Source organism: Clupea harengus, chromosome 12, assembly GCF_900700415.2.
Source record: "Clupea harengus chromosome 12, Ch_v2.0.2, whole genome shotgun sequence".
Taxonomy (NCBI): domain Eukaryota; kingdom Metazoa; phylum Chordata; class Actinopteri; order Clupeiformes; family Clupeidae; genus Clupea; species Clupea harengus.
The window spans coordinates 15,994,065-16,066,153 of NC_045163.1; the positions used below are offsets into that span (position 1 = coordinate 15,994,065).

Consider the following 72,089-nt stretch of genomic DNA (forward strand, 5'->3'; position numbering starts at 1 on the left):
TTGAAACTTTATCGCTAGGACCCTGTCCCTAACAAGGTAATATGAGCAATGTCTGATCCGGCTCCTCCTCGACACACACGTCTTAACATGGCCAGCTTTGACTACCACAATATGCTGTGGGGGCTACATTTATTTCTGACTGTCCTCTCTGCCGCCGACCTCAACATCAAGTTCATTAGGGACAGCTGCAACAGTTGTGAAATGAGTCTCAGTGTTAGTGTATGAAAAACATGTAAATCTCAGTGAGAGAGAATTTTCCACAAGCTATTTTAGTACTATACTTATAATAATACATGTAATGCCAATGACACATGTGGTAGGTGTTTGCATTTACAGACATTTACATGTATTTGTTTGGCAGCATATTTTATCCAGGAATAGATTTATCTATCAAACAGGGTAAAGGTGTGCAACAATGGCTAAAAGTGGCCTTTATTGTTCCTTAAGATTTTATGTGCTGACTTGAAGGAAAACAATTTTGTGACAAATTCTGTGTACCTAGACACCTATATCTTATCTCCAGCAACATATCATTTTAGTGTCACAATCCTCAAACATGCTGTGTCTGTGTGTACCTGCTTGGGAATATAATAGGGGGTTGTGTTTTTTTAATTTTTTTACAATGCCCTTAATTGCATGTTCAATATACTGAGTGAAACCCACACCTTACGAGAGTTTGGATGTAATCATGATATGTATTCACACCCTATTATGAGAACTTGGATGTAATTATGATGTGTATTCACACCATATCACTAAAAATATCCAGGGTGCTCACAGTGTATTGTTATGTACTCAAGTAGACTGTAGATTGATACAGCCCGTGGAAAGTAGACAACTACAAAGTAGCCCCACATGGAAGAAACCAGAAGCCATCATGTTTGGTACAAGATCTGTTACATAATAGTATGGAAATGCTTGCTATGACCATATTCTGAATGATATATTGGCTCTGTGAAGTAGAGGTACAGGTGATTTATAAGAGCCACACTAGATGAGACTATTGGAGTCTCATCAGAGGGAAATTTGGTGGAAAAAATGAGGTGAAAATTCAATGATCTGTGTGTAGAATATTAACAATCAGTGTAACCACTAGGATAGTCATGATAACAAGCTTTTAAAACTACTATGCTACTACAAAAAGATTTACAATATTGATATATTGTTGGCACTATGTTTAAATATGTATCAAGAATAACAAACATATTGATGTGTAGACAGTCTCAGGGGAACTGTCCACATGATGGCTGAGGGAGCTTTCCACGTGTTGGCTGAGGACGCTCAACTGTTTCTCAAGGAGCTGTCCATTCTTGGCCTGAATTTGGCACATTTCCAACAATGGGTTACTTTATAATATGCCAAGTGCTATGCCAGGAAGTGCAGATTACTGACCAGATATTGTCAAGGCCGGAATCGGGTAACGATCCCGGGCCACCGTATTCCTGGTTCAGTGAGGAGCTCACTGAGCAAAGTAGTAGGAGGAGGACCCAAGTGTAGGATGTGCAAAATCTTGTCTTTAATAATCTCTAACAAAAAAGGATAATCCAAACACTCAGAAGATATTAGCGAAAAACTAAAAGTCAAAAGACAAAGCTCAGAAGTAAAAAAATCAGAAGGCAAAAACAAGACAGGCAAAAACATCTAAACAAGAGGCTAGAAATGTACAAGACTTACAGAAAACACACGAGGACTGTGACTGCAGACAAGGACACTGAGGCTAGGAGACTTGAAACTAGAGACAAGGAAGCTTGAGACAACACTCGAGACTAGCATTCAACCAGAAAACAATACGACAAAGACACAACATAGAACAAGACAAAAGACCAGGTATAAATACTCTAGTTAATTGGTCATGAGAACAATCATGGAGCTGGCGTAGACCTCGGGGCTTGCTTGTGTTTTATTTTGATAGGAGTAAAGGAAAAAAAATACATTTTTGGGGTGTATGGTTGCCTGGCATTATTAGCACATCTCGGATTGGTGAGAATTAAACATATTTCCTCAACTAGGATTTCTTAGGACTTTTAGTATGTGGTTCTGGACACCTCATAGAAATGATCTATGATGAAAAAAATGTAACGGTGACTTCCCTGACATTAGCCTATTATTGTGTTATTTCATGTTGTCACGGACCTTTAGTTTAATGAGTATCTATTTTATTCGTAGGTGAAACTAAGTTGCTTGTCACACATCATATGTGACAAGCAACTGAGTTACAATAATAACACCTTCTCCATGTTGAAGCACTCTCACTACCCTTAGTTTTACAAAAGTACTGACCAGTATTCCAAAAACACTTTAACTAACCTCTGTTCCAACGGCATACAGAAGAGACTAAAGATAATTAGCAGGCGTTTATAATCAAACCGTTGGATTAAAATTCGCTATGACTGGGAATCAAACCTGGGGTTCCGCGCATGAGGCGACGTCGCTAATCGTTGTGCCACCATACAATCCCTAAATATATAAGTCAAACAATTACTAGAAGAAAGAATAGAACGATAAAGCCTTTATTGTCATTGTATTAGCATACAACGAAATTTGAATTAATGGAGGTACGTTTTTTTCACCATACGTTTCTGTGCATGTTATTTTAGCAGGCCTTGCGCACCACAACAAATTGAACAAATTCACTGTCCCGAGAAAATCTTTCCTACACCTTATTTTTATTGACCAGCAGGTGTCACTAGAGAGCGAACAATGCTTCGAGTAGTGAACCTTTTTTCAACACGTTTGGCTGGAAAGCTTTGAAGGTTCATGAAGCTTCATTTCGCCATCACCAGCGTTAGGCAATATGAAACGTATCCAATTTACTGTCGAAACTCCTCCAGGCTCAACTTGGGCTCTCTTGCTACTAACGTGGCTGTGTCTCCGTTTGTCGCTGTTTCTCACTCTCACACACCTGCCTTTGATTGTGAGCACCCTTTATTAAGAAGAACCACTCCCACATTGACGTAACTCTGACGTGAATTAGAAATTGCGTTCATGCCATAATTAAAGTAGCATGAATTAAGTACTCTGCTACAGGCAGAAGGCTCAACGTCAACATATGGGGTTGTCTTAACGCATAATGTGGGTATATTTAATGTAATATTTAATTATTAAAAGTGTGGAGACGGAGTAAGGGTAAATAGTTTGTATTATGAAGAAGTGAGAAAATATAGCAGTAGGTAAAACAAATAAATCTTTAACTTCTTTATTTTATACAAACGTTAAGAACTTACAGCTGTATACAATGACCAAAGTCTTTCGCGAACTTCCATCAGCTTTAGCCAGCGATTGTATTCCGCTGTCTACAGTGTCGCAAAGTGGCGACTGATCGGGTAGTGCGCATGTGCGACTACCATCCGGTAGAGGACTGTCGTATTTCCTAAAGAATCCGTGTTGAAACCGGAAGTCGTCACTTTACTGCGTTTGATTAGGAGCTTTACTTTTTAGTTGAGAAGTTGTGTTGATCGCCTGACATTCAAACGATCGGTTTTCTTTAAATTATTATTATTTTTGTGAAGTTATACGGCTTATGTGAATAAAGCTATCTACACGACTTTTTATATGTCTACATTGACTCGGTTAGTTGTTCATGTGGTACACGAATGTTGCAGAGTATTGTAGGTCTTAACTGAAGCTTTCCATTATTGTTAGGTTGCTGCTAACGCTTAGACCAACAATCCATTGGAACACATAGTAGCTAGCTAGCCTCGCTGCTAATAAGTATAACGTTAGCATGCTGATATGAATTGACCCATGCTGCTAACGCTTAGACCAACAATCCATTGGAACACATAGTAGCTAGCTAGCCTCGCTGCTAATAAGTATAACGTTAGCATGCTGATATGAATTGACCCATGCTGCTAACGCTTAGACCAACAATCCATTGGAACACATAGTAGCTAGCTAGCCTCGCTGCTAATAAGTATAACGTTAGCATGCTGATATGAATTGACCCATTATAGTCAGGTGGCTTAATGCTCAATTGACTTGTTAACCGAACTTTTACAAAGTCATACAACTAAACACACAAGTGACTTGTTAACCGAACTTTTACGAAGCTATATGACCAAACACAAAGCTAGCAGTGTTAATTCCGTTATAGCTAGCTAGGTCAATTAGCTCGCCTAAGATACTGTAATTTAAGCTAACCAATTACCTCATTTCCCCCAAAACCCATCGATTGTGTGTGTTTGTGATGTGTTACATATATCCTTTATCAGTCATTCAAGTTATTTACGTTTATTTACCGCTAGCGATTACACCACACAAGTGTAATTCAATTGCTAGCTAGCTAGCTAGGTAAATTAGCTCGCGTAAGATACTGTAATTTTTAGCTTACCTATTACCTAATTATCACACAAAAAACATCGATTACGTGTGTTTGTGATGTGTAGCATATATCCTTAATCAGTCATTCAAGTTATTAACGTTTATTTACCGCTAGCGATTACAAGTGTAATTCAATCGCTATTAATGTTAACGTGACACAACATTAAAAGTCAGGCATCGTTCCTAAAGAATAAATCAGAGGTCCTTGTCCATTTCTGTTCAGGACATGTGAAAAGTTTTATCCAACCAGAGACTGGAATAAAGTGACGATATCCGGTTTCAACACGGATTATTTAGGAAATACGTTTTCCCCGCCGACAAGTACTACCATCCGGTAGCGACACTACTAACAACAGCAAACAATCTAAATCTCCAACTACCGCTAAATCTCCAACTATCGCTACGTCTCCAACCACTGACAACAACCACGAATACCAGATGGGAATTGGGACGTTTTATAATCGAAGCTTCCCGCCAGAAGAGAACCAAGGAACCACTTGGTGAAGCACTTGATTCAAATGAGGCTTCGGACGTCACCAGTGACGTCATTTTGGCAAAACGATACAAGCCTCGACATGCGCTCCATCTGGAAGTGCTTCACTTTCGCGACACACGCTTCGAATCCCCGCTGTCATTTGTAACATCACTAAGTATAACCATAGTTCGCATTGAAGTTTGTCTTTGTTCTGATCATAGCCTTAGTTACAGTTCTGTTAATAGCCTTGCCGAGTGTGACTCGCATTTTGTTTTCCGCTACGGCGTTGAAGTAACTGTTTCAGTTAAAGAGTTTGACTCTGTTTGGTTTCTTTCTGCGCCGTCATTGCCAGTTTCCTGAGTTTCATACAGTGCTTCGAGCCTGCGCCCCTCCGTGGGGTTTGCCTACGTGCAAGAGGATCTGTTTCCTCGTCATCAGTGTTCCCTACAATCTGTGGTCTGTCTCGTTTGTCCATGGCTGTTTCCATTTGCAATAAACTCTGTTTCCCAAGAAATACCATCTCTGTCTCCGATCCGTTCCGTGACACTGTGGGAGTGTTTCTGAGGGTTTAATTTGGTGAAGTAGGACTGCAAGTATTTAGTTAGATTGTCCTAATCAAACTGGTAGGCTACATTGTACCTGATACTTTTAATCTTATTTTTTAAATGCATTAGGCTTCTGCCACTTCCAGTGTTACAGTCTGAGCATCTTTTGCACACCAGACCAACAATATGGTGTATAATGCAGAGGTGATACAATGTACTTCACATGAATCTCATTACAACTGCAACTGCCAGCATTACGTTTGAACAACACATCTCATAATAACGATTTAGGGTGTGTAGTAACTGTTCTGAATGTGCATGCATATATATCAACCTAATGTATTGCAATGTTGACCAAAAATCTTTCACTGTAACATAAATAGTGTGAATAGCAATGGGCTATACTCTCTTCTTCATTTAAGAATACCACATTGAACAGGTGCCATTCACCATTGCAGAGTAAATAAAATGTAACGACATTCTAAACATCATAATGTGATTAATTGAATTATTTCAAGAGTTCGGATGGAAGCACAACAAACTTATAACATGGAAAAACAGCAATAAAAATGCCAACTGCCTGAAAGGCTTTCCCTGGTGTAGGTCAGAAGTATAAATAGTGTCATGAGGCCACGCAAGTGAGTCAAAGGGTTTTTGTTTGTTTGTTTGGTTCTTGAGTGCACTTTCAAAGTATTTTTACCTTTCCAATGTAAGAGCCTATAGCCTATATGTTTACTTTCTTGGACAACCAAAAAGTGTGGATAAGTATACAATATTTGAAAGAAATTAAAACACACACGTCACAGTACACCACCAATAAATCACACTCTCTCAATCTTTGGAATGTTATCCTGAAATTGAGTAGCTCTGCCCCTGCCAAAAAAGGCCTTGAACAACTTGCAATGTATATGTGTGTGGTATAAAAAGAATACAGTTCATGAACAGTTCTAAGTGTATTACTTTAACCTTTATTAAATTAAAGAATTAGCAAGCCCACCGACATGGATTATGTCCTTTTCGATTACCAAATCAAAACAACAAAGTATTACATAACAAAATTAAAACTACTACATGAAGAGTCTTAAAGTGCTTTTGAGCTGCATGTTTAACTAGAGGGGCATATGTCATTTCAACAAAATGACACAAATGCTAATCCACAGCTACAATATCAGAGTTTGCCTTAATGCTTGAAGCAATGCACCAATATAATCAATATTACAGGTTAATAATATAATATATTTAATACTATTAATAAACAGGTCAATACCATAAATGGACCAGATTAGGTATCATTACCACATCCCGTAATGGAAGTATGGGTGCTGCTCATTTCATAACATGTGTGATAAATATAAATATACCAAACCATTCCCATCCTACCTTATTTGGATCCTGCTTAGTTTGCAGATGGTCACAATATAAAGGACTTGGAGGATCCGAGAGGTTCGCAGAGACTAGGGGGTTCCAGTGCACAGTAAGTTGTCACATGCTTGACTTGTCAGGCAAGAGCTGTACAGCACACGTGGCTGCATGGTAAACTCTGATGTTCTCTGAAACATAGGAGAGCTTGATTGGCTCGGCAGTGAAATCTGTTAAATTTTTACTATTTGCATTTATATGTTATATATTGTCTGACCTCTTACTCCCATCATTTTAGACTACTTGACGGTTCTGCACATTTCACCTGGTCCTGGGAAGAACAAGTAAGTTTATCTGCTTTTTAACAGACTCTCAATTCAGCAACTTAAGTTACCTTTTCAAATAATAGCAAGCAAGCCAATCGGCTACCAAAGAAAATGTATGCCTATAGTTAATCAATCAATCAATCAATCAATCAATCAATCAATCAATCAATTTGTTTATTTGATCAAGAGGGACAGTGTACATTCATGAACATTAAAATGTAAATGCACCCAATTATAGCCAAAAGGCTAGTTTCCATTGGCAGTCCCCCTGCCAGAGTGAAAAAGGCTATACAACCTAAAAAAGGCATTAATATGAACTAATGAGTTAATACTTGTGCCTAGTGATGGGCAAATGAAGCTTTGGTGAAGCATTGAACCATTTAGGCACATTGTTTCAAAAATCGGTTCATTACTTGAAGCTTCAGTAACAGCGACCTCTCCTGGTGAAGTGCCAAGGCTGCAACTAAATTAGCCCAGCTAGACAGTGGCAGGAGGCTTTAATTAGACAATGACAATCTAGTGTGCACGCACCAACCCCCCCCCCCCCACACACACACACACACACACACATGCACCCATATACAAAGATTGTGTTATTATTTTTTTTACAAATAAAGATTCATTCTTTTTTGTATATTGTGTTATCGGGGAGAGAGTGCTTGGGGATTCGGATGTGCTGGTTTGATTTGATTTAAAAACATAATTTTTTCTACACTTTTTGGACTGAGCCTGCTGATACAGTCTACTTTTCCTATAGCCTAAATATTGAACATGAGCGATCAGAATAAAGTGTTCCCACATGTCAGAACGACCTCTCTTCCTAGAAGCTTCCATAATGATGATAAATAAATACGAACGTAATGACTGTCACAGTATGAGATGAACACAATGTTGTGCGCTGAAGTTTTTATGCTTTTAAGGCGCTACAATTTAGACTCGAAACGAGGCGGTGGCAGTTGCAGTGGCGGCACCTGACTGGTCCGTGTGTGGCGCTGTGAACCACTCAGCTGGTTCATTCAGAGAAAGAAGCAGTTGCTGTTTCGCGCGTAATATGTCACGTGATTTTTCCGTACCAAAGCAACCTTCGAAGCAGTGGTTTTATGGTTGGTGTAGTTTATGGTATGAAGCACGTTCCGGCGCTTCAATGTCGGGCTGCCATCACTACTTGTGCCTGCTCTGTCTTTTGCAGTTGACATACTCCAGATACAGGAGATGAGGAGGCTGGACATGGCCTTCCATTAAGCAGAAGTGAACTCTGCAGTCAGTGAAAAGGCTACACAAAGGCTGAAAAGCAAGCTTCAAACTGATGTCCTGGTCACTGGTCACAGACTATCTGGATTATTCAAGGAACTGACGTCTCAGTTGAAGATGGTGTAGTCACAGAATATAACGCATTGTAGAAGTCCATTGTCTCCTGCTTTTCACCGGTGGACATATCCCCAAAATCTCTTCTCTTATCCAAGACACACTGGCCTTCGGTGCATCAAAAGGGCCCTACTGAGAATGTGGGGAAAGACCAATGACCAAAATGGCCCTGCATATACATATCCACTGGAAATAAGGGGAGAGAAGAGCAGTTGAAAACAACCAGCAGCAGCCAAATGACATACATGAAAATGGGTGTGTTAGTCATATGTCTCACTGACAGGCTCTCAAGTGACAATGATCCATGAAAGCTGCTTCATCAAAACTTGTTCACCAATGGGAATTTCATCTGTCCTCCTCATTCTTGCACTTTACTGCAGAAGGAATGGTTATGCCATATGTTGGTTACATCAGCAGAGATTTTGAAATGAATATCAGCATGGCTGAGTTTTGGTTGTGGGTACAAAGTTGCAGGCCTCTTGCCGTGAAACCAGACACAACAGCAGGATTATAACACATGGGATTACATATTTTGTCCATTGAGGAATTGCCAGGACTACTGGGATTACCACACAGCAGAGCGCATATCATAACAGGATATAATAGCGGCATGCAAGTGTTAGTTCGCTTTGTCATGTTAACCTATAAATAGACTTAGCATATCGATTGTTTAACAGACTAGCTGCTAACCGGTGCAGCTACGCTAGGATGTTTCTGACATGTGTGTGTTAGTGGGAATAGCACATTCATTTTGATTGCATATGGTCATGTGAAGGACAGATAATCACCGTGTCTTTCCCACTAGGACAGTGGTTCTCAAAGTGGGGGGTGCGAACACTCTCCAGGGGGGGCGCGATGTCACAGACGGAGAAAAAAAAACGACCGCCGACCTGTCACTGGTCAGTGAAAGCTCCCTCAGTGGCGAAATACAAGGGGCTGGACTGACCCAAACAAATTAAATACTGTTTGGCTCCTGATCCACCCATCAAAACGGATACTTATCATTTGAACGCGAGTTGCACCTACGCTTCCGAGTATTAAAAAAACGCAGGCATGGTAAGCGCTCACCCTGAGACGACACTCTGCAGAGTTTGTTCAATTTCTCTTGTTTCCTCTATCATTCAGATATTCATTGCTTTATAAACAGTATTTTTAAAGACTCACTCCTTCTTTAGTAATACCTTACTGCACTTGCAGGTCTATTCGTAACCTATTCTAAGGAGTAATTTGCTCCACAATCTTTAAAAAAGGGGGACCAGTGTTCCGAAAGCCCGATATTCCGAAATCTCAATATTCCGAAAAATAGTCCCCCTGGCATAATTTAGAAATATTTTAAGTGGCACAAAACACACACACAAGCATTTAGTTTGCGCAGCGGAGACGCTCACCGGGCTATCACGCATATAACTTTTCCTAGGGAATATTTGTTAACTTAGCCTACTCTGGTTTTGAATGGGGTACCACTCGTGCGAAGGAAATCACCGGCAGATTGTCGCAAGACATTACGCAGATTATATGTTTATGATTGTGTGAATCATTGGGATGTGCATGTGGGCTATAGTGGTTCACGTTGCTGTGTTGACAATTTCGGAACAGCGGGCTGTCGGAATAATGGGCTTTTGGAACATTGCCATGGAACCTAAAAAAAGCTTGTAGCCCTGAGAGCTAGCCTAGCTAGCTACCGTCTTCCAACTACAGCTAACCCTTATCTCCTTAACACCTACCTTTAAATTTTTTGATCATCCACCGTGTTGCAACAAATAAAACACCAGCACTTGAATGCTATTTTGTGCTGTCCCTGTCTACATTGTGTACAGTTCGTTTTGTTAGGAATCATTGCCTAGCACAGCCTTATCCATTATTCGTGTGCAAGTCGTTCACAACCACACATACAAGAACACGACGTTGAAATTAGAACTTTATTAACTTCACACACACTGTATCAGCAAACAAACACAACATGGACAAGTTTCTGATTCGTAAAAGTCAGAAAGAGAAGCCTGTGGACTTCTTTAAACATAAACGTGATGGCCTCCAGCAACAACGAACCACCATGTCCAAGCATAGCACTGTCTCCAAGCAGTGTCTGGAGGCATCTTATGTAGTTGCTCATAGAATTGCTAAGCTTGGCAAACCCCATACAATTGCCAAAACACTGATTTTGCCGGCCACGCAAGACGTGTAGAATAATGATAGGTATTGCCCTGAGTTTAGCTCCTATGTCAAATGACCCTGATGCCGAATATCAGAAATCAATTTGGGTCCTATTTCAAAGAGGACTACAGTTCATTCGCCTGAGTTCGGGATCAATTTCTCTGCTCAGCAGATGAGCTGTCACTAGACATGAAAGAGCAGCTGAAGAGTGACAGTAGACTTAAGCATCGCCCCTCTTTCGTCATTCTGGGTAGCAATGATCAGCTTTGCGACATAGCCTTAAAAATGCTCCTCCTTTTCGCGTCGACATATTTGTGCGAGGCAGACTGACTGCGCTCAAAACTAAATACCGCAACCGCGCACAGATCGAGGATGACCTGAGGATATGTTTGTCAAACATTGCCCCAAGATTTGAGGACCTTTGCAGTGCAAAGCAGGCTCATGTCTCACATTGACAGACCTGTAGGATTTTTTTTGTAAAGATCACAAGAGGCCCATAATAATAACAGTATCCTAATGATAGCAATAATAACACTTATTATTATTATGATAATAATAATAATACAATAATAATAATTGGTCGATAATCATTCATTATAATAATAATAATAACATAATGATGGTGATAATAATGAATAGCCTACTAATAGGCCTACTATTACTGATAATAATAATAATAATAATAATAATAATAATAATAATAATAATAAATAGTTATAATAATTGTCTGTATGGGCCTAACAATAACAATAGCCTAACCTTGACATGTCAGGCCTATCAATAACAATACGCTATCTATCTATCTATCTATCTATATATGGTGGTGTAGTTGAGGGCGGTGGCGGTGACGGCGGGCCGCGGGCGGATGGGGGCCCCCAACTACCCCTAACCAGCTTTGGGGGGGCCCAGCTTGCAAAAGTTTGAGAACCCCTGCGTTAGTGCATGCACCCCTTATGGCTCCACTTGTACAGCCAATCAGAGTGCAGTCTGGGGATGCTTGCGCTGACGGTACCCAGTGGCGGGAATAGCAGAGCAGTGGACTGGTGATACAGATGCATATGGTGTTGAGATATAAACATTTCAGTTTAAAGATTAGAGTGAGAGAGTGTTGGAATTGTGTGCGTTCAGATACCTAACCACACGCAGGGACGGCGCCAGTGCTATAGCTCCCGCTAGATTAGCCATAGCACCCCCAAGAAAATAATGGTTTATTTATTATTGTTATTTACTTTAATTCTGCGTTCTTAATTTAATGTATTGTGTGATAATAATATTTCAATCACAAAAGAAAATAATAACAGATTGAAATGAACAGATTGTTAACGTAGCACGACATAGACACGTCGCATGCGTGAACGTTGACGTTTCCTGACGATTGAAGGAGAAAGAGAGCTAGTGCACTGTCAAAGTCAAAGTCAAGCGGTAGTATCAACAAATTCACAATAATGGATCGGTTTTTGATACCCAAAATTCCACGAGTAGAAGAATCATGTGACGAAGAAGAAGAAATGCAAGGGGTATCTGAATCTGATTTAGAATAAGATGAACGTCGTGGTCAAAGAGATCAACCCTATGCTAAACCTCTACTCAGGGGCGGACTGGGGGGAAAAAGTGGCCCGGGAGTTACTGTCAGACCGGCCCACTCAATACACGCTGCGCTGCCCACTCAGTACACGGCGCGCTGCCCACTCAATACACTGCGCGTTGCCCATTCAATGCATCGCACGTATAGACCAGTCAGTGGCCTACTTGGAAAAATACCCATACACTTAACATTATTTTGGATGATTACAAAGAAATTACATCATATATGGTTTTTTTTAATAACATTTGGATCCACCAATTTGTCTGGGTGGACACATGGAATAAAATGATACTGGCTATTGTAACACTCCAAGGTAGGTATTGGTTGCTAAATGAATAGGCTTAACTCTGGGCTAGTATCAGATGGTTATACGTATAACTACAGAACATTAAGGAATGAATATCCACACAATAAAGAAACTGGAATCAGAGGGTAGAATTAGTATGAACTATATTGTAGAAATGAACAGAATAGAACATACGATGGGGTGTGAACATCAGTGGTATCAGTAGTATTGAATGCTGGGTGTGTGATTGTGTGTGTGTGTAGGGGTGTTGAAGGTGCATAACAAAACAATAAGTTAAGTAACAGAACCTAAACTAACTCTGCTGGCCCGGGCGCATTATAGTCACATGATAATACAAAAAAATATCATTATACTCATGTGTTAGTATGACCTCACTATCTAATCTAGATAACATATTAACATTGTTTATAATGTTAGTGTTGTGTGTAACACGGTGATTATAGCATAACAAGCTAGCTGGTTAGAAATTATAAGATTGCTCTCTTTACAACTTCCACCATGGATAGCTTGCTCATCGATTGTAAACAAGTGACTACGGCTAACATGTTAAAGTAGATCTTCTCGATGATGACAATAGCGCCAGCTTGCTTATTTTACCAGATCATAAGGGTCTCAATTTTGGACATTTATCTACCTAACGTTAGCTAGGCTAGTTGGTAGTGAACGTTACCTCATCTGTGAAAAGCAAGCTAACATTGGCCAAGTCAACGCCACAATTTACCTTGTATCACTGTCACTGTCACGCGAAATAACAGTCATAAATGGCCCAGAGTTTTCCTAAATGCAATTCCTCAAAACTACCAGATGCCCCACGGGCCGCTCCGTGTTAGAAGGGCTGACGGCACACGTCACTACGGTTGCGTGCCCTGGCGGGTCGTATATGCAAATCCAGGTGCGTTTAATTTAAGAATCCTCATCCTCAATCTGCACAGCTGAGAACACTTCGGCTGTGTAATAACCCATTTTCAGGTGTTCATTAATAAGGTGGAGATCGTTTCTTACGTTGAATTTCTGAAGTCCGTAGGAACACATTTCAGAAGACACCAGAACATTTTCGAAAAATAGGCACCATGAGTGTGAATACAGATCGCGAGGAGGAGTATAAAAATCAGTCAGTGATTTAAATGTTATAGTTAATAGAGGAAATTATACGTGTTCTGAGAAGTATGGAAAATAGTTGACGGTGCCGGCGGTGTGAGTGGGAGGGCCGGTTGATAATAGACGTGGGCCGGTATTTTGGACCATCCCACCGGTATCCCCGATGGCCAGTCCGCCCCTGCATGCTACCCTTAGGTGCTGTCATAAGGAACCATGGCATTAACTTCCACTGCTATGCTGATGACACCCAACTCTACCTATCCATGAAACCTGATGAAATTTGTACATTTACCCAAGATAGAAACTTGCCTGCAAGATGTAAAATCTTGGATGGCTAACAACTTCCTGCTCCTCAACTCTGATAAAACTGAGGTTATGCTTGTAGGCCCCGATCAATTGAGAATGACACTATCTAGCCATCTATCCACACTCGATGGCATCCCAACACCCAATACTAGCATCAAAAACCTTGGGGTAACTATCAACCAAGACCTTCTACTTGACTCACACATAAAACAGATCTCAAAGACATCATTTTTCCATTTACGCAATATTGCCAAAATTAGAAAAGTCCTATCCCTCCAAGATGCAGAAAAACTAATCCACGCATTTATTACTTCCCGACTAGATTACTGCAATGCTCTCCTGTCCGGATGCAGCATCAACTCAATAAAGAGCCTCCAACTTATACAGATCGCTGCTGCCCGTACACTCACCAGAACTAAAAAATATGAGCACATCTCACCTGTACTTGCCTCTCTGCATTGGCTCCCTGTCAAAAGTAGAATTGATTTCAAAGTACTCCTGCTAACATACAAAGCCCTAAATGACCTGGCTCCAAACTACCTTAAGGAATTAGTTGTCCCCTACTGCCCTCCAAGACCGCTCCGTTCCCAGAGTGCTGGCCTCCTTGTAATTCCAAGAATATCAAAAACCACAGTAGGAGGCAGAGCCTTTAGCTACCGAGCCCCCCTCCTCTGGAACAATCTCCCTGCCTCCATTCGAGATGCAGACACCCTACCGATATTCAAATCGAGACTAAAGACATTCCTCTTCAGTGCATCCTATAGCCGTAAGTAACTGCGTCAACTAAGCCTAGGGGCTGAGCAGGGGCGAGAGACAACAAGGCCAATCCCGGCATGGAGGTTACCCTGCCCATTTTGGTGGCGCGCCTCTCATCCCTCACTCCTGTGATGCTTTTCCATAGGGCCACTTGGTAGATAGGTAAACAGATGCTAGTGTGAAACAAAATTAAAATTAAAATTAAAAATAGATACACACCCGCTCTGCCCCTGTCCTGCTTAGTTGGGCCTGGGGGCTGAGCGGGTGAGAGAGACAATGCCTAACACGGCAGGGAGGCTGTCCTGCCAGACCCGGTGGCGCACCTCTTAGTTCTCTCAATCCTGTGATGCTTTCCATGGACCACTTGGTAGATAGGTAAACAGATGCTAGTGTAAGACAAAATTACATAAACCAAACAAATCTAAACACATGTAATACCCCCCTAATCAACTATACTGGACTAAAATCTAAATAATATATTAAATAATATTCCCTTACACCTAGCCAGGCAGCCCCTCTCCCTCTCTCTCTCGCTCTCTCTCTCCCTCCCTCTCCTCTCATATCACATTGCTAATGTTATAATAATACTGATAAAATGGCCATATTGCCTACTGTAAATCTACTACCCAAAGGTATCTCCTTATCTGTTTCTGAAATAAATGTCTACTAACAAAAATGTTCTCTCTCCCTTGTAGCATGTTCCAATTGCTGATGGAAGTGGAAACATTGCTCCTCACCCCCACTACTCCTCAACTACGCATATGGACAGCCAAACTCTACCCACTCACTCTGTTCTTTTTCTTTTTCTCCTAATCCAGACAATCTTCGCTATGGGACGCTGCTGTAATCTCTCCACCCGGTCTACCCGTAGAAACCCTCTGCCAATTTCACCCACCGCCACCGCACTGCCGTACACTTACTCTACCTCATACCCTATGCTAGCATTTATATACAATATATAATATTGCCACCATCAACATGTTTCTCTGTTCCTACTCCCCTCCCCCTGTAACAGTAAACCTTTGAGCACAGTGTATACCCACTAAACTGGTCCTGTTTGTATCATGTATTTACCACCGGATGTCTGTATATATATTATGTACACCTACCAAATGCAGGATATGTACAACACCTGTTGTTTCCCATCCCCTTTTGCCACACAACCCTCCCCCATCCCCCCTTCCTATCTCCACCCGGCCGACCTCAAGCAGATGGGTCCCCCCTTATGTGCCGTGGTTCTGCTTAAGGTTCCTTCCTGACTAACAGGGAGTTTTTTTTTGCCCGTGTTGCCAATGTGCTTGCACTAAGGGGGTTCAGGCTCTGGGCTCTGTAAAGCGCCTAGAGACAATTGTATTGTCATGGTGCTATATAAATAAAATTGAATTGAATTGAATTGAATTGAATGTCATACCATAATAGCCAGACAGATATCTAGAAAAAAAATACATTTTGGGAACCTGTTATCCCTTTACTGCACCCGCTGATATTTTTATTTCTATAACGTCATTGAAGTCCCTGCCTTAGCTCCAGTTTGGAGATATTTACATCTACCTAATAGAAAATCCCTCCCCCTACACACCTCCAAAACTGAAAGCCTACAAAAGCACGGATAGTAATTTAATTTTCAGAAGGGGATGGGTTCATAACGATGTCGTCTGGAAGGTGAAAACTAATAAACATCTTCATTATCAGAGCAAAGATGATTGCCATTTAATAGCCAGCTACCGAGCTACATGCTGTTAGCTAGCAGCCTTTAGCCTACCCAACGCTGTTCTTTATCATTTGACACAATTTCCTGGTTAACACAAGTACAACCACCTGGTCTGGCAAATGACAACTGAAATTATCTTCCCAAGTATTTTCTACTGGCATTGTAGTATTACCAGTTGGATGACAAAATACAGTAGCCTAGCCTACTTGCTTAGGTACTATTCGCAATCTCAGAGCAGAAACCGGGTAATCCAATTTTAATCGTGTTGATGCTTTGTTTCTTGACTTTATTTCTTGATCTATTCCCATTTTAGGTAGTTATTCTGATAAATGAGGCGACCAAAACAGGGTTACTGCTTTTATTGCAAGCTCCAAAAATAAGGCTACTTTACTGCGTGTCTGAGAAAAGTTGACCCAGAAGACGTCTACAGCTGGCAACAACGTGGATGGGTTTTAATGCGATAATAGGGCCAATGATTTTCCGCGATAACGGAAAACGGACGGAATTCGCGGAATGAACACTTTGAAACGGAATTGCACCTTTGAAACGGAAACATCATTTTGTTCATACAAATCGCCCAAATTCCCCTGTATTTTGGGCTGCAAGGCTATATTTCTTTCAAATAAACACAACAACGATTGCAACGATGAACAAACATTAATAAAAGACCAAAACCACTGAGAAAATGTCACGTCTGCGCTGAACTCTGCTCCGGCCACGCTCCCCTTTTCAACGGTTGACCCACAGATCCGCGCTAAAGCCACATTCAGTCACATTCACGCGCTCGTCTTCCCAATCGCATTTAAAACAAAAAATGTTTAGTGTTCTGTTCTGTTGATGGCTGGCAAACAACAATCTAAGAAGGGCACGTATTATTCACTCATTTTAAGCCATCAATCTACCTCAGGGTGAACAAAATGAGCTGAAACGGAAAAAAAACGGAATTCACCAAATGTGAAACGGAAAATGCATTTTTTTTAAACGGAAAATCATTGGCCCTACGATAAAAACACAATCCGGGCTTGTCTCCTCGCCGATTTGAACAGCCAACCGAGCAACAACTCTCTGGCATTTTACTACCTAAGTCAGACAATTTTAAAGCGGAGATATCTTGAATGAAAGATGGTCAGTTCCTGTATAAGTTCCAGTGGTAGACAGCTGTGACTGAGTGTATTTCTTGCCCGCGAGCTGGTAATTCTGATGTGACGTGAAAACTATGAAAGCCAATTACCGTAAAAATTTTAAGGTTCAGTCTTCAAATCGGACATCTAGACTGAACATTTAACATTTAGCATTTACATTTAACATTTATATATAACATCAAACATTTACGTTTATATTAAACATTTACATTTAACATTTACATTTATATTTAACATTTACATTTAGATGAAACATTTATATTATTCAACAACTTTGTGTTACTGCCAAACATTATCCTTGGAAAAGTTATTGCATGAATTTACATGAATATCTCTCTAAATGTTTGAAAAAGTGACATTTGAATATTGTCGTGCTTTTTCCCCCATATGATAATGCTAAATGTACCAAAACTGAGCAGGATTTTAGAACGTGCGATATTTTACAAACGCCGCCCTATATGGGGGTGCTCGGCGTTTTACCGAGGATGCTATGAAATAGGGTGATGGCATATGTGTCTAGTGGTTTTCTACTACAACACCTACCCACCATATCTTCATATGGGTTTACATGTTTGCTCTGTGAACCGTCTTTGTCGTCCATGAAAAGCGCCATACAAATCGATCGTATTATTATTATCATTAGGCTGCTTCCGACGGACGCGCACATAGCCGTGTTCCTCTGCGACGGTCACTGACAAAATGCATGCAGCATGTTATAGATTCCGCAATCCCAAATACTTCACTTACTTCAGTGGGGGTTAAAGTTGGCGCCAGATGACCACCAGGTCACCACTACCATGTCTGACAAATTAAACTAAACATAAATAGTTCAATACATTCTAAACTAAAGAGAGCAAATTAGAATAGCAGATAGAATTAACTAAAACAGTCAAAGAGTCATAAATGCTTTCAAAAAGTATATATTATTTCAGGTCACAATCAATAAAAACATAGAAACTTATGTATACCTGGCTAGCAGACAGACTGCTCGTCCTAGGCTAGAATCTCAGATTTTTTTAAGGCGGATCCAGAAAAATCCCAAAAAGAGACCGCATTCATTAATGTTACACATCTAACAAGACCGTTCCACCTTAAATCTTAAACGGTGTAAAGATGCAGGCCCCTTTTAAAAGTGAATGAAACAAAACAGTAGGCACTCAAAACCACAGTAATCAGAGCTAGATCATTGTATCATTGTACAATACAACTCTTAAAGAACAGGCAAAAATGCAAACAAAACTATGCTGGAAAAGCAAAATCCGGGCAAGCCAAAAGATCAGGTGTAGCATGGCTAGCACCCGGTGTAAGTAGACGATGGGTTGACTCAAAAACGATCCGCATACGGATGTAATTCTAGAATGTTGATTGGTTAAGATTAGTTACCAGGCAGGAACTGGCTAATAGCAGGACCTCTATTTTTTCGCTGAGCTACAACGTCGTTTGCCTGACTTTTAAACGATCGTTTTATTTTTTTATTTTAATTCTGTGAAGTTATAAATTCGTTTTAATACTCAACTGTTTTGTTAACCGAATTTTTACGAAGTCATACGGCTAAACAAACAACCGACTTGTTTACCGAACTTTTCAACCGTGAAAAATACATAGCAGCAAGCTAACGTAGCTAAACGATGCGTTAGCTTAGCCTGGTAGTCAACCTGTTGACATCGTATCTTGGTCGCATCGGGTTTAATTAATTAATAAATAAATAAACACGTCTCTTACCTTGAACGTCTACTCCTCATGTCACGAAGTTGCTACACTAACTGTCTGTAACACTATGCACAAATGCAAAATATATCCAAAACAATATAGCACATCAATGCAGCAACCTAGAAATGCTAAGCCCCTGAACTCCTATGCTAGGGTGACCAGATTTCCCGGACCTAAAACCGGGACACTTTGCGCGTGACTAATGCTCGTGCACGCACACACTTTTTATCCTGAACATATGCCAGCCCAGGTCAGACATAGACATAGATTTGGCCAACAGCACACGTAGGCCTACTGTTCACAACATAATGGGGTATCTCAGTTATTATTCATGCATTTTCTATGTAGCCTACATATCTAAGAAAAAATATTAAAAGACATTGAGTGAGTTTTGTGTGGGAGCAACTTTATTTTTCAGAATTAAAGCATTCTTTTGGAAAATGCACCCACTGAACTTGTGAACATTTTTGTGAAAAGGTATTTTTCATTGCATGGCAATAAACAAACTATTTTGAACTGCTGCCACAGGCTTGAACTAAAGTTATGGTGACACTTTACAGTAAGGGTACATGAATTATGAATTATTATTGTGCTTTACTTCATTCCTTTATATCTTATGAATCATCAGGAATTGACATGAGTTCATAGCCTCTCATTCATGACCTCATGCATGAACAACACATCAACTAAAGCATTAGGTGTGTACATTATTAGGCACAAGTTGTGTTCAAATCAGAATTTGCGCAGTGATGACCACATTGTTTTGCATAAAAATAAATAATTATGATCATACTTATTAAATCACAATTCATAATGATGTGCCGTACCTAATGCTTTAGTTGTGTTGTTCATTTATGAGGTCACGAATGACATATGAACACGTCAATTCCTGATGATTCATGGGATATTAAGGAATGCAGTAATACATAAATCATTAATAACATAATAATACATATACTACATCAATGAATTCATGCGTGAATTATTGATAATTGTATCCTGTACCCTTAGCGTAAAGTGTTACCAGTGTTATTCCAACAACACACACACACCCTATTGGAAACATTCATTCCGTATATTTGTTAGAGAAGTGAATCTGCTGAAGTATCATTGTATTGGCTAACGTCCCATCCACAGAAGCCCGCTTGAGCTTACCACTTCCAGCGCTAACATTGCTATAATAGGTGGCTACGCTGCTAGCCCCTGCCTCTACCCAACTTTTATGTTTGGCTGTTTTCACATGATCTTTCACATCTGCGCTACCACCATGGCTTACAGAAAATTAGGTTTTGCAGTGTGTTCAGAATGCTGCATAATCATCGCCCTGGACTAGCTATTGATATAGCCTGACCGTTAAAACGAGACAGATAAGAAGAGGCTTTTGCAACAATGTTTACAAATATACATTGTAACACTGACTGCACAGATAATGCAGACACAGACCACTACGATTGACTGACACACACACACATTGTTCAATTCATACGCTGGACGCTTTATTAGTCTTTCTACATGGGTTTAGTTAATGATCGGACTGTAATAAGACCACATCGGCTATGTAATCGCTGACAACCGGGACAATTTCATAGTGGTTGGTGTAAACCGGGACATTTTAGCGTCCCGACAGGTTTTTGTCGGGACTCGGGACACTCAACTCAAAATCGGGACTGTCCCGGACAAACCGGGACGTCTGGTCACCCTATCCTATGCATACTACAGGTTATTGAAATCAGTTTCCGAGAATGGCAAACAACAAATATGTTTGCGAAGAAAAGAGCAACCTTCCTCGCAATTTGTTTGTAATGTTAGTTACAACCAGTCAACAGTTTTACAGAGGTATAGAAAACATTGGTGATAGAAACTAGGTTCTAAAAAAAGGTTCCCAAATAATGTCTTTGAAACCAATCTATTTATTTAGTGAAAAAATGGACTTCCAATCCAGTGAAGTGATAGATAAATACATAATGGGAGACCAATGCCAGAGCTAAAAGGTTTGCTTCAAACGACAGGACAGAAGATAACTTTAGCAGCTAAACTCCGGACCAAACTCGGCCCACGGCGATGTCTTTTAAGTAAATGTACATTTTTCGGCGTTTTCACGCTTAGATTTTTCAAAAGTTACCGAGAAAAAGACACTGTACTATCCGATAACACCGTTATCGTAACCAGCAAAAATGGTTGATGTGATTTGCGAGGCGTCTGTCAGCCAACTGTCTGACATTAGCACGTTAGCCTACGTTAGATAGTATAACGTTCTTGCAGCGTACCAACGTCACACGTTACCGTAAATGCCATCTTAAAAAGGCAGCTCGAAACCAACGCTTTCACCCGAAAGACATGTCTTGTAATACACCTGTCTATTACGGCATCTAGGCAGCTACCTTCCATTTCGAACAGACCCAAAATAATGGGGTTGGCCAAACGAACAAGCTTGAAAAAAATATTCATGACAGCTTGCGTTCGCAGATTACTTGGATCATGGTGTGTACCACACTGAACATGGACCACAGAAAGCTAAGGACAGAGTAGTATCAGGAGATTAGAAAGAAGATTAAAGACAAGCATGTTAAAGGTAAAGGCTATAAGACCATCTCCAAGCAGCTTGATATTCCTGTGACTACAGTTGCACATATTATTCAGAAGTTTAAGGTCCAGGGGACTGTAGCAAACCTCCCTGGACGTGGCTGCAAGAGGAAAATTGATGACAAATTGAAGAGACGGATAATACGAATGGTAACCAAAGAGCCCAGAACAACTTCCAACGAGATTAGAGGTGAACTCCAAGGTTAACGTACATCAGTGTCAGATCGAACCATCAGTCGCTGTTTGACCCAAAGTCGACCGAGGGGGACACCACTTTTGAAAGCAAATCATATAAAAGCGAAACTGGAATTTGCCAAAATGCATATTGACAAGCCACAGGGCTTCTGGGAGAATGTCCTTTGGACAGATGAGACAAAACTGGAGCTTGTCAGTTTCAAGTTATTTCACATACATACATAGGACATACATAGAACATGGTATACATATAACATACATTTAAAGGGGAAAATGGAGAGAGAACCAAACTTACCTGTCCCCTTACAAAAAAACAGTAAATACAACCTGTGACGCACGTCTAACCCCAGGTGTGCGCTGACAGATTGCACGCCGCACTTGGGAACCATAAAGGACTTCCTACAAGCGCAACGCACGCACTGCTCGCTGACCACACCTGTAAGACAGTAAAAACAAGGCACATCTTTCTAACCCCAGGTGTGCGCTAACCACACCTGTAAGACAAAGTCTAACCCATGTGACCGGTGACAGAAGCAAGGCATGTCTAACTCCAAGTGACTGGCATTGACTAGGGAACGTCAGCAGCAGGGCACAACTTCACCTTATCTAACCGAACCTGTAAAGCATTTAACCCCAGGTGTCCGCTGACCAAACCTGTAAAGCTACAGTACGACGCATTTAAACCCAGGTGTCCGCTGACCGAACCTGTAAAGCTACAGTACAACGCATTTAACCCCAGGTGTCCGCTGACTGAACCTGTAAAGCTACAGTACGACGCATTTAACCCCAGGTGTCCGCTGACCGAACCTGTAAAGCTATAGTACAACGCATTTAACCCCAGGTGTCCGCTGACCAAACCTGTAAAGCTACAGTACAACGCATTTAACCCCAGGTGTCCGCTGACCGAACCTGTAAAGCTACAGTACAACGCATTTAACCCCAGGTGTCCGCTGACCAAACCTGTAAAGCTTTTTTTTAACGCAGACCAACGAGACAGGGCGGTAGCACCACGCCATCTGGCTTGATGCTATTGATACAGCTTAAAGTTCTTTCCGTAACACAACTATATGCTGTCCAGTCACGACACCACAACGTGTATGCGTCTGTGGTAAGGGCGTGGAACACTGCTTTGTCTTGTGAAGACAAAAAAACCCAGAGTAAACTTCTACAAAACAATAACAGATACTGGTAGGTTGTAGGTTGACTAGAGAGAAAATAGAAACGACTTACAGTGGAACGTTGTTTGTGATCTGCAGCAATCACTGCAACTCGCGTATTCACAATCTACAAGAAAGAAAAAGAAATTTGATGACAACATGATAGGAAAAAAGTAAAATAAAAATGTATTTCTAAGTTTTACTTACATCATCGGTCAGCCAGTTGAACTCTGGGCCTGCCAGACTGTCTAAGTCGCGAAACGTGGCACGACAACTTCCAATGCTGATCAAGGCCGCGTCTTTGTCCACATCATTGCGGATCTGTTGCGTCAGTACCTGATGGATTGGAAGCATGTGTACAGAAGTTACACATAATGTCCACCCCAAACTACTACTAAATGGAAAAGATGGTTCACATGGTAGACTATAGACCATTTTACCTTTGCAGCAAAAGGCACAGGAAACTTCTCCTCCAAAGTAAGAGACTACATACAGAAAAACAGTGAATGAGTTAAATAACCAACTGATCAAAAGAAGAAAGCAGAAGAAACTAATACATTGAAACGAACACTAATACATTTTAGAAAATGTACCTCGTCCTAGACAGTAGGAATATCTGAAATTGGGAAAAACACACACACACAAACCATTCAGCATCTACTATACATATACATCTATGTATGTACAAATATGTTTGTTCTCTGTACAAGGTTGTGCCCTCACCTGTGTCTGCTGTCTTGCTGTGTGTGTGATCAACATCTGCACCTTTTAGGAAAAAGGAACATAAAACAGGCCCGTTCGTTAATCCGTCCCTGGCAAGATGGCGCTTAATGTTCTGGCTTGAGCGCTCATCTTGCCCATTGCTCTGCGGGTGGTAGGCTGAAGTTACAGCATGCTCTATCCCAAAGGTTTCAAAAAGAGCTTTGTTACAGTCATTAACAAACTCTCTTCCCATATCAGTGATAATCTTTTTGACACCACCCTGTGCCAAAACAGTTTGTGTCACCATAAGTCCTACCCCTGGACCGTTCTTGCCTCTCAGAGGCCTAGCCATGACCCACTTGGAGAACAAATCAGTAAAACTTATGATATGGGTGTAACCCTTGGATGTCGTTTTGAGCGGCCCAATTAAATCAACTCCCATGACTTGCCAGGGACCCTGGACCTTAATAGGGTGTAGCGTAGGTGCTACAGTCTTAATTCTGTCATGCCTCTGACATGGCTCACAGGAACCAACCCAATCCTCTACATCCTTTTTCAAAGTCAGCCAATAAAAATTCTGCACTGCCTTCTGTGCAGTCTTCTGTACACCAGGGTGCTCTCCAGTGGCTGCACTGTCATGGCACTCATACAGTACCCTGTCCCTCTCCTCAGGGGTACGTACAACCAGACGTCTCTTACCTGAATTAACATAGTACAACTTACCCATATCTAACACATACTGCTTTGCTGCTCTTCCGACAGAAGACATCTGTATCCTACTACTCCCTAGTTGGTGGGAACCATTTGCAAGGTAATAAAATATAGCGTCCAGACGTGCAAAACTCTCCATCTCTCAAGGATGTCTAAATATAACACAATATGTCACTTACACTTCATAAACACACAAAACACAACGTAGCACACTGTCACAAACGAGACAAGGGAGAGAGAACATGACAGCATTAGTTTGGTGAACACATAGAAAGTCTGTAAATGTTCATGTATATGTATATAAAAACATGAGATTTAAATCCCTGATCGCTGCATTTAACGTGCTAAATGTCATTCATAAAGTTTTGGCGCGCAGCGCAACCAAGCCCTTTATTTTCCCTCAGTCACTGCCCACAACCGTTTGACAGCAGGCTATGCTACAATGTACAATGTCATTAACACATGGTGGAAAAAGAGCAAAAACATCGAAACTATTGCAATAGCACCAGGAGATTTAAATCCCTGATCGCTGCATTTAACGTGACTGATTCGTGCCAAATGTCATCCATGCGCACTGACCAGAAGCGTTTGACAGCAGGCTATGCTACTGTGGGCTAACATTACTTGTAAGAAAAATGTCACGAAATTAAAAGTGAAGGTCCTCTATTTAATAGCATGGTAACTAAGCATACAGCACTACTAAAGGGAAGGCTCGCTGTTGGCGACTTGTAACATTACCTGAGGTTATTTGTAATGCAAGTAAATCAACTTACCTTAGCTGGATGGGGGATGTGTAATCTGCCAAACCAAACCAAACACAGTACAGTAGCTAGTTAGCTAGCGTAGCCATGTCAGTTATCAGACCGTGTCAAACATCGGCCATTCAGTTAAACAATAAAAATGCTGAATTAAATAATGGATTAACAATCGATATGCTCAGTTTACTAATGGATTAACATGACAACGTGAATATTTGCCGATAACACACGCTGTCCGATAATTAACACTGTTACAATAGGTAGTTAGCCTATGTATGATACTGTAATTTAAGCTAACCAATTAAATATCTTTCCCTACAAAAAAAACATCGATTATGTGTGTTTGTGATGTGTAACATATATCCTTTATCAATCACTCTCAGTTTATGTTATTTAATGCTACAGATTACACCTAACACACGTGTAATTCAGTTGCTATTAATGTTGAACAGCAACGTTAAACATGACACCACATTAAATGTCAGGCAAACGACTTTGCAGCTCAGCGGGAAAAGTAGAGGTCCTGGTATTAGCCAATCAAATAAATGGTGTTTTCCGTTCCTGCCTGGTAACTAATCTTAACCAATCAACATTCTAGAATTACATCCGTATGCGGATCGTTTTTGAGTCAACCCTTCGTCTACTTACACGCTCAGCAGGGGCGGACTGGCCATCGGGGATACCGGGGGAATCCCCGGTGGGCCGACGAGGTTGGGATGGTCCAAGATACCGGCCCACGTCTATTATCAACCGGCCCTCCCACTCACACCGCCGGCACCGTCAACTATTTTCCATACTTCTCAGAACACGTATAATTTCCTCTATTAACTATAACATTTAAATCACTGACTGATTTTTATATTCCTCCTCGCGATCTGTATTCACACTCATGGTGCCTATTTTTCGAAAATGTTCTGGTGTCTTCTGAAATGTGTTCCTACGGACTTCAGAAATTCAACGTAAGAAACGATCTCCACCTTATTAATGAACACCTGAAAATGGGTTATTACACAGCCGAAGTGTTCTCAGCTGTGCAGATTGAGGATGAGGATTCTTAAATTAAACGCACCTGGATTTGCATACACGCCCCGCCAGGGCACGCAACCGTAGTGACGTGTGCCGTCAGCCCTTCTAACACGGAGCGGCCTGTGGGGCATCTGGTAGTTTTGAGGAATTGCATTTAGGAAAACTCTGGGCCATTTATGACTGTTATTTCGCGTGACAGTGACAGTGATACAAGGTAAATTGTGGCGTTGACTTGGCCAATGTTAGCTTGCTTTTCACAGATGAGGTAACGTTCACTACCAACTAGCCTAGCTAACGTTAGGTAGATAAATGTCCAAAATTGAGACCCTTATGATCTGGTAAAATAAGCAAGCTGGCGCTATTGTCATCATCGAGATGATCTACTTTAACATGTTAGCCGTAGTCACTTGTTTACAATCGATGAGCAAGCTATCCATGGTGGAAGTTGTAAAGAGAGCAATCTTATAATTTCTAACCAGCTAGCTTGTTATGCTATAATCACCGTGTTACACACAACACTAACATTATAAACAATGTTAATATGTTATCTAGATTAGATAGTGAGGTCATACTAACACATGAGTATAACGATATTGTTTTGTATTATCATGTGACTATAATGCGCCCGGGCCAGCAGAGTTAGTTTAGGTTCTGTTACTTAACTTATTGTTTTGTTTATGCACCTTCAACACCCCTACACACACACACAATCACACACCCAGCATTCAATACTACTGATACCACTGATGTTCACACCCCATCGTATGTTCTATTCTGTTCATTTCTACAATATAGTTCATACTAATTCTACCCTCTGATTCCAGTTTCTTTATTGTGTGGATATTCATTCCTTAATGTTCTATAGTTATACGTATAACCATCTGATACTAGCCCAGAGTTAAGCCTATTCATCTAGCAACCTAGCCTGACGATGTCATACTCATAATTCTAGTCAGAATATGAGTCTGATATCGCTCCATTGGGCTGTGATTATGGGGCGTGTTTAAACCGAACCAGGAGAAAAAATGCCTCTTCGCTCAATTGGTTACCTACAACCAATCAGAACAACGTAGTACGTGACCAGGGGCAGCTGATACATTACACTTTTACCGGATCCCGTAGGAAGGAAGGCAAAAACATCTTTTCGATTGACAAATGCCTTAATCGCGTTTCTCTGTTCCTCTTTCAAAATGAATGCACTGTCAATGTCTAAATGGACTCGAATCTATACATTTCAGCTCTCCAGCGGCAGCCATGTTTGTTGAAAACGAATTCAACTCCTGTGTTGGTGACGTGGTTGGTTACGTTACTGTTGATCATCTGTCCATCATCGTATAAAGCCCGCCTTAACAATTTGATTGGTACGGCCGATATCGAGCCGCAGATAATTTCTCCTCAATGGAGTAATGCCAGACCGAACTTCCCAAGCAAAAAAATTGTGGGCGGGGCTAAGTTCGGTCTGGTATCCAGGCTACTAGCAACCAATACCTACCTTGGAGTGTTACAATAGCCAGTATCATTTTATTCCATGTGTCCACCCAGACAAATTGGTGGATCCAAATGTTATTAAAAAAAAAACATGTATGATGTAATTTCTTTGTAATCATCCAAAATAATGTTAAGTGTATGGGTATTTTTCCAAGTAGGCCACTGACTGGTCTATACGTGCAATGCATTGAATAGGCAACGTGCAGTGTATTGAGTGGGCAGCGCGCCGTGTACTGAGTCGGCAGCGCAGCGTGTATTGAGTGGGCCGGTCTGACAGTAACTCCCGGGCCACTTTTTCCCCCCAGTCCGCCCCTGGTAGCATGTAAAGGGAAAAGAGCAGTGGTCCGAGGACAGAGCCTTGGGGAACACCGTAGCTTACTCTAGTGTGATTAGATGACTTCTCATGGACCTGAACGAATTGATGGCGATCAGAGAGGTAAGATCTAAACCAGGATAGGGCACAGCCTTTAATGCCAACATGTTGTTCAAGTCTCTGTAATAGGATATGGTGGTCTATAGTGTCGAAGGCGGCACTAAGGTCTAGAAGAACTAGTATTGAGGTGCACCCATGGTCGGATGCGATTAGTAGGTCATTCAGGACTTTGACTAAGGCCGTTTCAGTGCTGTGGTGGGCTCTAAAGCCAGATTGGAGGGTTTCTTCGATTTTGTTTTGGTGTAAAAAGGAAGTAAGTTGCTTAGCTACTATTTTTTCAAGTATTTTTGACAAGAAGGGGAGATTGGATATGGGTCTATAGTTAGCTAGATTATCAGGATCAAGGTTAGGTTTTTTGAGAGATGGTTTGATCACTGCTATTTTGAATATTTTGGGGACGTATCCTGAAATTAGTGAATTATTCATTACATTAAGTAATGTCTCACTTAATAAGGGTAGTGCATGTTTAAGAAGTTTTGTGGGGATAGAGTCTAGTAGGCACGTCGATGATTTAGATGAGAGGATCAGGGAGTTTAGTTCAGGGAGGTCAATGGGTGCGAAGGATTCAAGGAGAGCACCAGGTTGAGGGGGTGTTGCCATAGCCATAGGGCATTTTGGAAGAGGTGTAAGGTCATAGAGGGGGAGGAGACTATGAATTTGTTCTCTTATTGTTAGAATTTTGTTATTGAAAAAGGTCATGAAATCATTACCACTAAAGCTTATGGGAACAGAATGATCGATTGTATTGTGGTTTTTTGTTAGCCTAGAAATGGTGTTAAATAGGAACTTGGGGTTGTTTTTATTATTATCAATCAGTGAAGAGTAGTAAGCCGATTTCGCCTCAGAAAGTACTCGTTTATAGCTTAGAAGACTATCCTTCCATGCCAGGTGGAATACCTCAAGTTTGGTGGAGTACCATTTTTTTTTCTAGTTTTCGTGTGGTTTGTTTATGACATGTGTTTGATGGCGATCGTAATTGAGTAGGCTGCACTGCGCGAAGATGTCCACTGATGGTCGACATCTTCGAGTGCTGTTCAGCTGTTCTGTTGCCTGCAAGGTATCCATTGTAGTCACGTGACTGAAAGCTATGAATTACCGTAAATATTTTAATGTTCTGTCGTCAAGTCTGACATGTAGACTGAACATTTACATTTACATTTAACATTTACATTTAGCATTTGATATTGGTATTTACATTTAACACTTATATTTAACATTTATATATAACATCGAACATTTACGTTTATATTTAACATTTACATTTAACATTTACATTTATATTTAACATTTACATTTAACATTTAACATTAACATTTAGATGAAAGATTCATATTATTTAACAACTTTGTGTTACTGCCAAAAATTATCCTTGGAAAAGTTATCGCATGAATTTCTCTCTAAATGCTTGAAAAAGTGACATTTGAATATTGTCGTGCTTTTTTTTCATATGAAAATGCTAAATGTAGCAAAACTGAGCAGGATTTTCAAACGTGCAACATTTTACAAACGGCGCCCCATACCCCCATAGCACCTGCAGAAAAAAATCTCTGGCGCCGCCACTGACCACACGCAAACATAACCTAACCCAGTGTTTCCCCTACCGTTATATTAGGGGGGCGCCCCGCCCCCCCAACGGCACCCCCCGCCCCCCCTGGAAGGTCAAGTTAATTTTGTTCAATTTTATTTTCTATAAAGCGCCAAATCACAACGGAAGTAATTTAAGGTTACTTTTCCTATAGAACAGGTCTATAGCTTGTTCTTTTATTAAACAAAATAAATAGCCTTATGTTATTTATCTTATTTACACGACGGCATGTAATTTCTGTCTCTACATGGTCGCGCGTTTACAATTCTCTGCTCTCTGTATCGCGCATGGCAGAGTTCCGCCGCGATGCGCACAAACACACAGACACGTGCGCGCACACACAGGTGAGCACGCTCCCACCAGCGGACAGAATTGGGCTTAAGAACCAGTGCACAGCTACGGACACTTTTAAGCTTTAAAAAACTAATATCCAGGCGTTCATGAATCCGGCAGAGATCTTTTCCTCGGTAGGGTCGACAATGAGGCCCAATGAGAATGGCTACAACAGACGTGGAAACAGAACGTACGTACAGAATGTCCGCACCGAAAATTCAGAAATAGATCTGGCTTCCATTTTTTATCTTTTTCCGTGAGTTGTGCGTGGCCCTTTTTACATAGAGTCTGCTAATAAATCTATGAAATGTAACGAAAATTATTTATTTTGCTGTGAATAATGAAGGAAGCAATAAATCCGATTATTTGCCAAACCCTCAAGACCTGTTGCCATGGAGATTTAACGTTACTTTCTGTTTGAAGACAAGGTAGCAGCTAGTGTTGAAGAATGGATGACTTGAAATTGGACGACTTTAAATTAATATATGAAATTGAACATCAACACCTATACGGATAAAATAAATAAACAAGGATAGCAAAACATATTGATAAGCAATGAGAACGGCAGAAACACAGGCAGGACGTCAGATGACGAGACAGATCATAGTGACACAGGCTGTTTTTTTTTTTAAATTTTCGTCATATGAAGGCTGAGACATTCATAACATCTTATTCAGTCGTACTGGTCCTTTTGTAATGCCAACATGTGCACTTCGTTGTGGATAAGTAAAGCCTATTTTGCTACATTTTTGTAGTCCTGGTAATCTTTTGTTTGGCATATTGGTCAGGTTATTAAGAGGACCATTTCTCAATCGTTTTGTTCTTGATGAATTAATGTTTGTTTAATAATCAATTATTTTTCAACAAATAACTCAACTATAATTACAAAGAGGACAATTCATAACTTTTTATCGCAACTTTCACTTGTTTCGCCAATTTCATTGCAACAAAAACCTAAAAATAAAAACTTTCATCGCAACTTTTTGGAAAAGCTCCTGCGAAATCAGGAATTTTAGGCCGCAAATATCTTAAAAAATGTTCTTCCAGAAGCCCAGAAAGATACACCACTGCAGCGACAAAAGCTGCACACTTTGTGGATAATTGTCATAAAAAGACATGTTCCGATGTTTAGTTGTTATATTGACTGCTGTCATTAAAAGAAACACATGAACACTATGATTCCTTTAAGCATTTGTGTCGGTGGCCACGCCGCGCCGCGTGCACCGTGCCGCAGCCCCCCCCCCCCCCCCAAAGCTGTAAACCTAGGGGAAACACTGCTAACCACACACACAGAAACACACACACACGCCCAAATACATCTACTTTGAATTCCATTCCATTCATCGCAACTTTGTAATAAACCTCAAGTTTGGATTGTACAGCATCTCAGGCATTTTAATCAGATGCACCACAGTGGCTTCTAAGCATTTCTAACCAGACAACATAGTCTCCACAACAAATTGGTGCCGAAACCCGGGAAGAGAAGTTGCTGTTGGGATAACCCAATGATGTACGCCGATATCCAAGGACTCCACGCAAAATTGTATTAAGCATTTACAATGTAGGGTGACCAGACGCTGATCAATCGCTGACAACCGGGACAATTTCATAGTGGTTGGTGTAAACCGGGACATTTTAGCGTCCCGACAGGTTTGTGTCGGGACTCGGGACACGCAACTCAAAATCGGGACGTCCCGATTTTGAGTTGCGCTAAAATGTCCCGGTTTACACCAACCACTATGAAATTGTCCCGGTTGTCAGCGATTACATAGCCGATGTGGTCTTATTATAGCCCGATCATTAACTAAACCCATGTAGAAAGACTAATAAAGCGTCCAGCGTATGATTTGAACAATGTGTGTGTGTGTGTGTGTGTCAGTCAATCGTAGCGGTCTGTGTTTGCATAATCTGTGCAGCCAGCGTTACAATGTATATTTGTAAACATTGTTGCAAAAGCCTCTTCTTATCTGTCTCGCTTCAACGGTCAGGGCGATGACTATGCAGCGTTCTGCACACACTGCAAAACCTCATTTTCTGTAAGGCATGGTGGTAGCGACCGTAGCGCAGATGTGAAAGATCGTGTGAAAACAGCCAAACATAAAAGGTGGGTAGAGGCAGGGGCTAGCAGCGTAGCCACCTATTTTATGTTAGCGCTGGAAGTGGTGAGCTCAAGCGAGCTGCTGAGAAGGGGACGTTGGCCAATAAAATGATACCTCAGCAAATTCACTCCTGTAACAAATATACGGAATGAATGTTTCCAATAGGGTGTGTGTGTGTTGTTGGAATAACACTGGTAACACTTTACGCTAAGGGTACAGGATACAATTATCATGAATTCACGCATGAATTAATTGATGTAGTATATGTATTATTATGCATTATGTCATTAATGATTTATGTATTACTGCATTCCTTAATATCCCATGAATCATCAGGAATTGACGTGTTCATATGTCATTCAATCGTGACCTAATAAATGAACAACACAACTAAAGCATTAGGTACGGCACATTATTATGAATTGTGATTTAATAAGTATGATCATGATTATTTCTTTTTATGCAAAACAATGTGGTCATCACTGCGCAAATTCTGATTTGAACACAACTTGTGCCTAATAATGTACCCACCCAAAGCTTTTTGATGTGTTGTTCATGCATGAGGTCATGAATGAGAGGCTCATGTCAATTCCTGATGATTCATAAGATATTGTAACGACCTGTATGCAGGGGCGGAGATCCAATTTCATTGTAGGGGGGGACAATACATGGTCAAATATCAGAGTGTAATTCCGGGGGGGGACATGAAAAAATTGCTTTCACGAGAGCTAGCATAAACTGCTAAATACCGAATTCTCTTATCACATTTACAAACAGAAATTCGAAGTCATTTTAGAATTATCTAAACAGCATTAAATGTACTAACACGAAATATCTATTCACAGACAAATAATGTCCAAAGTTCAAGAGAACTTGATGCTCAAAATAAGTTATAAAACAGCTCGACAGGGAATCCAACTAGCAACCTTTTGATTATAATACGACCTCTCTACCATAGGCGGAGATCCCGGGGGGGACGGGGGGGACGTGTCCCCCCCTACCATAAAGTTGTCCCCCCCAACAATCATTGAAAACTAAAAAAAAGAAGAAAAAAATGTTGATTTTTTTTTTTTAATAAAAATACGACGACACAAGCGGTGCTAATTATAGACGTAAAAAAAATTGTTTTTAAGTGTTGAAAAATCATGTTCCCCCTATTCCTCAAAGTGGTTTGGTTCACATGCTGTTTCCAACGGGCAGGGCTACCGGCAGCTCCGTGTTTCAGTTAATCAGCCCAGTAGCCTACACGGTCAGATTGTCAGACTGTTTCCTCCTCTGTCCCCTGTCGCTGCCGCTATGATACACGATATGTAAAGAGATTTATCTCATTCTCGAACGCAGTAAGAACATGTAAAGAAGAAGTTTTTTTCTAAACTCCATTTACGAAGTTCTAATCGATATGCACAAGTATACATAAGCTTATTCATGGATTGGCATGACAACGTGAACGTTTGCCGATAACACACGCATGCCGGTAATTAACACAGTTAAGATAGCTAGCTAAGTCTAGGACAATGTCCTGTCAGGGCAGGTTCATGCTAGTTAATAAACCTAGGTCTACATCTCAGTGCCTCTCCAGATTTGTTAAATTATCTGAAGTTAAATTAATGTCATCTTTTTCTGCGGTCCATAAACTATGCTGGTATAGTAAAATGGAGTGACAGTGGCGTAGGAGGTAGAGAACTCGTATTGTAATCAAAAGGTTGAAAGTTCAATTCCCTCTGGATCTGTTTTATAACTTATTTTGAGCATCAAGTTCTCTTGAACTTTGGACATTATTTGTCTGTGAATAGATATTTCGTGTTAGTACATTTAATGCTGTTTAGATCATTCTAAAATGACTTCGAATTTCTGTTTGTAAATGTGATAAGATAATTCGGTATTTAGCAGTTTATGCTAGCTCTCGTGAAAGCAATTTTTTCATGTCCCCCCCCGGAATTACACTCTGAAATTTGACAATGTATTGTCCCCCCCTACAATGAAATGGGATCTCCGCCCCTGCTCTCTACCTCCTGCACCACTGTCACTCCATATTACAATACCAGCATAGTTCATTGACCGCAGAAAAAGATGACATTCATTTAACTTCAGATAATTTAACAAATCTGGAGAGGCACTGAGATGTAGACCTACGTTTATTAACTAGCATGAACCTGCCCCTGACAGGACAGTGTCCTAGACAGTCTAGCTAGCTATCTTAACTGTGTTAATTACCGGCATGCGTGTGTTATCGGCAAACGTTCACGTTGTCATGCCAATCCATTAATAAACTTATGTATTCATGAGTACCAAAGACGTCACTTCCGTGAACCCTGCCGCCATCTTTGTGTCCAACTCTACCGTTATTCCCAATGTATTTGTACCCAATAGTAGCTAGTTAGTCATATATATTAATATATAGTAATAATATAATAATAATAATATAAATATAATAATGGTATTGTTTTCTATTGATAGGTTCTTAAAATTTAGACTTTTTAAAAGTAGTATTGTCTAATTCTAGTGGTTAGTTAGTTAGCTTTCATAGTTAGCCAACGAACAGTCATGACTACAAACACAGCACATCTTAATGAAGCAGAAAGACAACGATATTTAGAAAAAACATTGATTATTGGCTGCGATCCATATTTATTATCGGCAACTTTATTTTGTCCCTTAAAGTCTGCGAAACGTCTGCCCCAACTGTCCTTTCCCGACATATATATTTATCTTGTACACAATCCATCCCCATACACCGGAGATAGCCTGAAGGCTTTCAAAAGTACATCAATATGCAGTTGCAGGATGGGTGAACGACACCAAGATATGGCATCTGGAGACAAAAAATATGTATGTCATCACATGACATCTTAGTAATTCAAACAGCGATTTATCAACCGATTTATTTTAGTGGTGGTTAAGAGTGCCAATGTGGGCTAGCTAGGTGTAGCTAAAGCCTTTAGTGAAGGGCTAAACAGCTCTCTAACTATTATCAGAGCTAAACTCTTCTGAGCAAGCTAGAGTGCTAAGACACAGCAATTATTCACGATTGTATCAACGTGCTGCATTTCACTTAACATGTCAGTCATTCCCAGGCTCTGAACACAAAATCAACATGTCCGTGGATAGTGGTGCAGGAAGATACAAAGTGTTGACGGCACAATCTGAAGTTAGATGTTGGCTGCCAGTTGTCTCTTCTAATTTGCAGCCAACCATTTATTCCGCCGATCTAAATCTTTTGGTATACAATTAAATTGTTTCTTTGGGTAATTTTCGCGACTATTGTCGCATCCATCAGCACAACATAAGCAGGGCATTTTAACTTTCTGCGGGTTGTGACCGACTATTGTCTGTGTTGTGACCGGCGCTTAGCTAGACTTTCGGACACAAAGATGGCGGCGCTTAAACACAGTGACGTCACGTGGTACTCATGAATACTTGTGCATATCGATTGGAACTTCGTAAATGGAGTTTAGAAAAAAACTTCTTCTTTACATGTTCTTACTGCGTTCAAGAATGAGGTAAATCTCTTTACATATCGTGTATCATAGCGGCAGCGACAGGGGACAGAGTAGGAAACAGTCTGACAATCTGACCGTGTACTGGGCTGATTAACTGAAACACGGAGCTGCCGGTAGCCCTGCCCGTTGGAAACAGCATGTGAACCAAACCACTTTGAGGAATAGGGGGAACATGATTTTTCAACACTTAAAAAACACATTGTTTTACATCTATAATTAGCACCGCTTGTGTCGTCGTATTTTTATTAAAATTTTTTTTTTTTTTTTAAATAAAAATATTTTTTTTTTCAATGATTATTGGGGGGGACAACTTTATGGTAGGGGGGGACACGCCCCCCCCCCGTCCCCCCCGGGATCTCCGCCTATGCCTGTATGTGTTGATGTGTTAATGTTCATTGTGATGTCTGTGTGCCTGATTCCTTGCTCTCTGTCAGCCGCGGCAGCTCATGTGTGGGTTGCTATGCGCTGCGGGGGGCTGGCAGAGTAGCCGGGGGGCGGGGACACCTGAATAAGATAACGTGTTTCTTGTTGTTGAGCCCCTTCATGCTCGCGGTTGATGGATAAGCAGTCACAGTGATTTAAGTTCCCATGGATGTTAAGCAATAAAGTCATCATTCACAGAAACCCCTCTCTGAGTAGTGTCTGAGATCGCTACAATAAAAAGGAATGAAGTAAAGCACAATATTAATTCATGTACCCTTACTGTAAAGTGTCATTATAGTTCAAGCCTGTGGCAGCAGTTCAAAATAGTTAGTTTATTGCCATGCAATGAAAAATATCTTTTCACAAGTTCAGTGGGTGCATTTTCCAAAAGAATGCTTTAATTCTGAAAAATAAAGTTGGTCCCACACAAAACTCACTCAATGTCTTTTAATATTTTTTCTTAGATATGTAGGCTACATAGAAAATGCATGAATGATAACTGCGATACCCCATTATGTTGTGAACAGTAGGCCTACGTGTGCTGTTGGCAAAATCTATGTATCTGACCTGGGCTGGCACATAAACAGGATAAAAAGCGTGTGCGTGCACGAGCATTACGGTCACGCGCAAAGTGTCCCAGTTTTAGGTCCGGGAAATCTGGTCACCCTAATTTACAGGCAAGACCAGGCCCGGGGTGGGTAATCGGGAGAATCGGGAGAGTTCCCGGTGGGCCGCTTCACTTCTGGGCCGGTCGAGAATTAAATTTTTTGACATTTGTCACGTAAGTCCATCTTCTCTTAAAGTAGGTTACACACGCTCCGCATTCTGACACCGCAGCCTCTCCATGGGTTGTACCATGCGAGGGAGTTCTCCCCTCCCAAATAGAGTTGGTTGGGTCCATAGCCCGTCTTTTCCAAAAAGTTTTCTCAGACTACCGATAGCTGGGCCGGCCCTACCCCAACGATACGCGTCAGAGAGGATGGATGGGAGGAAGAGGGGCTGAAAAAGCCAGGTTGAAAAAAAGAAAGGCATTGGAGGAGGATGCTGCCAAATGTGCCAAGCTTACCGATTTATTTTCAAGAGGACAAACACAAGTGGCAACTGCTAAAGAGAGACATAGGCCTAGTGATTAGCAACGTAACTATTAGGCTAACGTTGTAGCGTTGGTTAATATCGTTGTAGCGTTGTCAACCTATTCGCAGGCAAAATATTACCAGAGATGGAGCTTGAAAGCAGGACCTGTTCCTCCTGCAAAAAAAATGCCATTTGTGTCCATTTAGTACTCTCACAGTACAACCTCCTCACAGATGCTTATCATGTCACTGAAACCAGTGCACTGCTTAGGCGGTTACTGATGCTGTAGATGCTATTCGCAATGTAACTGTGTACTGTACTGTGAGTTGAACTGTAAACATTAGTTCAATATGCCTCTTTGTTGAAGAGTAGGATACGTTTCAAATGCTTTATTTATTTATTTCTGCTTTTGTTAATTTATTAACCTATCCTTGTGGAATAGTGGAATATTTTTTGTTAACTTCTCAGCTTAAGTGGATTATTATTTAACCTTTACATTATTTGTTTAACCATGGTATTAATTAAGATTAATTAAGAAACTACAGGATAGTAAGAGCTGAACTGTTGCTTCATTTATCCAATTTCCACTACCATGGAAAAAGTGGGCCGGTCTTGGGCCTGAAATTCCCGGGCTAAAAAGTGGCCCCACTCCGGCCCTGGGCAAGACCAACACTGCTAACGTCTACACAGGCATCCAGTTAGCTAAGGTTAAAGTTGGTTAGCTAACTTGTTAGTATTGCTTGCCTACTAACGTAATGAAAAAGGGGGACTGTGATAACTTGGATGATCGTGTGTGGATGAAACACAAGCCCCTTCTCCATTCATTATCAACGTTCTGGTAGTTGCACATCAGTATGAGTTTTCAGTGAGAAATCCCGGAAATCTATAACATTTCAGAAAGCAGAGACAGGGAGATCCAGACTGGTTACGGTGTCATGTAATGTATCCTCTACCACACAATGCAAAGAGGGAAAGCACACTCTTGTTAAACTAACACTGATTTTATATTTGATGCCAATAATAAAGTTCGATTAACCTCTTCCGCGGGGTATGTGCAGTTGTGGTTTATATATATTGCGGAACTGACATACATTGATTTAAATGAAAAACAATGTGGCTTATAAACTTTACCTCTTTTTTTTCCCAATCATTGACTTTTCCCCCACCTCAAATTACCTTCCGGGGTTCCGTAGAATAGAGAGAGTGAAATTCGGAAGATTCTCTTATTTCTTCAAGTTTTTTTCAGGTGAGTGAGTGTGGCATCCCCTCAGATACCGATCTGGGGTTGCCAGTTGTCTGAATACAGTTGACCCACGGACTGCTGCTGCCTTCTTGCAAGTCTTCAGCTGCCACAAGGGCCACAGGGATCACAAGCCTGTCGGAAGACCTCACGTACCGAAGAGCGCACCCTGAGACGTTGCATCCCCTTCTCTTTGCCCAAACACATTAGCGTTGTGATTCAAAGATTGTATTCGACAGAAGAGTCCTGTTGTTTAGTCTTCTCCATTCAGCATCAACTTTCTGGTAGTTGCACATCAGTATGAGTTTTCATTGAGAAATACATGGCATTCCTGATGATTTTCTCAAGTGCACATTATGTTCAAAAAACTAAAAACGAAAAGACTAATACGTCTGGTCAAGGTTTCACTAAAATAAATGGTGCAGGGTGTTCTACAGTGTGCACATTCTTCTAGAAATGAAAATAATCCAGATTGCCATCCTGTAGGAGTGTTACTGAGGTTTAATTTGGTGAAGTATGACTGCAAGTATTTATTTAGATTTTTTAAATTAAACTGGTAGGCTACATTGTACCTGATACTTTCAATCTTATTTTTTTTTAAATACATTAGGCTTCTGCCACTTCCAGTGTGTTACAGTTTGAGCATCTTTTGCACACCAGACCAACTATATGGTGTATAATGCAGATTGGTGATACAATGTACTTCACAGGAATCTCACCTGCAACTGTCAGTATTACTTTTAAACAACACATCTCATGATAACGGTTTAGAGTGTGAAGTAACTGTTCTGAATGTGCATGCATATCAACCTAATCTATTGCAATGTTGACCAAAAATCTTTCACTGTAACATAAATAGTGTGAATAGCAATGGGCTATACCCTTTTCTCCATTTTAGAATACCACATGGGGAAGCACTGTGGCGCAAGCAGTAGCCCCGACCATATATGGGCTTGGACGTCCACGGGGACTCTGGTTCGAATCCGACCCGCTGTCTTTTCTCGATCCCACTCCCCACCTCTTCTCTCCATCTCATTTCCTGTCCAAACTTTCACTGTCCTATTTGAATAAAGGCAAAAAGCCCAAAAACAAATCTAAAAAAAATAATAAATAAACAACACTCTAAACATCATGATGTGATTTATTGAAATACATCAAGAGCTCAGATGGAAAGACAATAAACATATAACATGGAAAAACAGCAATAAAAATGCCAACTGCCTGAAAGGCTTTCCCTGGTGAAGGTCAGAAGTATAAATAGTTGTCATGAGTCCATGAGAGTGAATTGCAAGTGTGTTTGATTGTTTGTTTGGTTCTTGAGTCCACTTTTAAAGTATTTTTACATTTCCAATCAAAGAGCCTATAGCCTATATGTTTAGTTTCTTGGACAACCCAAAAGTGTGGATAAGTATACAAGATTTGAAGGAAATTCTAACACACACGTCACAGTAAACCACCAGTAAATCACTATCTTTCCATCTTTGGAATGTTATTCTGAAATTGAGTAGCTCTGCCCCTGCCTAAAAAGGCCTTGAACAACTTGCAACGTATTTGTGTGTGGTATAAAAAGAATACAGAACATTAACAGTTCTAAGTGTATTAATTTAACCTTTATTAAATTCACGAATATGCAGGCCCACCGACATGGATTATGTCCTTTTCGATTACCAAATCAAAACAACAAAGTATTACATACAAAATTAAAACTACTACATGAACAGGCTTAAAGTGCTTTTGAGCTGCATGTTTAACAAGAGGGGCCAATGTAACAAAATGACACAAATGCTAATTAACAGCCACAATATACATCAGAGTTTCCCTAAATGTTTGAATCAATGTACCGATATAATCAGTATTACAGGTTAAGAATATAATATTTAATACTGTTAATAAATAGTTCAATACCATGAATGGACCAGATTAGGTATCATTACCACATCCTGTAATTGCAGTATGGGTGCTGCTCATTTTATAACATGAATTAGTAAACTTGATAGTTCATCAATGTGTGTGTGTGATGGCATGCTTGACATGATGTTTAAATATACCAAACCATTCCAATCCTTCCTTATTTGGATCCTGCTTAGTTTGCAAATGGTCACAATATAAGGACCTGGAGGTACTGAGAAGTTCACAGAGACCAGGGGGTTCCAGTGCACAGTAAGTTGTCACCTGCTTGACTTGTCAGGGAGGATCTGTACAGCATGGGTGGCTGCATGGTAAACTCTGATGTTCTCTGAAACATAGGAGAGCTGGATTGGCTTGGCAGTGAAACCTGTTAAGTTTTTACTATTTGCATTTATATATAATATATTGTTTGACCTCTTACTCCCATCATTTTAGAATATTTGACGGTTTTGGACATTTCACCTGGTCCTGGGAAGAACAAGTAAGTTTATCTGCTTTTTTGACTATCAATTCAGCAACTTAAATTATCTTTTTTTTTTTGCAAGCAAGCCAATCGGCTTCTAGTTCAGAATACCCTTTAGTTTAGTCAAAACAACCTTTTTCAATCAAATGGGATTGCAGAGGTATGCATATTTTACAGATTTGGTCCTTGAAAACAAAATTCTGGGCTGTACACGTCTTTGGCTGGACAGTTATCACCTATTCTGGATTTGTAGCTACTTTTATTCAAATGCAAAGGTTATATCTCCTTTGACCAGGCTTCAGTGAGGATTGGCTTGGCAGTGAAACCTGTTAAGTTTTTACTATTTGCATTTATATATAATATATTGTTTGACCTCTTACTCCCATCATTTTAGAATATTTGACGGTTTTGGACATTTCACCTGGTCCTGGGAAGAACAAGTAAGTTTATCTGCTTTTTTGACTATCAATTCAGCAACTTAAATTATCTTTTTTTTTTTGCAAGCAAGCCAATCGGCTTCTAGTTCAGAATACCCTTTAGTTTAGTCAAAACAACCTTTTTCAATCAAATGGGATTGCAGAGGTATGCATATTTTACAGATTTGGTCCTTGAAAACAAAATTCTGGGCTGTACACGTCTTTGGCTGGACAGTTATCAGCTATTCTGGATTTGTAGCTACTTTTATTCAAATGCAAAGGTTATATCTCCTTTGACCAGGCTTCAGTGAGGTTCTATGAAGACATCACCTCAAATATAAAAAATACTGTAAGAGAAGAGACAATGCACTCAGTTTAAACATTTTTGACACTTTCAGATCTCAAAATAATCTCATCCAGACAAATAACACTCATTTTCATTTACATGACTGCACTCTATACATCATGATGAAAGACAAAGACAACATTTTAAATTCACTAAATAATAATCCAACACACTTTTATTTATTTACTGCACTGCCCCACGCCTGTATGGTGCATTTTGAATAGCAAGATACCCATGGTTTAATATGATAACCTGTTTCCCACATTAGATAAATTGTTGCTCTTAACTGCCTCATACACAATCACTACAAAAAAAAAAAAAACATCCAGTTGTTAGTTTCTTTACTTATTTCAGATATGCTATGTTGAAAGGAAGATTATGTTTCTTACAGTCTGTGGTTGTAATCTTTCTTATTACAAAATGACATGTTCATGCCTCTTCTTCCAACAGTAAACTTCAACCATGGGGGACAGCGACATGGCCACTTATGGCAAGGCTGCCATTTACCTCCGTAAGCCTGAGAAGGAGAGGCTTGAGGCCCAAACCATGCCCTTTGATGCAAAGTCAGCTTGTTATGTAGTTGACAAGGAAGAGTTGTACCTGAAGGCTAAAATCAAGAGTAAAGATGGTGCCAAAGTCACCGTTGAACTGCTTGAATCCAAGGAGGTATGTTAGCAAGGCTCTTAGTTAAGAAAATGATTGAGTATTTCCATTAAACAGAAAGTTTCTTGCCTTTATCTCTTTATATTGTCCATTTGTTTTAGGAAAGAGTCGTTAAGGAGGAGGATGTCCACCCCATGAATCCTCCCAAGTTTGACAAGATTGAGGACATGGCCATGATGACCCACCTCAATGAAGCCTCTGTCCTGTATAACCTCAAAGAGCGTTACGCAGCATGGATGATCTACGTAAGCTTTATGCTTTCTCACAGATGAAAAACTATGTTAAAAATAAAACAGCTGTAAAACCAATCCCCTTTATTTCCTCATTCTAGACCTACTCTGGACTTTTCTGTGCCACTGTGAACCCCTACAAGTGGCTCCCTGTGTATGACCAAGCAGTGGTGGAGGCCTACAGAGGCAAGAAGCGTATGGAGGCCCCACCCCACATTTTCTCTGTCTCTGACAATGCTTATCAGTTCATGCTCCAAGGTAAGCATTCATTTTAAAAGCCACTAAATAATAAGATTTAATTACATATTTTTTCATGAACTAATTAAAAAAAGTGATTTATCTAAAATTGCATTTGTCCCACAGACAAGGAGAACCAGTCTGTTCTGATTACGTAAGTGTCAATGCATGACTTAAAAACTTTGCATTATCTTCTATGTTACCCTGTGGCACACCCAATTCTTATCTGAAAAATGTCAATATCTTATGTTTAATCTAGCGGAGAATCTGGTGCTGGCAAGACTGTGAACACCAAACGTGTCATCCAGTACTTTGCAACAATTGCAGTCAGTGCTGGTGACAAGAAAAAGGAGGCAGTGCCTGGAAAGATGCAGGTCAGACCCCTTACACATTTATGTGCTAATTATCATAAAGCAACACAAACATTCTCTTCATAACAACATATTCCTTGAATGTTTCTTCCACCTGCAGGGCTCTCTTGAAGACCAGATTATTGCTGCCAACCCACTGTTGGAGGCTTATGGTAATGCCAAGACTGTGAGGAATGACAACTCTTCCCGTTTTGTAAGTCAACTTCTTATTTAAACTCTGGCCTCAGTTCTGTAGTTATTAATAAGATAAAATTACTTAGGATATCATTTTGTCTAAAACAGGGAAAATTCATCAGAATTCACTTTGCCGCAACTGGAAAACTGGCTAAAGCTGATATTGAGACTTGTAAGTATAATTATCCTGTATATATATATATAAAAAAAAAAAATTATTGCTGCCTTAATTTTTTCAAGTTAAAATATATTCTTCCCCACCTAAATAGACCTGCTGGAAAAGTCTAGAGTGACATTCCAGCTTCCTGATGAGAGAGGCTACCACATCTTCTTCCAGATGATGACCAACCACAAGCCTGAGATTATTGGTAGGGTTATTATTTTCAACCAACAATCAAAAAACATTACATGTCATTATTAATTTGCAACAACAAATAATTCTTTTCCCTCTCTACAGAAATGTGCCTCATCACAAGCAACCCCTATGACTTTCCCATGTGCAGTCAGGGTCAGATCGCTGTGGCCAGCATTAATGATAAAGAAGAGTTGGACGCCACAGATGTGAGATATCCATGAGTTTTTCTTCTGGACAATGAATACAATGAGAATGACATTCTTAAAAACACTAATGATTAACAATAATGATGCGCTTAATTTGCATTTATGCATGTAATGGCAGGAAGCCATTGACATCCTGGGTTTCACTGCAGAGGAGAAAGTCACCATTTGGAAACTGACTGGTGCTGTGCTCCATCATGGCAATTTGAAATTCAAGCAGAAGCAGCGTGAGGAGCAGGCTGAGCCTGATGGCACTGAGGGTAGGTTTAAAAACTCTACTGAACTTGGGTCAGTTCTAGTAATAACTACAAGGTAGTCTTATTTATTGAAGTAATTTCATTAAAAGATAGATCAGCATGTATATCAACTTCAAGTTGTACTTTTCCTCTGATTATAGTTATTAATATATTATATGTATTACCTACAACAGAAGACTGTAAATATATCTGCAATGTCATTCATTAGATATTTTTTAGTGGCCTCTCAATTTAGGTTAAGAATGACTTTCCTGGGTAAAATATTGATATAAATAACTCACTTAAACGCTTTGTTGTTTTAAGATGCTGACAAAATTGCTTACCTCCTGGGCCTGAACTCTGCTGATTTGCTGAAGGCTCTGTGCTACCCAAGGGTGAAAGTCGGAACTGAGTATGTCACCAAGGGTCAGACTGTGCCACAGGTATCTCACATACTACAAGGTTGACTAAAGACCACAAGGATTTTGACATTGTTTGACAAGAATTGTACTGCTGGTATTTTCTTTCTCAGGGTTCACACCCGTTATCATTGACACCATTTCAAAACTTTTCAAGGACCTTTAATGAAATCTCCCTGAATCTTCACAAGCTAATAAATAAACAGAATGATATACTTTACAGAACAGATTGGGCCTAAACTCTGAAAGAAAAGTAAATAACCTTTTCTATTAGACTAGATATGTCAATTCAAGTAGAGACTGCATCAGGCACAACAAAACCATTATCCATGGAAGAGTACAATAACATAATTCATTTCTATAGACCTACATTCCACAAAATAATTATTTCTTGACTTTTCCAGAACTTTCAGTGACTTAACTGAATTTCATGACTTTCCTAGCCCTGGAAAATGTGATTTTAAAACTCCATGACTTTTCCAGGATTTTCATGACAGTGGAAACCCTGCCTTTTCTCATCATAGTAAATAAGTAGTAACTCTTACATATTGTTTTAGGTCAACAACTCAGTGTCAGCCTTGTCCAAGTCCATCTATGAGAGGATGTTCTTGTGGATGGTCATTCGTATCAACCAGATGCTGGACACCAAGCAGTCAAGTCAGTTCTACATTGGTGTGCTGGACATTGCTGGATTTGAGATTTTCGATGTGAGGACAGAATTATAAGATTCTTCACTAACATTATTTGTTTCTAATGACTTAAGAGTGCCACTCTCAAATAATGTTTGAATATGTATCCAACACAGTACAACAGCATGGAGCAGCTGTGTATCAACTTCACCAATGAAAAACTGCAACAGTTCTTCAACCACACCATGTTTGTCCTGGAGCAAGAGGAGTACAAGAAAGAGGGCATTGTTTGGGCGTTCATTGACTTTGGCATGGACTTGGCTGCCTGCATTGAGCTGATTGAAAGGGTCAGTTTCAATCAATCCAACTAGCACAGTGTTAGATTTGTATAGTTTCATGATGTCCACTTTTATAACTAAGCAATCTTATTTTTCAACAGCCCATGGGTATCTTTGCCATCCTTGAAGAGGAGTGCATTGTCCCCAAGGCCTCTGACACCACTTTCAAGGACAAGCTGTATGCCCAGCATCTTGGAAAGAACCCAGCCTTTGCGAAGCCCAAGCCTGCCAAAGGCAAGGCTGAAGCTCACTTCTCCCTGGTGCACTATGCCGGCACTGTGGACTACAATGTTACTGGATGGTTGGACAAGAACAAGGATCCACTGAACGACACTGTTGTGCAGCTGTACCAGAAGTCATCAGTCAAACTTTTGCCTGTCCTGTACCCAGCTGCTGTTGAGGGTAATAACCTGTTCAAGTCAAAAGGCTAATACACAAAGAGTAATTATATTAGATTCTATGTATATAACACAATTATCCGTTTCATTATTTGTATGTCAACAGAGACTGGTGGTGCTAAGAAGGGTGGTAAGAAGAAGGGTGGCGCCATGCAGACTGTGTCCTCACAGTTCAGGGTATGTGTTTTAATATCAAGAAGAAAATGATCAATCAATCAATAATTAACTGTATGATTAAAATTGTATACATTCTTGCCTCAACAGGAGAACTTGGGTAAACTGATGACCAACCTGAGGGCCACCCATCCTCACTTTGTGCGTTGTCTGATTCCAAATGAAATTAAGAAACCAGGTAAAGGGCTTTTAGTAAATTAAGACATGTCCATTATTCAACACCTTGTATTTGCTTGAAAATTTTACATCTCTGTATTTTCACAGGTTATATGCAGAACTTCCTGGTCATCCACCAGCTCAGGTGTAATGGTGTACTGGAGGGTATCAGAATCTGTAGAAAGGGTTTCCCAAGCAGAATCATGTATGCTGACTTCAAGCAGAGGTAAACATACAACAATATACAACAATAACTTATAATACACACTTCATATATGTATTATATGGGGAAAATAATGTTTTTCTTATTATTGACAACAGATACAAAGTACTGAATGCCAGTGTTATTCCTGAGGGTCAGTTCATTGATAACAAGAAGGCTGCTGAGAAGCTCTTGGGATCCATCGATGTTAATCACGATGAGTACAAGTTTGGACACACTAAGGTGGAGAATGTTTCTATCTTATATCTGTTATTATGGATAAATATTGAATTACATACAGTGTGTCCATTTCTGCCTTCAATCACACACCTCATCATTTTTTGTTCTTCTCTTTTAGGTGTTCTTCAAAGCTGGTCTGCTTGGTACCCTTGAGGAGATGCGAGATGAGAAACTGGTTAGCCTGGTCACAATGACTCAGGCTCTGTGCCGTGCATACCTGATGAGGAGGGAGTTTGTCGCGATGATGGAAAGGAGGTAATGTGTGATGTATTTGGTGGAATCACGCTCAACAAAATGATCTGCCATAAAACATAGCATTGCAGGTTTTTTAATTGTAACACAATAGGTTGTGTTTATAAATTAAAGTACAAACGTACAAAACAGAGATAATTTCCATCAACACAGATGTATATAAAAGACTGGACTAATCACTGTCAGTGTTTGACAGAATCCCTCTGATCTATTCAGTAAGCTTCAACACGGTTTAATCAACAAATCAACCTCTTTTGCAGAGATGCAATCTTCACTATCCAGATAAATGTCCGCTCATTCATTAATGTGAAGCACTGGCCATGGATGAAGGTGTACTACAAGATCAAGCCTTTGCTTCAGAGTGCTGAAACTGAGAAGGAGCTGGTTAGCCTGAAGGAGGAACATGCAAAACTCAAAGAAATGTTTGCAAAGGTTGATGCCAAGAAGAAGGATCTTGAGGAGAAGATGGTGTCTATTGTGCAAGAGAGGAATGACCTGCATCTGCAAATGTCATCTGTAAGTGTATAACTGTACAACGGGTAACAATTCTTCACATCATTGCAATATTCAAATCACTAACCTGTCTGAGAATTATGTTTTCAATACAAATCAGATTTCATCCTTTCATCTTGTATTTACTGTAGAGCTCTGAGACTCTCAATGATGCTGAGGAGAGGTGTGAGGGTCTGATCAAGAGTAAGATCCAGCTTGAGGCCAAACTCAAGGAGACAACCGAGAGACTGGAGGATGAAGAGGAAATCAATGCTGAGCTGACTGCCAAGAAGAGGAAACTGGAGGATGAGTGCTCTGAGCTCAAGAAGGACATTGATGATCTGGAGCTGACCTTGGCCAAAGTGGAGAAGGAGAAACATGCCACTGAGAACAAGGTTTATATTCTTTAAAAAAAAAAAGAATAATGTTTTATTTTCAAGAAGTCTTTGTGAGGTTTACTGGATATTGATATAAAACATTCTATGTGTAGGTCAAGAACCTGACAGAGGAGATGGCCTCTCAGGATGAGTCCATTGCTAAGCTGACAAAAGAGAAGAAAGCCCTCCAAGAGGCCCATCAGCAGACTCTTGATGATCTCCAGGCAGAGGAAGACAAAGTCAACACTCTGACCAAGGCCAAGACTAAGCTTGAACAGCAAGTGGATGATGTGAGTTAAGGGCCTGTCTGTGTAAAGAAATGCACATATATCATTGTGCTACTTAATTACTTTATGCTTTGTATCTGCAGCTTGAGGGTTCCCTGGAGCAAGAAAAGAAGCTCCGCATGGACCTTGAGAGAGCCAAGAGAAAGCTTGAGGGTGACCTGAAACTGTCCCAGGAGAATGTCATGGATCTGGAGAATGACAAGCAGCAGTCTGATGAGAAGCTGAAGAAGTAATGTAGAATTCTATTAGCAACTAATGATTCATGCAAACATGTACTCCTTTTTTAGTCCTTTTTTGGTATAAGCAGCCGTTAACAACTATTTTAATTTACAATTATACAGGAAGGACTTTGAAACAAGCCAGCTCCTTAGCAAGATTGAGGATGAACAATCATTGGGTGCTCAGCTCCAGAAAAAGATCAAGGAGCTTCAGGTTTGTTTCACATCTTCAGTACCGAATAGTGTTTACTATCATCTGCCTGTTCTTTCTTAGTATCACTTATTTCTTTTTAACAACCAATAGGCCCGCATTGAAGAATTGGAAGAAGAGATTGAGGCTGAGCGTGCAGCTCGTGCTAAGGTTGAGAAGCAGAGAGCTGATCTCTCCAGGGAACTTGAGGAGATCAGTGAGAGGCTTGAGGAGGCTGGTGGTGCCACTGCTGCTCAAATTGAGATGAACAAGAAGCGTGAGGCTGAGTTCCAGAAGCTGCGTCGTGACCTTGAAGAGTCCACTCTGCAGCATGAAGCCACTGCTGCAGCTCTCCGTAAGAAGCAGGCTGATAGCGTGGCCGAGCTGGGAGAGCAGATCGACAACCTCCAGCGTGTCAAGCAGAAGCTTGAGAAGGAGAAGAGTGAATACAAGATGGAGATTGATGATCTTTCCAGCAACATGGAGGGAGTCGCTAAAGCTAAGGTTTGTGACATGTAAACCTTAATGCTCTAGCTGACTCTAACTACAAACAATATCATACTGCAAACAATGATACAAAACGTACATATTCTTGTACGATTTGTATTAAATGTTGTCAAGTAAAATTGTAATAATTGCCATAAACATTTCTGACTTTTGTGTTGCTTATTAATTTTACTTTCACAAACAGGGAAATCTTGAGAAGATGTGCCGTACCCTTGAGGACCAACTCAGTGAAATCAAGGCCAAGAGTGATGAGGGTGCGCGCCAGGTCAACGACCTCAGTGCTCAGAGAGCAAGACTTCAGACTGAAAATGGTGAACTCGGCCGCCAGGTTGAGGAGAAAGATGCTCTTGTGTCTCAGCTGAGTAGAAGCAAACAGGCTTTCACTCAGCAAATTGAGGAGCTGAAGAGGCTAAATGAGGAGGAAGTCAAGGTACTGATACCCGTGAATGACATGAAGAAATTGGAGTACATAACCCACATTCTGTGAAGCCCTAAATGAACACCATTCATTGTTCACAAACAGGCCAAGAATGCCCTGGCCCACGCTGTTCAGTCTGCACGCCACGACTGCGACCTTCTGAGGGAGCAGTTTGAGGAGGAGCAGGAGGCAAAGGCTGAGCTGCAGCGTGGCATGTCCAAGGCCAACAGCGAGGTTGCTCAGTGGAGGACCAAGTATGAAACTGATGCCATCCAGCGCACTGAAGAGCTTGAGGAGTCCAAGTATGTACCAAACAGGCAAAGAAACACATAGAATGTGGATGTGGGTTGTTATGTTGTTATGTTGTTATGTTGTGTACTAAAACCTGTCCACGTTAAATCGATTGCATTATCAGGAAAAAGCTTGCCCAGCGTCTACAGGAGGCTGAGGAACAAATTGAGGCTATCAACTCCAAGTGTGCTTCTCTGGATAAAACCAAGCAGAGACTCCAGGGTGAGGTTGAGGACCTCATGGTGGATGTGGAGAGAGCCAATGGTCTGGCTGCCAACCTTGACAAGAAGCAGAGAAACTTTGACAAGGTTATATCTCTATCTAGAATTTGTGTGATGTTGTAGGACAAACTAGCACTCATATTACATAATATGGACATATGGATTTTTGGTAGCAGTGTCTCGTATGTGAAATTAACCCAAGACACAAACTGTTTTTCAAAGGTCTTGGCAGAATGGAAGCAGAAGTATGAGGAGGGTCAGGCAGAGTTGGAGGGTGCCCAGAAAGAGGCTCGCTCTCTCAGCACTGAGCTGTTCAAAATGAAGAATTCCTATGAGGAGGCTCTTGACCAGTTGGAGACTCTTAAGAGAGAGAACAAGAATCTCCAACGTAAGTCAAGATGGCCTTAAAATACTTCCCAATCAAAGCTTGTGAAGAGAACCTTAAACACAAAGTGTTTTATTCTGAAACACAAATCAATAGTACATTAGTAGATGCTGACTTTGTATTTTAAATTGATTTTTGCAGAGGAGATTTCTGACCTGACTGAGCAGCTTGGTGAGACTGGAAAGAGCATTCATGAGCTGGAGAAGGCCAAGAAGACTGTTGAGACTGAGAAGTCTGAAATCCAGACTGCCCTGGAAGAGGCTGAGGTACAAATACAAAATTCAGGAAAACAGGATGGAGTGGAGAGATTCAATAGGACATCTTCATAAATTAAGTAATTGGTCATGTCAAATTCAGTGTTTTATACTCTTTTTTATATATAAATAGGGAACTCTTGAGCATGAGGAGTCCAAGATTCTCCGTGTGCAGCTTGAGCTGAACCAGATCAAGGGTGAGGTTGACCGGAAGCTTGCAGAGAAGGATGAGGAGATGGAGCAAATTAAGAGGAATAGCCAGAGGGTGACTGACTCCATGCAGAGCACCCTGGACTCTGAGGTCAGGAGCAGGAATGATGCCCTGAGAATCAAGAAGAAGATGGAGGGAGACCTTAATGAAATGGAGGTTCAGCTGAGCCACGCCAACCGCCAGGCTGCTGAGTCCCAGAAAAGTCTGAGGACCGTCCAGGGTCAGCTCAAGGTCAGTAGTATAAATATTCAGTGTTTTTTGATATTACAGTGCTCACACCAATGAAGTATAGCAAACACCACACATTTCTCTGTCAACCAGGATGCTCAACTGCATCTTGATGATGCTGTCAGAGGACAGGAAGACATGAAGGAGCAGGCTGCCATGGTGGAACGCAGGAACGGCCTTATGGTGGCTGAGATTGAGGAGCTGAGAGCTGCCCTGGAGCAGACAGAGAGAGGCCGCAAAGTGGCTGAGCAGGAGCTGGTAGATGCCAGTGAGCGTGTTGGCCTCCTGCACTCCCAGGTAGAGAATAAAAAAGGTTGTTTAAACCGATACATTAAACAAACAGATCCGGCATTAAAAATATGACTGAGGTTGTTTATTTCTCCACACTAGAACACAAGTCTGCTGAACACCAAGAAGAAGCTTGAGGCTGACTTCCTTCAGGTCCAAGGTGAAGTTGATGACATCGTCCAGGAGGCAAGAAATGCTGAGGACAAGGCCAAGAAAGCCATCACTGATGTAAGTTTTTTTCTTTCTGAAACGGAGCATTATATTTAAAAGTACTTTTACTTCTATTATTTAAAAATACACTATTCCATCATATAGGCTGCCATGATGGCAGAGGAGCTAAAGAAGGAGCAGGACACCAGTTCTCATCTGGAGAGGATGAAGAAGAACCTGGAAGTCTCTGTCAAGGATCTGCAGCACCGCCTGGATGAGGCTGAGAATCTGGCCATGAAGGGTGGCAAGAAACAGCTCCAGAAACTGGAGTCCAGGGTAGGTAACGAAATATGACTATGAATGAATATGTTTAACTCATCATAACAAAACAGGGGTCAGTATCTGAAATGGAAATACTTTTCATGTTAAGGTTCGTGAACTGGAAGGTGAGGTTGAGGCTGAACAGAGACGTGGTGTCGATGCTGTCAAGGGAGTCCGCAAATACGAGAGGAGGGTGAAGGAGCTCACCTACCAGGTAAGAAAGCTCTCCTCTTCCTCTAGAACTGAATGCAAAATCTGAGAGGGGAGGACCTTTCTTGACAAACTTTTTCTCTTTAGACTGAGGAGGACAATAAGAACCTCACCAGACTCCAGGATCTGGTTGACAAGCTGCAGCTGAAGGTCAAGGCCTACAAGAGGCAGGCTGAGGAAGCTGTGAGTATTTGTTTACCTTTGCTATACAGGAAAATATCTGCTACTCTTGCTACTTTACATTGACTCTTGTTTTGTTTTTCTGTTTTAATTGCACTCAATTTCATATACAACAGGAGGAACAGGTCAATACTCACCTGTCCAAGTGCAGGAAGGTTCAGCATGAGCTGGAGGAGGCTGAGGAGCGTGCTGACATTGCTGAGTCCCAAGTCAACAAGCTCAGGGCCAAGACCCGCGATGGCGGAAAGGTAAGAACAAAAATTATTATTTCACAAATAAACTTTGAAAATGGAAGTGTCATTGATTTTTATTTTTCATGTAGTTAATTCATTTTATTTGCTCTTTTTTAAAGGGCAAAGAGGCTGCAGAGTAAACCCTCTGAATCGATATCACTTTCATCTGGATTAAAAATCCTGGTTAATGTGACTATTCTGTAATAATGCATATTTCCTAATAAATATTTAATTTATCTGAATATTGTGGTTTGTCTTTTTTAATGAGCTCATTCATGAACCTTAGTCAGGAGGCTGACTTTTCAAAGACTTTATAACTGGACTATAGCTTTTTTCACAATCATTCAACAGGCTGTTCAAGTCATCTCCTTGGTACTTTTATGAAACTACTTTAGCTGCAGCAGACAATGCACACAACTCTTCACTGGTTGATTTAATAATGTCATCAAGAGGTTCAATAACCAACAAATTGTATGGAACTATTATGCAGTTCTGTCTTCAAACGAAAATAAGCGTTAACTTAGAATATCATGATGATTGATGATTGTCTCATTCCACACAGCAAACTTGAATTTGATAATAGGGTGAACATGTCATCAAGAGGTTCAATAACCAACAAATCACGTTGAATTATTATGCAGTTAAGTGGCGATGCCTTAAGATAGAAAATCAGAAGTTATGTATGCGAGGCAACTTTGTGCTCCTAGACAATGGGATATAGAGAAACAGCGAATAATTGTGTTTATGAAGAGATGAAGAGTTGTGTTGTTTGAAAAGATTTTTATTCTGTTTGTGGAATGGCAGAATTACACAAACCTCTATAATCTAGTAAAATGGATTGCCCAAATCCAAATCTTACCTAATTTGAGGTTGTATCATCAAGACAGGGAGACAATGGTAGAAAAGGAGCAATTTTCTCAGTAAGTACTTTTTGATAAACCTCACCTCTGGTGAAATAAGATTCCTGTTAGTGTACCTCACTCTCTGTGATTTAATTCTCAGCAGGAACCCAAATGTTTGACTACATTTAGGTTTTGTCTTCTGAGGTTGGTAGAAAGTCATAACAGGGTTACTAGAAGAGTGATTATGATTAGCAGCTCTGTAACAAATGTACATGTTTGGATGATGACACAGTGAGGTTTGAACTAATGAGTTAATACTTGTGCCTGCTCTGTCTTTTGCAGATGGCATACTCCAGATACAGGAGATGAGGAGGCTGGACATGGCCTTCCATTAAGCAGAAGTGAACTCTGCTGTCAGTGAAAAGGCTACACAAAGGCTGAAAAGCAAGCTTCAAACTGATGTCCTGGTCACTGGTCACAAACTGGCTGGATTATTCAAGGAACTGCCGTCTCAGTTGAAGATGGTGTAGTAACAGAATATAACGCATGGTAGAAGTCCATTGTCTCCTGCTTTTCACCGGTGGACATATCCCCAAAATCTCTTCTCTTATCCAAGGCACACTGGAGCAGAATTTTGCCTTCAGTGCATCAAAAGGGCCCTATGTACATCTACTGAGAATGTGGGGAAAGACCAATGACCAAAATGGCCCTGCATACATATCCACTGGAAATAAGGGGAGAGAAGAGCAGTTGAAAACAACCAGCAGCAGCCAAATGACATACATGAAAATGGGTGTGTTAGTCATATGTCTCACTGACAGGCTCTCAAGTGACAATGATCCATGAAAGCTGCTTCATCAAAACTTGTTCACCAATGGGAATTTCATCTGTCCTCCTCATTCTTGCACTTTACTGCAGACGAAATGGTTATGCCATATGTTGGTTACATCAGCAGAGATTTTGAAATTAATATCAGCATGGCTGAGTTTTGGTTCATGAGGGGGCATGAGAGCCTCCTTGTCTGTGTGTGTGTGCGTGTGTGCGTGTGCAGGTATGCCCGGTTACACGCTAAGTGGAGAAAGGGGGAGTGAGAAGGAGGCTATGCGCAAGCGCACAGGCGATAGATGTTATGTGGGTGAGAAATAGTGCGCATACGTCTGTGTTAGACGCCAACTAGATTGGTGATGGTCAACTAATGCGAGTGCAGGCCCGGGTCCAGATTTGCCTGTTTTAGGCGCCAATTTAAGTTGGGAGGTTGTGCACAGGATGTAAGGAGTACCTAGACAAAAGGATTCTTGCCTCCAGGCTATAGGCCTATAACTCAATACAGTATATTTACACAGCACTGAAATCGCGATGGTGATTGAGGGAGTTAGAGGGAGATGGTGCATGCACGATCTAACAGATTAGCAAAGTAAAAGAAAGCAAGATAATGTCACAGTCAAAGACTGTGCAAACTGTGAATTACAAATTCCTTAAGTTGACCATGGTTCGTATCTCACTTTCTTCCCTTACTCTAATTCAGGTTTCCGATCCCTAGGGGCTCTCCCACCCTCAACCCCTTCCCCTACCCTAACCTGGGTTCATACTCCTGAGTGGTTACCCCCACCACCCTCCAACCCTCCTACCCCTGCCATAGTATAATGAGACTGATGTTTACTGCATTTCCCCCCCTGGTAGTTAGTAATAAGCACAGTAACTCTGTAAAGCGTGAATAAATCTCTCTCACATACAAATAGGGTAGGCGGTTCTGGAGAGTAAGATAGATTTTGAAAGTACACAACCCAAAACATCCCAGCCTCTTCCTTCTGAGCCCACCAAAGCCACTCATCCAAAACACATGAACACGCACTGCAGTCCACGTGAGAGAGTGTCCAGTGTATTGTCCTCACTGCAGTGTAGCAACTATAGCTATACAACCAGCTAAACTCTGATGCAAAATGATGACAAATCGTAGTGAACGTTTACTTGCTGTTTACTGTGGCTTCAAACATCAGCTTACATGACAGAGTGAAAACTGTAACAAAGGAATAAAGTTGGACTATTTTAGCATACATTTCGTAATGGAATATACCTGTAAATATATGTAAATAAAACGTTGTAACTATGTGTAGTCCTTCTTTTTTAAACAGTATTTTAACATTAACTTATTAACATAAAAATGACATTGTACTTACGACATTGCCTCTAGTGCTGACAACCGATGGAATTGACGTGCATACATTGTCCGTTTACTTTCTACTCTACCGGAAAATGGCCGTTCCTAACCCCAAAACTCCCGGACAGCTTGTCAAATTAAAAGTCCCGTAAACATTTTGCCTTAATGGCAACACACTCCCCGCCTGTCCTCTGTGAGGTCATTATACAAACAACATTATGAATTAACTAAACTCATACACATCACTCTTTCCTCAGAAGCAAAACAAGTTCTGTCACTGGTCTACGGTCATTTTTCAAATGTCCTTGATCTGTGGTCTTCAATTCCACCTTACGGACTTCCCCATCTTCTCCAGGAATAGCTTTTGTGATTACCGCCAAAGGCCAGTTGTTGCGGACGGCTTGGTTGTCTGTGACAAGGACGACGTCTCCTTCTTGCAGATTTTGGTGGGACTTTCTTCCGTTTCTTCCATTTCTTCCGGCTGTGTAAAGTTGACAAGTACACTTGTCTCCAACGGCTCCAGAACATGTTGGACAAGGCTTGTACTTGCCTCCACTGCTTGGTGAGGAGGTCTCTGTCCGTAAAGTCTCCTGGAGGAGGCGGGACACCGGCTTTCTGAGTTAATGGCATCGATGCTGTGAGAATGAATGGATCCTCAGGGTCATTTGAAACTGGAACTAGTAGTTTTGCATTCATAATTGCTGCCACTTCTGCCATTTGTTGCTCCTGCATCCGTCCTCTGAGTCTGCGACAAGTCACGCATTTGTGAAGAGTTGAGTCAATGAGCCCTTTACCTCCCAGGCTCCAGAGTCCTGCAGCTCTCACGGCGCCTTCAGTTAGATGGCGGCCCTGATGCTTTAATTGGGCATGATGGTGTCTGATGAGCAGCAAGGACACATGGTTTTCTTTTGGGAGAATAACAGGGTTCTTTTGCTCAATCTCCACGTCTGCGTTTTTCAGGCAGCTTCCGAGGCAGATGAGGTCATTCCCCAAGATAGGGTTGAGACGACGTAGACAGCTGTTTAGAGGAGCTGGCTTGTCTCTATCTAGAGCTTCAAACTCTTTCTCAAATGCTTTCCTCTGCACAGCTCTGATGATGACTTCTCTTGTTTGATAAAGCTCATCCGGAGAGAGAGGCATCTCACATTTATGCCATCCCTTACACTTGTCCATTATTCTCAAGAAGATTTCATTTTCAACTGAAGGTGCCAGCTTGTTGTCTTGTTCGGTGCGGTCAAATGTATTTTGACCCAGCCGATCTTCTTTAGCCCTGCTGGGCCCTAAGACACTGTTCCTAGGCTCTTTGCCATGATGCTCTTCTCTGACATGCAAAAGGCTTGTGCACGGTTGGAGGAGTGAAGGCCGATGACAATCAAGCACTGTTGTTCTGAATCAGAATCAGAATCAGAATCAGGTTTTATTGGCCAAGTAAGTTTGCACAAACAAGGAATTTGACTTGGTAAAGTGACTCTCAGTGTGCTTACACAAAATATACAACACAATACAATACAATACAAACAAACAAACAGTGCAACAGTGCAATGGACTAAGGAGTTTAAAAAAGTATGTACAAGGCGGAATGGCTATATACAGTAGCTGTGAAATGTTGCGCAACAGTAGTGCAAAGAAGAAGTGGAGAGTGCGAGAAGTGCAGGGATAAATATATAAATATAAATATATATGCTACAGTGGGTTAGTTGTTCAGTATTGAGACGGCGAGGGGGAAGAAACTGTTTTTGTGTCTGGAGGTTTTGGCGAACAGTGATCTGTAGCGTCTACCAGAGGGGAGGAGTTTGAATAATTTGTGCTGACATTTGGTTTGTGTACATTTCCTTGGCAGACCTCTCCAACCAACACCCATCCTAGGTCAAGGCGTTGAGCAAAGGGGGTGTTGAGAGGGCCGTTTATTTGCTCCCTTACCTTGTGCACTCTAATTATGTCTCTACCAAGCAGCAGGAAGATCTCAGCAGTGGGGTCCAACTCCGGGATGTGTTCTGCTACTTTGACGAGGTGAGGTTGATGAAGAGCGGCGATCGGCGTGGGGATTTCAGCCCGTCAGGTAAGTTGTTACATTCAATAAGCGGGGGGAGAGGGATTGTAACCTTCCCATTGAGTGCTTCTACCATAAAATCTTCAGCCCTTCTGCCAAACGTTTCTACTGTGCCGGAACATGTTCTCAGTAGGTAAGGATATGACTCACACTGAATGTTGAACAGGTCAAAGTAACTGGACCTCGCCAATGACCGGTTGCTTTGGTCATCTAAAACGATGTATGCCTTGATGGCTTTATCTGGACAGCTCTTGTGATACACCTTTCCTAGGCATATCTTGGAACATGACCGCCCAACTTGTCCTGAACCACATACTTCAGTGTAGTTTGAGCTGACGACTTCCATGCTGTCGTCATCCTCTTCTCCCTCCCCACCATTCTGTGACGAGGGTACAGGAGCCGTGTTTTGTGGTGCAGGGCCCGGATGCATAGCTGACACATGTCTTGTGCTGTCACACTCAGAACATTTCACTGATGCAGTGCAGTCCCTCGCCAAATGACTATTTGAGCCACAGCACCTAAAGCAGAATCCTCTCTCTTTCAGAAAGTCTTTCCTGTCTTGAAGATCTTTGGCTCTAAAGGCTTTGCATATGTTCAGTGGATGTGGCTTTGCATGTATTGGGCAACTCTTATTTGGATCACTGGAAGTGTTTGACTCTGCTGGGGAGACATTGGTCTTATGAACTGCAATGGGGTTCTTGGTGCTTTGAAAATGGGAACTTTCAGCCTTCAAAGAAGGCCCACTAGCATTTAAAAAGGCAAAGCTGGGATCATTCCTTTTCTTTGCCTCATAGCACATGATCCTAGTAAAGAACTCAAATGGTGGAAACCGTCCTCCATTTCCTTCTTTGTACCTTGAACCCGCAGAGATCCATTTTTCCTGAAGTCCATAAGGCAGCTTGGTTACTATAGGTTCAATGCCGCGTGCAGTATCCAGGTAGGACAAACCTGGAAGGTAGCCGTCTTCCTTAGCACACTGCACTTCCATCAGCAGATCTGCTAGCTCCCTTAGCTTCAGATTTTCTTTCACCGAAACCCTAGGGAAATTGTCGAGTCGAGTGAAGAGGGCCTTTTCAACTACCTCTGGTGCTGCGTAGTATTCCTGAAGGCGTTCCCAGGCTTTCCTGAGTGCTATGTCTGGACTTGCTATGTGCACTGAACGTAAGCGTTTCACTTGGTTGCTGGATTCTTTGCCAAGCCATCGAGTCATTAAGTTCAGCTCCTCGGTAGCAGTGAGACTCAGGCCTTGGGTAACATTTTTATATGAAGACTGCCAAGCACGATAATTTTCAGGTTGATCATCAAATTCATACAAGCTTGCACTCACCAGGTCACGTCGAGCTAAATATTGCGCAAGATGTTCAGTTGTGCGCACACTTTGGTCAGTTTTCAGCTGAGGGAAAAAGTGCGGAGCAGAAACATTCAAGTCAGTGTGAAATGTTTTTGAATTTACCTGAGCATCCTCTATGCCAAATATGTCTGACAGTTTGACTGCTGGTGGAACATAAGCATAGTCTGGGCCATCTACTACTAAGTCCACATTACCGGTGTTATTAGCCTGTGGTGGCTCATGTGAAGAAACAGGAACCTGCCGGTATGAAGAAAAGGGGTTGTTTGGACTGAAAGAGAGAGTGGCAGCTGTAGCAGGCTGAAATGTCCGAGGGCTAGCCTTCGTAGCTGCTCGCTCTGGGGAGCTAGTTGGGGCAAAATGAGCTTGAACGTATTTGCTTGTCCGCTCTATTTTATCTTCTTCTGATGGGCCCGTTTCATCCAACAGAATACATCTCTCCATTGTGTGAGCTGATTCCCAAACAGCTACTTCGGCTTCAGCAGCTGCTGCTTCACGGCACATGGCGAGTGTCTCAAGCTCAGTCTCTCTTCTTACTCTCTCTAACTGTGATTCAGCTTCTTTAGCTGCTTTGTCCATTTTAGCTTTAGCTTCTTTGTCTGCATATGTAGCGCGTACTTTAGCAGCTGCTGCTTTTGCACGTGCGTGGATTAGCGCACTGTTGGATGATGCAGATGAACGAGAACTCCTTCCACTCGCTACAGAAGCCTTAGCACTTTTTGTGTCCATCTTGCCACGAAGTTCAACACTAACTTCTCTGTCTTTTCACTGTATTGTCCTCACTGCAGTGTAGCAACTATAGCTATACAACCAGCTAAACTCTGATGCAAAATGATGACAAGTCGTAGTGAACGTTTACTTGCTGTTTACTGTGGCTTCAAACATCAGCTTACATGACAGAGTGAAAACTGTAACAAAGGAATAAAGTTGGACTATTTTAGCATACATTTCGTAATGGAATATACCTGTAAATATATGTAAATAAAACGTTGTAACTATGTGTAGTCCTTCTTTTTTAAACAGTATTTTAACATTAACTTATTAACATAAAAATGACATTGTACTTACGACATTGCCTCTAGTGCTGACAACCGATGGAATTGACGTGCATACATTGGCCCTCATTCTCGAACATTTTCTGAAGTTTCTTCTGAAATGTTTCTTACGGGCTTCGGAAAAACAACGTAAGCAAAAGACATCCGCCAAATTCATGCACGCTTGAAAATGCGGTCCTACGCAGCAGAAGTTTTCTGGGCTGTGCTCCCCCGGAAGAGTTTTCTTAAATTGAAAGCGCGTTCTCGTGCTCCTGAATTTGCATACATACACGCCCTGCCAGCTCCTTATAAGGGCACGCAACCGTAGTGACGCGTGCAGTCGGAATCGACCGAATCTACACGAAAGCAACTCGTAAACGAGTCATGTCAAAGCGGTTTCGTGTACATTACATTTAGTCATTTAGCAGACACTTTTGTCCAAAGCGACGTACAAGGGATAGAACAGTCAAGCTACGAGCAATAGAGACCTAGTGTAACAATAAATACTACTTTACATAAGAAATAGAAAAACGAAATAGGAAATAAAAACGAAGTGCAGGAATGTAACTGCTATAAGTGCAAGTTAAGCACTAGTCGAAGTGCCAGTTAGGAAGGGAGGTGCTCTCTGAAGAGTTGGGTCTTCAAAAGCTTCTTAAAGGTAGAGAGGGACGCGCCTGCTCTGGTAGTGCTAGGCAGTTCGTTCCACCAACGTGGAACTACTTGAAAATTCTGGATTGCCGTACTTGCACAGACGGCAGTGCCAAACGACGCTCACTAGACGAGCGCAGCATTCCGGTGTAGTCCTTTTATTTATTTTATGACATCACGGTGCCTCGTAGAATCATGACTATAGGCCTACATGTGAAACGTAATTGTTAATGATACTTTAATCCGAGGATCTGTAGAGTTGATGTGAACGCAATCACCAACGATTTCTCACAAATTCATTAACACGGAGAGTTTTCTTAAATGCGGGGCCATCTTGTGGTTTTTTAAGGAATCGCATTTGAGAAAACTCTGGCCGAGTTACGACTGCTATTTCGAGTTCGGAAAGTCTTCTGAAGTTCAGAGCAAATCCCAGATGAGAAAACTTTCATGAATGCCGAATGTTGTCCTAAATCCAATTCCTCTTAAATTCTTCTTAACTGCGTTCGAGAATGAGGCCGATTGTCCGTTTACTTTCTACTCTTCCCGGAAAATGGCCGTTCCTAACCCCAAAACTCCCGGACAGCTTGTCAAATTAAAAGTCCCGTAAACATTTTGCCTTAATGGCAACACATCCAGCGTAGGGGAGAAAAGCGCAGCAAATTGTGATAATCGTCCTCACGTCCTTTGCTTCCCACTGACTTCTGTGGCTGAGTGGACGGTTGACTGCCAGCCTTTCGCAGCACCTCTGTTTTTCTTTTTCTGCTTTGTTTAGCAGTACAAGCTGTTGTAGGTATTTTGTGATGGAATTTTGGCTGCACTTTCTCTGCCATTCTTGTGCGACTATCCCACTAGCTTTTTTAGCAATATGTCTGCATAGCCTTGTGGAAGACTCCAGTCACACTCAAATGAGTGCATGGACAGAGTAGCAGAGGTAGGTAGGTAGACAGGCAGGTAGGTCATCCAATAATTTTATGAGTGTATGGAGTTAATCTCACGTTGCCCTGCAAGAGCGGGACCTGACTCACGTTGCCCGCAAGAGCCGGAGTGAGAGACATTGGACGCACGAACGCATGCATTTCACTGGCCACCCTTGCCATGCGGCTGTGTGCATTGTTGGCTGAGTGAGAGTTTGGCGTGAGTGCAATCGCAATTCCATGACATGGTTGCAACGCAGTATTCCCGCAGTATAACAAAAAACATAATTCACCATTGTCACCATTCACCTGTTTTATTATCATTACAAACCATGTCCTAGTGCGATACCTACTACATCATGTCACATTTACTTACAGCATACAACCCGGGTTAAATCATTTATACATACAGATACTCACTGTCACCCAACACTCCTGTACTGCTGTTTGTTTCGGAAGCGCGCCCCGTTGAGGAGCGGTATTTCTCCACGTCCCACGGGGGAGGGAAAAGGGAATTGGCATGAGGGGTGTTTGATGTGACGTTTGTTATGTATGTTTGTTAATAATATGTGTGGTATGTGCAAGATGTGTAAATATGGTAAATGTATGGTTATGGGAACATTGGTGAACTTGGTGGTGGGTTTATGTATTTGTTAAATGCAATGTATTAGGTATTTTATAGGACTAATGTGGGGAGGGTTACCCCACTGAAATGGTTGGGTCCAATTGGGGCTGATTGGTCCAATTTAGCCCAATGGGCAGCATTATTTAAGGGTGCCTCATTCCTTTGGAAGGGGTGAAAGAGGAGTGCTTGGCTGATGTGAGGTGAAGCGAATACTGCAAATACTGCTTGACTAGTTTTTGAGTGCTGTTTTGAGTATGTGTTTAGGTTTGTTTGTTTCAGATATATGTTCTGGGCTGTGTGAAAGATTTCCCAACCCAAATAAATAATAGTATATAAGCATCATCTTCTGCACAGGTGGGGTTGCCGCCTCGGTCCCTCACACCTGCCTTTAATGTATCAGGTAAAAACAACATGGGATAGATAACATATTTTCATTCACACTCAAATCACATTCAATAACAGACTGTCGTGTATTCCCACCTGACTGTATTTAATGGGATGGGATGGAGCGCAAACCTCAGCAAGAGGGGATGCAAGGTCTCATGCCATTTAATCTGGCTATGAACTATTCTATATTTGAACTCATGTTAATATGAAGCTGCACAAGCACCCAGAGGGTTTCTACCCATCATAGCTTTTTAGCTATCCTAGCTCTCTCTAGATTACAGAACAGAACAGATGTCAAAACTACCAGCCGCATTTGCCTCAGCTCTTACTCCTGGCACTGAACGTGGGGTAAGCACATCACGTGCATCAGTGTGCTTCGCTCAAGCCTTGACACTGTTGCACCACTGAAAAAGATAATAAGAAAACAGAAAAGACTCACCCCATGGTACACTGACCACACACGTGCCATTAAAAAAAAGAAAAATTACTTGGTAACTAGAAAAGATTATACTCCACCATACTTGAGGTATTTCACCTGTCATGGAAGGATAGTGTTGTAAGCTATAAATTAGCAGTTTCTGATGCAAATTCAGCTTACTATTGTTCAGTGATTGATAATAACAATAAAAACAACCCAAGGTTTCTCTTTAACACCATTTCTAGACAAATAAAAAAACACAATACAATCGAACATTCTGTTTCCATAACTTGTAGTAACCATTTCATGACCCTTTTCAATGACACAATCTTAATAAGAGAAAAAAATCACAGTCTCCTTCCCCTTCATGACCCTATAGCCCTATGCACTAACACCCCCACAACCTGATGCTAGATTCTGTCACACCCACTGACCTCTCTGAACTCAATTTCCTGATCTCCTCACCTAAATAATCAACGTGCCCACAACACCATATCCCTACAAAACTACTTAAACACGCACTACCCTTACTAAATGAGACACTACTTAAAGTAATGAACAATTCACTCATTTCAGAATACGTTCCACAAGCATTCAAAATAGCAGTGATCAAACCATCTCACAAAAAAACCTAACCATGATCCTGATAATCTGGCTAACTATAGGCCTATATCCAAACTTCCTTTCTTGTCAAAAATACTTGAAAAAGTAATAGCAAAGCAACTTATTTCCTTTCTACATAAACACAATATCAAAGAAGACCTCGAATCTGACTTTAGAGGCCATCACAGCACTGAAACGGCCTCAGTCAAAGTTCTGAATGAGCTACTAATCGCATCTGATCATGGGTCCATTTCAATACTGGTTCTTCTAGACCTTAGTGGTGCTTTCGACACAGATCATCATATTTTGCTACAGATACTTGAACATCATGTTGGCATCAAAGGATGTGCCCTATACTGGTTTAGGTCTTATTTTTCTGATTGTCATCAATTTGTTCATGTCCGTAATAAGTCATCCAATGACAATGTCAATCCAACCCTTAGGTGCCGTCATAAAGAAGCATGGCATTAACTACCATTACTATGCTGATGACACCCAACTTTACCTTTACATGAAACCTGATGAAATTGTGCAGCTACCCAAGATAGAAGCCAGCCTACAAGATGTAAAACCCTGGACGACTAACAACGTCCTGCTCCTTAAACTCAGATAAAACTGAGGTTATGCTTGTAGGCCCTAAATAATTGAGAATGACATTATCTAGTCTTCTACCCATACTCAATAGCATGCCATTAACATCTAACACTATTATCAAGAATCTTGGTGTAGTTATTAACCAAGACCTCCTACTTGACTCACACATAAAATATATCTCATAGACATAATTTTTTCATGTACGCAATATTGCCAAAATCTGAAAAGTCCTATCCCTCCCAGATGCAGAAAAACAAATCCACGCTTTTATTACGTCACAACTAGACTCCTGCAATGTTTCCTGTCCGGATGTAGCGACAACTCAATAAAGAGCCTCCAACTTATAGAGAACGCTGCTGCTTGCACACTTACTAGAACTAGACAATGTGAACATATTTCACCTGTACTTGCCTCTGCACTGGCTCTGTCAAAAGTAGAACTGATTTCAAAGTACTCCTTCTAACATTCAAAGCTTTAGACGGGTTAGATCCAAATTACCTCAAGAAATTAGTTGTCCCCTATTGCCCACCAAGATCACATCGTTCCCAGAGTGCAGGTCTCCTTGTTATTCCAAAAATATCAAAAAGCACAATGGGAGGCAGAGCCTGCTGCTATCGAGCCCCCCCCCCCCTGTGGAATACTCTTCCTGCTTACATCCGAAATGCAGACACCCTTTCCATATTCAAAGCCATACTAAAGACATTCCTCATTAGTGCATCCCATAGTCATCAAATCCCATCCCATGGGATCAAAAACCTGGCACTTGTCGCAACATTCTTTACTTCTTCTTGTTAGCCATGTTGTTGTGTTTAGAGATTCCGGGTACAGCATACGGCATGTGTTGCAGCTGTCGCCAGCCTGTTGTGCTATTGTATCCTGCCACCCTTCCTATGCTTGTATAACTAAAAATCCCCATCCACCAAGCCAGCCAACATAACTCATCACAACTAAATATATCAAATTCCCAATATCAATGACATCAACAGCATGCGAGATGTGTTGCAGTTGTCGCCAGCCAGTTGGTCACTGTTGTGTATCCTGCCACCCTTGCTATCCTTGTATAACTAAAATCTGCAAGCACCATGTCAGCCAACCCTAAATAAACATAAATCACCAAAACTAAACATAAAAAAAACACCAGACAGCCTTTCCCTCTCCTATATCATATTATGCAAATACTGATACTGATAAAGTGGCCATATTACCTACTGTTAATTGTTTACCTAAATGTGTCTCTTTATCTGTTTATCAAATTGATGTTTACTGACCAAATGTTCTCTCTCTTATAGAGCGACCTTTGCTCGCAAATTCTGATGGATGTGGAAACATTGTTCCTCATCATCATATCCATGAAGTACATATACAAGTATTGGCAGCCTGTATGGGATGGGATGCTGCAGTAGTCTCTCCACCTGATCTACTTGTGGAAACCCTTGACCTCTACTTGTAGAAACCCTTGGCCTATGTCACAGGGTGAATTGGTGAGTTGGGCCCAGCTGTTGCCCATGCCAGTGATTGGCATTGGCAGTGATTGAGACACAGCTGTTGCCCATTTCATTCATTGGTAGAGCATGGTGGGGATAGGTTGATCCTCTTTAAAAAGGCCCTGTGTTTTGTGTGCGGGAGGTTGGTGGATTTAGGTGCAGTTGGCATGCTGTACGTCTGCTTCTGTGCTGGTTTTATATGTCCTGTCTGTGTGCCTGCTGGTGTGCCTGCCGGTGTGCCTGCTGATTCCACGGGAGAGAGCGTGGCTGGTTTCCCGGTTCGTGATTGGGACGAGGAGGCAGTGACAGCTGGGCAGATCGGCGACGACGGGGCTATACACCGCGCAACTGGAGCTAAGCTCCAAACAGTAAGGAACGTGTCCCATTCTACTCCGCTGTTGTCTAGTCTCTTTTTATTTGCCTCTCGTTACTGTCCACACTGAAGGCTGTGCACTCCTCAGGCTTCTCTGCTGTGCCGTTCACCGGATCTACTGCCGGATTCTTTCTTCCCTGGTCGCTGACACGGAGCAGTGGGTGACGTCACCAGGACCGTGCCTAGCAGAGGGAAGTGGCATTGCGGGGAGCCACTAATGGACAGTTTTTGTTGTTTTATTTTATTTGTGGATTCGAGGGTCGATCCCCACTTTTTGAACTTTCTTGTTGTCTGTCTTGTGTGTCTGTCTCCTTGCCCCTCCTGCATTTCCATCGCCATTGGGGGTCCCAAGTTAAGGGGGTGCGGGTTGGGCTAGGTTCTAGCGTGGGTCTTGGAAATAGATTGCAGTGCCCAAGTATTGTAGAGTGCAGTGGAGTGCCTTCACTTTTCCTCGCAGTGCCCTAGGTAGACTGTCTGCATTGCCTGATTGTTTGAGGTTGTTAATGTTTATCACGTGTGCTGTGTGACTTGTCCTCCAAGCTTATGCCCACCCCCATTGACAAGGTGAGGGAGGTTCTTTGCCCCATGAGAGCTGAGTAGGGGAGGGTGTGGGAGACCTTATATATGTTGCTCGGTGTGGGCAATAAATAAAGATATTTATTCTAAACAAACTGTCCTGGTCTTCTGTGTGGAGTAGGGTGTGGAGAGGTTTTATATCCACCTGTGTCGGGTGGAGTTAAGGGTCTCACTCTAAACCTGTGACGCCTACACCTATGCACCCCCACCACACTGTCATACACTTTACCCCATACTCTGTGCTAGCATTTACCTACAATGTAAATAAATGCCATCATCAACATAGTTTTCTGTTCCATTACTCTACTTACCCTCATAATAGCACAGTATATACCCACTAAGCTGTTCTACAATACTTGAATTCTCTCTCCCCACCTTATCCTCTATCTACCTTTTGTATCATGTATATATCATGTTATGTTTCTATATAGTGTTAATTTACCACATGTATGCTGTGTACATGTACCACATGTATGCTAGCATGCTCATCCTGTATTATTTCATCAGCTATGTTTCTGATTGTTTCCCCTCCCCTTCTGCGTCTTAATAAGAAGCTGCACAGGCACCCTGAGGGTTTCTACTTTTTCCTATTATAAGTTTATGAGTTAAATTGAAGAGACATCAGATAGATAACTAGCTATCATTTCATGCAAGTACAGTAGATACCTGCTGACACCCTGCTGTCATCCATCCCTGAGCAGGAGTGTCCAACACTCATCCTTGGCGACATGAACATCCACCTAGACAATCCCAACTCGGCTGACTTTCGAACCCTGGTTCACTCATTCGACCTACAACAGGTCCCCACTCCTCCAACTCACAAAGCAGGAAAAGAGCTTGACCTCATCCTTGCTCGGAACTGCACCACGGACAACCTAACGGTAACCCCTCTGCATCGCTCGGACCACTTCTTCGATCGCTTCGATGTTCGGCTCATTGAGCAACCCTCTGTCCCCCCTCCGATGGTCTCGTTCCGGCGCAACCTCCGCAACCTCTCTCCCACCCACTTTTCCTCTCTGGTTTCTTCTGCTCTTCCACCTTTATCCACTTTCTCCTCACTAGGTGTCAATGATACCACATGCTTGGACAGCTTGTGTCCACTTTCCACCAGACCTGCTCGATCTACCCAGTCTCATGCGTGGCTGAGTGATACCGTCCGAACGCAGTGCTCCAATCACAGAGCGGCTGAGAGAAAGTGGCACAAATCTGCCGCACTGGACGATCTTGCAAGCTACCAGACACTGCTGGCCTCCTTCTCATCCAGCATCACTGCTGCTAAGAAGACTTTTTTCAATGACAAAATCAACGGTGCAACTGACGCTCGGAAACTATTCTCCACCTTCAAAACTCTGCTCTACCCTCCTCCTCCTCCCCCAGCTACTAACCTCACTGCTGATAACTTTGCTTCCTTTTTCACAGAGAAAGTGGCAGCCATCGGGAAACAGTTCGACCAACTGTCTCCCCCCCCTAAGGGCGCAACCGTCAATGGCTCATCATTTCCTTCTTTCATCCCTCTCAGCGAGAGTGAGGTCTCCAAAATCCTAACAGGTAGCCGTCCAACTACATGCCCGCTGGACCCCATCCCATCCAACATCCTTCAAGCCATATCGCCTGCCGTCTTACCGGCAATAACACAGGTGATTAATGCTTCATTTAATTCTGGAACATTTCCTTCTCTTTTCAAAGTGGCTCGGGTAACGCCGCTGCTCAAGAAGCCGTCTCTCGATCCCACTCAGGTGGAAAACTATCGACCGGTCTCACTTCTCACGCTCCTATCTAAAACCATTGAGAGGGCAGCTTCCAAACAGGTCACCGAGTTCCTGTCAAAGAACAATCTCCTCGATCCGAACCAGTCTGGATTCAAAAGCGGTCACTCCACCGAAACAGCCCTCTTGTCTGTAACGGAGGCCTTAAAAACAGCTAGAGCAGCAGCTCAATCCTCGGCTCTCGTCCTGCTTGACTTATCAGCTGCGTTTGATAGTCAACCACCGCATCCTTCTGTCCATACTGTCAAGTATGGGCATTTCTGGCAATGCGCACTCCTGGTTTGAATCCTACCTCACTGGGCGATCGTTCAACGTGTCATGGCAAGGTCAGCTGTCTGTACCTCACCGCCTCACCACTGGGGTGCCCCAAGGCTCGGTGATGGGACCACTTCTCTTTGCCATTTACACCACCTCGTTGGGCCCTATCATCCGCTCGCATGGTTTTTCCTACCACTGTTATGCCGATGATATTCAACTGTTTCTGTCTTTCCCTCCTGAGGACACCACGGTCTCGGCGCGGATCTCGGACTGTCTCGCTGATATATCCACATGGATGAAAAATCACCACCTTCAGCTGAACCTGGCCAAAACGGAACTGATGGTCTTCCCAGCCAAACAGGTCATCCACCACAACATCAATATCAATACTGACTCTTTATCTCTTGCTCCATCCAAAACAGCAAGAAACCTCGGGGTCATTATTGATGACCAACTGACCTTCACGGCCCACATCGCCTCTGTCTCCAGGTCGTGCCGCTTTGCGCTCTACAACATCCGCAAAATCAGGCCGTACCTAACCCAGTATGCCACCCAGCTGCTGGTGCAAACCTTGGTGAGGTCCCGCCTTGACTACTGCAACGCCCTCCTAACGGGCCTGCCGGCTTGCGTGGTGAAACCACTACAGATGATCCAGAACGCGGCGGCGCGTCTGGTGTTCAACCAACCGAAAAGGGCACACGTCACCCCGCTACTCATTGAGCTCCACTGGCTGCCAGTAGCTGCTCGCATTAAGTTCAAGTCACTTATGCTTGCCTACAGAGTGCTTGCTGGTTCTGCTCCCACCTACCTAAATGCTCTTGTAAGGGCAAATGTTACACCCAGGACGCTGCGATCGTCTAGTGAGCGTCGTTTGGCACTGCCGTCTGTGCAAGCACGGCAATCCAGACTATTTTCATTTGTAGTTCCACGTTGGTGGAACGAACTGCCTAGTACTACCAGAGCAGGGGCGTCCCTCTCTACCTTCAAGAAGCTTTTGAAGACCCAACTCTTCAGAGAGCACCTCCCCTCCTAACTGGCACCTGACTAGCGCTTAACTTGCACTTCAGCAGTTACATTCCTGCACTTCTTTTTCCTTTTTTCTAGGTCGTTGTTTTTCTAAATTCTCATGTAAAGTAGTATTTATTGTTACACCATGCTTTTTTTATTGCTCTTAGCTTGACTGTTCTCTCCCTTGTACGTCGCTTTGGACAAAAGCGTCTGCTAAATGACTAAATGTAAATCCTTCAGACACCAACATATGCATGTGCAGTATTTTGTAACTTGTGGTGTATCTGTTGTTGTTCTTGGTATTGACTTGTGTCCTAACCCATGGTGGAGGGAGGGTGGGTCTGGGAGTCCTGTGGATGTGTTGTGGCCTAATTCAACAAAACACTGACGAAGGACGGCGGCATACTTGTAAAGTTAACATGACTGAAATTCAATTTTCCCGACTGATTGAAATCCGTGAAAATCCAGTCTAACAGACTTGTTGCTATCTGGAGTGAAAATCTGTGAGATTTAGTGATGGCTACGTGAGACATGAGACTTGACAGATATGGAAGGTGCCCTCTGGACAACCCCAATAAAATTCTCAGGAAGGCATCTTCAAAGTCAAGTCAAAGAGTTTATTGTCGCATACACCAAATTGCTTCAGCGCAGAGAAATTCTTAAGACTTGGCCAGCAACATCTACGCCGTAGACAGTAGACAGTAGATACAGATAACATAGTAACATATACCAAAAATAACATTTAACACTATACCATTTAACACTATAACATATAGCATATAACATATAACACTATAACATATAACATTAACAAGTAACAACAATTTAAAGTACAAGAAGAGCTAGCAGCAGTTTAAAGTGTGAAGTGAGGAATATTAAATTAAGTTAAAAATAAAAAATTGTGCAAATATACAGTACCAGTCAAAAGTTTGGACACACCTTTAATTTTTGTGTTAAGTGTTTTCTTTACTTTTATTATTTTCTACATGGTAGATTAATACTGAAGACATTTAAACTACGAAAGAACACATATGGAATGATGTACTAAACAAAAAAAAGTGTTATTTACCATGTAGAAAATAATAAAAGTAAAGAAAACACTTCTCAAAAAATGAGAAGGTGTGTCCAAACTTTTGACTGGTACTGTATGTAGGAAGTGTGGTTGTATGAGTGGGGGAGCAGAAAGTAAATGGTGATGGCGACTGTTCAGTGGATCAAAGTTGCTGATTCAGAAGCCTTACAGCCTGGGGGAAAAAGCTGTTTGTAAGTCTGGTAATCCGTGTTCGGATGCTCCGGTAGCGTCTACCAGACGGCAGCAATGTGAATAATCCATAGCCTGGGTGGCTGTGGTCCTTTACAATGTTCCGTGCTTTTCTCAGGCATCTAGTGTTATAGATGCCTTGCACGGAGGGGAGATGGCTGCCGGTGATAGGCTCCGCTGTCTTCACCACCCTCTGCAGGGCCTTGCGATCGGCAGCGGAGCAGCTACCATACGAGGCAGTGATGCAGCCTGAGAGGATGCTCTTGATGGTGCATCTATAGAAGTTTATTAAGGTTTTAGCACACATGCCAAACTTCTTGAGTCTCCTCAAGAAGTATAGCCGCTTTTGGGCAGTTTTGACTGCCGAGCCTGCTTGCATGGACCAGGTAAGGTCATCCTTGATGTACACACCGAGGAATTTGAAGTTGGAGACTCTCCAATGCAGCTCCATCGATGTGTATGGGGTCGTGACCCCCCCCTCTGCAGCTTCCTGAAATCCACGATCATCTCCTTGGTTTTGCAGATGTTGAGAGACAAGTTGTTGTCTTGGCACCATGCTACCAAGCCCCTTACCTCATCTCTATAGGCGGTCTCATCATTGTTAGAGATGAGACCCAGGATGGTAGTGTCGTCTGCAAACTTCAGGATGATGTTAGAACTGTGTGTTGCCACACAGTCCTGCGTGTACAGGGAGTACAGGAGGGGACTGAGTATGCAGACCTGGGGGGCCCCGGTACTCAGGGTCAGTGAGGAGGAGGTGTGATTGCCCAGTCTCACCACCTGGGGTCTGCTCGTCAGGAAGTCCAGGATCCAGTCCAGGATCGTTGTTGTTGTTAACTTTTGTTAAAGGTGCAGTATGGCAGTATGTATGATTTAAGTTGATTGATTAGCAGAAATGGAAGATTGTATTCATACTTATGTTTTCATTAGTGTATCACCTATAACTATTGTCGCATCACAAGGGGTCATGTAGTAGAGGGATGTTACATTCCCATATAGGATTGGCTGCCACTAGGGGTTTAAAAAAAACCGATACGTATCGATATCCGTTTTTAGCGTGTAAGATACTACTACATCGATGCGTGACATCCCGTATCGGTATTAAAATGGCATAAACCGGTCTTTGCCCGATTTAAAAGTTATGAACTGGTTCACAAGCGTTTGTCTCTCCGTTAACTTGCTACGCAAAACACTAAACACTGTCTGACCTGTTGCATTTGATCTCAGTCAGAACAATGACAGCCTGTCATTGGCCAAAGCCCGCATAGCATAAACCAGGCTGTATTCTCACAAATAACGACAAGACCTGGAGAGAATGACAGATTACAACTCCCATTCATTTCAACGGCCAATGCTATGCTAGCTACGCCATTCATTTCAATGGCCAATGCTATGCTAGCTACTT

General features: G+C 41.7%; 1 protein-coding gene across 1 annotated transcript; it reads left to right on the plus strand.

The window, feature by feature from the left end:
* Positions 1-42,381: 42,381 nt before the first annotated feature.
* Positions 42,382-52,445, plus strand: LOC105897644 (myosin heavy chain, fast skeletal muscle-like). The gene is made up of 36 exons (XM_031577954.2): positions 42,382-42,507; positions 42,594-42,750; positions 42,856-42,883; positions 42,989-43,103; positions 43,201-43,293; positions 43,383-43,446; positions 43,544-43,642; positions 43,732-43,835; positions 43,954-44,092; positions 44,393-44,511; positions 45,045-45,194; positions 45,293-45,463; positions 45,556-45,853; positions 45,947-46,029; positions 46,117-46,204; positions 46,291-46,408; positions 46,504-46,627; positions 46,743-46,879; positions 47,137-47,392; positions 47,521-47,763; positions 47,859-48,035; positions 48,116-48,261; positions 48,374-48,464; positions 48,555-48,944; positions 49,132-49,377; positions 49,471-49,667; positions 49,781-49,964; positions 50,100-50,265; positions 50,404-50,528; positions 50,650-50,958; positions 51,049-51,252; positions 51,346-51,471; positions 51,559-51,729; positions 51,824-51,928; positions 52,012-52,107; positions 52,221-52,445. The coding sequence occupies exons 1-36, from the start codon at positions 42,397-42,399 to the stop codon at positions 52,428-52,430; spliced, it is 5,640 nt and encodes a 1,879-aa protein (XP_031433814.2). The 5' UTR covers positions 42,382-42,396; the 3' UTR covers positions 52,431-52,445.
* The last annotated feature ends 19,644 nt before the right edge of the window (positions 52,446-72,089 follow it).

Coding starts and splice junctions, on each gene's coding strand:
- LOC105897644 (XM_031577954.2), top strand. CDS start 42,397: ATGAATCCTCCCAAGTTTGACAAGATTGAGGACATGGCCATGATGACC. Junction 42,884..42,988: donor AACCAGTCTGTTCTGATTAC/GTAAGTGTCAAT, acceptor TGTTTAATCTAG/CGGAGAATCTGGTGCTGGCA. Junction 49,668..49,780: donor GAAGAGCTTGAGGAGTCCAA/GTATGTACCAAA, acceptor TTGCATTATCAG/GAAAAAGCTTGCCCAGCGTC.